We start from the raw sequence: 57735 nt of genomic DNA, 5'->3' as shown, positions 1-57735 counted from the left end.
TTATGCATCTGTCAGCCTGTGACTACGTGTGTGTTTGTATACAGTGTGCATGATAACAAAACAATCCGAAGAGCTCAAAATAATTATACTTTTTGAGTTTGTGTAACTGTTCCCGCAGCTTGATGTTCACGATTTACGAATTAAGGGACAACCAAAAAGGCGTTCTCTCTGTGTCATAACGGACAGATAACGGTTCTCTGTATAGTAGGCTGTTAAGAACTCAAGACAATGTTCTTACAGACTCTTGAAAACCTGGCGATGTTTATCTCCATAGATCCATTTCGTAGCATTCCAACTGTCTGATTCCTCACAGCAAATGCCAGATTGTGACTCGCCGTTATCAAGGCGAGGATGAGAAAAACCCAGTGTTGCCTCCATCTGACGTAATATTTTTGGTTTCATATGACGTCATGTCTGCAGTCTTCTGTTTTTTTTTATTCTGTGTCTTTTTATATTTAGTCAAGTTTTGACTAAATATTTTAACATCGAGGGGGAATCGAAACGAGGGTCGTGGTGTATGTGCGTCTGTCTGTCTGTGTGTGTGTGTGTGTAGAGCGATTCAGACTAAACTACTGGACCGATCTTTATGAAATTTGACATGAGAGTTCCTGGGTATGAAATCCCCGAACGTTTTTTTCATTTTTTTGATAAATGTCTTTGATGACGTCATATCCGGCTTTTCGTGAAAGTTGAGGCGGCACTGTCACGCCCTCATTTTTCAACCAAATTGGTTGAAATTTTGGTCAAGTACTCTTCGACGAAGCCCGGGGTTTGGTATTGCATTTCAGCTTGGTGGCTTAAAAATTAATTAATGACTTTGGTCATTAAAAATCTGAAAATTGTAACAAAAAATAAAAATTTATAAAACGATCCAAATTTACGTTTATCTTATTTTCCATCATTTGCTGATTCCAAAAACATATAAATATGTTATATTCGGATTAAAAACAAGCTCTGAAAATTAAATATATAAAAATTATTATCAAATTTTTTTTTTCGAAATCAATTTAAAAACACTTTCATCTTATTCCTTGTCGGTTCCTGATTCCAAAAATATATAGATATGATATGTTTGCATTAAAAACACGCTCAGAAAGTTAAAACGAAGAGAGGTACAGAAAAGCGTGCTATCCTTCTCAGCGCAACGAATACCCCGCTCTTCTTGTCAATTCCACGTGCACTGCCTTTGCCACGGGCGGTGGAGTGACGATGCTACGAGTATACGGTCTTGCTGCGTTGCGTTGCGTTCAGTTTCATTCTGTGAGTTCGACAGCTACTTGACTAAATATTGTATTTTCGCCTTACGCGACTTGTTTTTTTCTTTTTTAAACAGCACAGCTGTGTTCAAAACACGTGAATAGTTCTTTTCTGCAACTGCTACCGAGCAAGTTGTTCGCATTATCCGTGAAGGCTATACGCATCCTATCGGAGAACGGGAAACAACATTACAGAAAATGTTCTCAAAAAAGTTGCGCGAAAGACACCAGGGACAGTATTTTTCACCTCTTTTCAAACGATCATAACTTTTGAGCCCGTGAAAGAATGTTTCTGAAACTTGGCACACATGTAATGGCACTTTTTTTTTTTAAATATACACAGTTGCGTGCATGTCACATTTGTTTCTGGTACGTTACGAACGTTTACAAATTTGTAACGGAAAACCGTTACAACGTCTATTCTCGGGTTTTGTTTGCTCTAAGTTTTGGCACGTATACAGATAAGGGTCTTTGTCATCGTTCTGTGACATTTGGATAGGCTGCTATTTGTAGTTTCAGATTTATTGCATATCAACTGCAGCTACCCAGCAACAACAACACCAAAAAAAACAAGTCGCGTAAGGCGAAAATACAATATTTAGTCAAGTAGCTGTCGAACTCACAGAATGAAACTGAACGCAACGCAACGCAGCAAGACCGTATACTCGTAGCATCGTCACTCCACCGCCCGTGGCAAAGGCAGTGCCCGTGGAATTGACAAGAAGAGCGGGGTATTCGTTGCGCTGAGAAGGATAGCACGCTTTTCTGTACCTCTCTTCGTTTTAACTTTCTGAGCGTGTTTTTAATCCAAACATATCATATCTATATGTTTTTGGAATCAGGAACCAACAAGGAATAAGATGAAAGTGTTTTTAAATTGATTTCGAAAAAAAAAAATTGATAATAATTTTTATATATTCAATTTTCAGAGCTTGTTTTTAATCCGAATATAACATATTTATATGTTTTTGGAATCAGCAAATGATGGAGAATAAGATAAACGTAAATTTGGATCGTTTTATACATTTTTATTTTTTTTTACAATTTTCAGATTTTTAATGACCAAAGTCATTAATTAATTTTTAAGCCACCAAGCTGAAATGCAATACCGAAGTCCGGGCTTCGTCGAAGATTACTTGACCAAAATTTCAACCAATTTGGTTGAAAAATGAGGGCGTGACAGTGCCGCCTCAACTTTCACGAAAAGCCGGATATGACGTCATCAAAGACATTTATCAAAAAAATGAAAAAAACGTATGGGGATTTCATACCCAGGAACTCTCATGTCAAATTTCATAAAGATCGGTCCAGTAGTTTAGTCTGAATCGCTCTACACACACACACACACACAGACACACACACAGACACGCGCACATACACCACGACCCTCGTTTCGATTCCCCCTCGATGTTAAAATATTTAGTCAAAACTTGACTAAATATAAAAACCAGGATTATTTGCTGTTTTCCAGGATTGTGGTCGCCCTCCTTTACACGCTGGATCAGCCTTACTGCGCGGCGGATTTGAACGAAATGTACAGGAAAGACACCAAATAAACTTTTGGATGTAAAAATTGTGAACTATCATTCATTTTAAGTCACCGTTTCGACGGTTTAAAGTGAATCATGCTGTCAAAAAACGCCATTTTTGAAGGTAGGCGTGGTCACGGACCTGTGACGTCATACCAAAATATTGCTCAGATCCAGGAAACACATTTTTGAGCACAAGAAAGTCTGATCTTAAAATACACGTATATTTCTGACCCCAAAACTGCTGTTTAACATCTGGGCTATAACACTGAAAAAATATCGTTAACGTTTTGTGCTCAGTGTATTTATATACAGGTTCATATGCACTTCCTTTTCGGTTATACAAATGTTTGCATAATGGGAGGCTTGAGTTCCCATGAAGGAAGATCTTTTCATATCAATTGATAAAGGAATCGTAGCTGAACAATGTTCACACATGCTTTTATCATGTTGTGAATGCCCCTGCTAAGGAGCCTTCTGTGTATCTAGATTCTTTTTGTTTTGCTTGTGTTTTTTAGTCATGCTTCTAGCTTGACTCGCATGCGACTTTCCGTGGTGGTGGCTTCCCCTTTTTGTTCTTTCACTTTTATTATCTTATTTCACCTTTGTCCCTATTTGTTCCCATTTTGCAACCACCTCTGTAGGTTCGCGTGCGGGTCTAGCTCGCTCTTTATCTTCTAGTTTTCTTTATTAAGTATGAGCGTCCTGGTACGACCTTTGTTTTTGTTGTACTGACGTTAAATATTGTAACGTTTTTCTGATATGAATTTCATGTGCCTGTATGGCTCACGCTGGACAGCCTATGGAGTTTTTCCCCGGAGAGCACGGGACGCATGTTTTGCAACAGTAATATTGTAGTAACGCGCAGTATTTTTAGTTCACCTCTGTGGTGGATAGCCTGTATTCGTCGTCACTTACTGGGAAGCCGTTCACGGAACAAGATGTTTTAGGATAGATAGATTTTTTTTGCTCTGTTCCGGGGCCCAGTGTTTTCTGCCAGCCTCCAGTTTTGTTTTTAAGTTATTTTGTAGTTCAGGTTCAGTTGCTCGCCTTGAGTCTGTTTTTAGATTATTGATGCTGTCAAAGGCGAGTATCCATTTCTGACTATGTTTCTTTTATTTACCGAATTCGTGTAATTTTCGTTTTGAATCTTTGTCTTCTGTCCGTTTCTGTGTCTTCTGTCCGTTTCTGTGTCTTCTGTCCGTTTCTGTGTCTTCTGTCCGTTTCTTTGTCTTCTGTCCGTTTCTGTGTCTTCTTTCCGTTTCTTTGTCTTCTTTCCGTCTCTGTGTCTTCTGTCCGTTTCTTTGTCTTCTTTCCGTTTCTGTGTCCTACGTTTATTCTATGTAGGGTTTTTCTAACATATTTTTGTCTTGGTGATTTTTTATTGATTTGCCGCCATCTTGTTTCGGCCGCCATTTTGTCGTCCATCTTTGATGTTTATGTTTTTAGGACACCTTTGATGTTTATGTTTTTAGGACACCTTTGATGTTTAGTTTGATGTTTCGAATTCTAAGTTTAGTTTTTTCTTTTCTATCAGTTTCCACCGCTCCGCGCTTCTCGCTCACCGCTCCGCGCTTCTCGCACCACGCTCCGCGCTTCTCGCTCCATGCTCCACGCTTCACACTCTACTGTTCTGCACTCTCACTCAAGCTAGTCTTTTCTACTTCACATTTTAGCTTTAATTCACTTTCTAAACTTAGATTAGTTTTTCCGCCACGCTCCGATATAGGTTACCTAAGCCTCTCCATAGATTTATGTTTAGCCTTTTATATATTGATATTATGAGCTGATTCCGAATTACCATGACATCGACAAGTATTCAATAAACTTTAATTAATTTTCCAATTCTAGTGTTCGTTTTGTTTTGTGAGCGCGTCGGTTCTTTATAGCACCAAAATTACATCCTCCAGAATTTATATAAGCCATCACAGAATCTTACAGCTACTCAAGGGCAAGCACACATGTTATGTATTAAAATGAGGTAAATGGCATTACGTCTTCTTCCAGTCTTTCCTGAGAGAGAGAGAGAGAGAGAGAGAGAGAGAGAGAGAGAGAGAGAGAGAGTGAGAGAGAGAGAGAGAGAGAGAGAGAGAACTTTGAACTTTGAACTTTATTACAGGAAAAATAGCATTAGGTCCGTAGGACCTTTCTTACAGCTAGTCCTGATCTAAGCAAAATGGTTATAATCGAAATGGGAATACATAGGAACAAAAAAGAGAGAGAGAGAGAGAGAGAGAGAGAGAGAGAGAGAGAGAGAGAGAGAGAGAGAGAGAGGGAGAGAAAGGAGAGAGAGAGAGAGAGAGAGAGAGAGAGAGAGAGAGAGAGGGGGAGACAGAGAGACAGCCAGACAGACAAAGGGATGAAGATAATTATATAGAGAGAGAAATAGTATACATACCATTTGTTGATACGGCTACAGCTTCAGTAACGTCATCTTCATTTAATCTCTGCATGGCTCTTGAAAAATCATCCCACTGCTCCGTTGCTGGTACCATGGTATCTTGATCAGCTGCGCCAACCACGCTGGCACAACTTGAGTTTTGAAAATGTTCTTCTTGGTTGACCTGTCTGGTGGCAGTTGGTCTGTCGCACTGAGCAACGCTAACATGGTCTCTTTCGCTCTGGTTTGCACATCTGCTTTGGGAATTGTGAGGAGGTGTATCATGCTGGCTTTCGAGTGTAGTAGTGCTGTTCCTGCCACGGTCATCGCCAACTTCGTTTTTTGGAGAGCCTGACTGTACAGAATGTCCAGGTGCTCTAGGTTCTGTTTTATCACTGACCGAATCAGCACCGCTGGGCAAAGGATTGCATTGATTGTCATTGCATGCGAGTGCACTTTCGTCGTTCATCTTGAACTGCTTAAAGTGCTCCATACACTTTTCGGTCCATCAAGGTGGCTTTGGTTGATTCTGAGGTCCATGAGGGGAAAATCGTCCAACCTTGACCTGCAAGATACAAAACTTAGATATAGTGCGCTTTCTAAGCCATGAACAGTGCGCCTTGGCAAACGTAAATAACCAGCGAGCCATAGGAAACAGCAATGTGTTCGTATGTGGACTACACATGGCAAGGAGGAAGGCATGTTGTCTGACCGACTAGCCGCATGTAAACGAAAAGCTAAACGTTGATTTTTTTTCAGATGTTTCCGGAGCTTAGGCTTAAAACTTCAGAAATCTTTAGGCCCAAATAGGGGTCTATTACCGTAAACTACCTTATACACGCCTAGTATCGACCAAAGGCGCACCCCCTACTTTGGGTCTAAAACTGTGTATAGGGTAATGTATCTTGTAAACGCCCGCCGATCCCACATTTGGACCACTGGTGTAACAAAAAAGGTCTGGTTTTTTTTTCTTTTCTTTTTTTAAATTTGCACGCACTATGGACTTATTATTCGAGTGAATAATGACAGGATGCAGCGTTGCAGTCATGCTGCTGATTTCCCTTAGCGACTGCAGTCACTGTATAGACATGCCTAACATTGACGAAGCTTTGTGAGACCCATTTGATATTGCAGAGCTCGACCTTGTCGGATTTATAGAGATCGAGTGAAGCATCATTCTGTTGTTTGAATATGCTGTGTCTGACATACACCGTACTCCCACTTGAATACTACAGAGCAAATGGACTACTTACAGATATCATGTTTCATTATGTGATTTCAGTTTAGACACACGCTGCTAATGCTGGTTTTCGGAAGCAGCTCTTGAGTCATATCAATTTCAGTTTTTATTTGGGATATGTGCATTTGTTCAAAAACCATGTAGCAAAGGGATTGTTGTGGTTATTTTCCAGTTTCCATTCTGGCAAGGCACTGACATACACGAACGGAGAAAGAGGGAAGACATGTTTTGCACAGAAACATATCATATTTAACATTTGTATTTCATGGGTTCAAATATCACTATTTAAAAATAATAATAATAATAATAACTGGATATTTTAAGTGCCTAACCCTATGGCTCTAGGCCCTTTACAGAATGCCGTGTGAGATGAAATTTTTTTGGCCAGTAGATCGCTGCCATTTCGGCGCATATTTACCGTTCAAGGCCCTATTATTCCAAGTCACACGGGTATTTGGTGGACATTTTTATCTTAAGCGAAAGACACAGACATGTTATCTTAAGCCTAAACAATTTTGCCAGGAAAGACCCTTTTGTCAATCGTGGGATCTTTAACGTGCACACCCCAATGTAGTGTACACGAAGCGACCTCGGTTTTTCGTCTCATCCGAAAGACTAGCACTTGAACCCACCACCTAGGTTAGGAAAGGGGGAAGAAAATTGCTAACGCCCTGACCCAGGGTCGAACTCGCAACCTCTCGCTTCCGAGGCAAGTGCGCTTACCATTCGGCCACCCAGACCACGTATTTATTACGAGGAACTGATCCTGCACAGTACCAAGTAAATGCCCACCCTTACTTTTGATCGAAATTGGTGCACATCAGGGGTAGGCGTATGTTACGCGTGATTGTTCTGAAAAGTGACTATTACATGATTGTTCTGAAAGTCTACTATTTATTTCATCGTAATCATTTAAGCCCTCATACGTGATTGTTCTGAAAGCTTACTAATTTACATGATTGTTCTGAAACTCTACTAAAGGTAAACTTGCTTCACCCGTGAAATGTTGTCAGATATAGAACAATATGAATACCCCTGCCCAACGAAGTTGGAGGGGGGTATATATACTGGATTCACTTTGTCCATCTGTCTGTGTGTATGTCTGTATGTATATGGAACAATATTTTGATACAATGATACTAAATCTTAAGTGATATTGATATGACTAAGTGCCAAAAGGTGCTCACAGAACAGAAGACGACTTTGTTTTACAATAAAAATGTTTCTAAAAACGTGTGTCTGCTGAAAATTGGTGTGTGTGTGGATGAATGTGCGAAGAGATAGTGGACATAATTTCGTGTGTCTGACTTGAACGGTTTTGAAGTTATCTTTGTTTAAAGTCAAAAATAACGCCAAAACCGGCCATCTGAAAAAGGACATCGTGATACCTTGTGTTTTGAATATGCCACAGAAAAATAACAAGAAGCACAAATGAATTGCATTTAGTTTGATTGAATGCCTGAAACATCGCTTTACAGACGAGACCAAACGTCAAATCTAAATCTCGAGAGAATTTTTTTTTTTCGATAACCGAATTTTAAGGTGTCGCACGCAAGATGTGTCGTCATCACGGCATACATTTTTCAATCGCAGATATTTACTAAATTTCTTTTTCAAAAACTCTGGAATTGATGTCGACACGTCAAGCGATAACGGTGTATCAAACTGCTGTCTTTCAAGTAATCCAGCAAAGACTGCAGAACTTTTGAACAGCATTTTTGAAAACGATTTGAAAATTTCGTCATATCTTGCGTGCGACAAAATGTTCGGTAATTAACGGTTATTTTCTTTTAAAAACAAAATTTACAAGTACAAAGATCTACTTCATCTACGGAACCACGTGACACATTCTGTGTTCAAAATTTGTGAAGAAATCACGAACCACGAATGCGCTATCAAGTGTTGAAATTATGTCGTCAACATCTTTTCAGATCTTGCGTGCGACACCATCTTGCGTTCAACATAAAATGTCACTACCTTATCGAGTTTAATGGGTAAAACTAACTATTTGTTGTCTTAGTTTAATCTTCTTAATTAAAAGCGTAATAAAACCGAACTTCCAAGATGAATTTTAATTGAGATTAGCGAAAGAGCGGGCACGCAAGTCGACCTTAAAGTAAAAGAATGATAACACGAGCGTTTGTCGTGTTGTCTTGCGTGCAACACATTGTCCAAAAAGGAAAATGTATATTTTTCTCAGACGTTTTTTAAGTTGAAACCTTGAAACTTCACACACATTTGGGGTTTAATCGCCCCCATGCATGGTAAAAGTCTTGTTGACCCTTGTCAGATTTCAAGGTCACGGCTGGGTCACATGTGGTTCAGAAAACGGATGAAACATATTTTTTCAGAGATTTTTGAAGCTAGAACCTTCAAACTTCAAACAACGCTTTTGCTTAATGATTGTTCAACATGGAGAATTCAAGGTTGATCCTTGAGAAATGTGAAGGTCATAGCAGGGTCTCGCGTGGGTAAAAAAAAAAAGGAAATTGTATTGAACTTCAATTTATATAAAACCAAAGTCTGGTTGATCTGTTTTAAGATTTAAGGTCAAATCTGTTATTTAAGGTCAAATCAAATAGAAATTTGTTGATGCTTAAATCTTTGAAACTTCCAACAGGTTTGAGGTTTGACAACTTCTGGACTTTGAAATCTGGTATGTTTGATCCTGGTAATATTAATTAGTCAAAACATCAAGATCAACAATTATAAAATAAGCACTTTCACCAATGTCAAGTGAGCAATAGCAGCAAACGTGAGTCTTATAAAGATTATCACTTTTTGTGTGACCTCAACTTGACCCCTCTGAATGCTCTCAATCATGGAAATTGACCACACTTTGATTATAACCAAACAACATCAAAACTTTGGAATGTGTGAAGTTTCAAAGGTGTTGCTTAAAAGGCGTTCGTGAAAATGACAATTGTATGTGTCTGACTTCAATGCGACCCCGCTGCGACCTTGACGTTTGATTTTATCAACCAGACTTTCATCATGTGTGAATGACTTCAAACACTATAAAACTAGTTGAAGAAATTGACAATTTTTCAAAGTTTAAGCCAGATGGCACTGCTGTGACCTTGAAATTTGACAAACATTAACCAGGCGGTCACCTTTTTTAGAAAATATCCTTAAAGGATCTTTAACCTTACTGTGACCTTGGAATTTGATGAGGTTTAATTTAACTTGCGTAGTGTGCCAAGTTTCAAGGCCCTAGCTTCAAAAACATATGAGAAAACCTCATTGAAAAATGTATATGTTTGACCTCAACGCGACCCTGCTGTGACCTTGACTTTTTCAACCAGACTTTAATCGTGTGTGAACATTATACACTAGAACTGTGTGTATTTTCAAAGCTCGTGCTATAAACGCGCTGAATAAATTGAAAATATTCCACATTTGGACCAGATGTGACCCCGCTGTGACCTTGAACTTTGACAAAGATTAACCAGCAGGTCACTTTTAATGAGGTTTTATAAAAATGCTGAAAGTATGTGAAGTATGTAAAGTCTAACTGATCTAGTATTAAAACATGTAAGACGTGACAACGACAATTTTCCAGTTTGCAAAGGAAATTTAACCTCGCTGTGAGCTTGAAATTCAATGTTGTTTAATGTGATGTGCACCATACCTGGAGGTCATTATACTTTGGTTGTGTGCCAAGTTTCAAAGCCCTAGCTTTAAAAACGTGCGAGATAACCTTAATGCTATGACTCAGTGCCGTTTTGAATGATATAACGAACAAAATTATCGTTATTTGTAAAATCATTTGGGTAAATTTATCTTTTCTTTTCGTAATTGGGTTCCAGCATCTGTTGTCTTAACAAAAATCACAATATCAGTCGTGTTTGTCAACTTTTATTTTTTAGCCCCTTTGTCCGCTTTTCGTGCGCACCTTTTGGCACTTAGTCATATGTATACCCCAGCCCAATGAAGTTGTATATCAACTCTCTCTCTCTCTCTCTCTCTCTCTCTCTCTCTCTATCTCTCTCTCTTTCTATCTCTCTAGCTCTCTCTCTCTCTCTCTCTTTCTATCTCTCTAGCTCTCTCTCTCTCTCTCTCTCTCTCTCTCTCTCTCTGTCTCTCTCTCTGTGAATATTTTTGTCATCCTAAATGTTGGGGGGGGGGGGGGGGGGGGGGGGGGGGGGGGGGCAAAAAGACATGTTTGCCCCCACCCCAGGACCAGCTGTCCCCCCCCCCCCCCCGTTTCCGACGCCAGTGCACTGCGTACATACGCACACACACACCACACATACACACACATGAAAGCTAAATTTATTAGCACATCTCTGTTTTCAGTTACACTTTTTTTTATCACACAGCAACCACCAGAATTTCTTATATGAATTATTCAAATGGTTTGATAAAGTGTCAATTGATATGAATTAACCTCCCTCACCCCCTACACCTAAAAAAAAGGGAGTGGGGAGACGGATCAACTCAAACACACACAAACACGCATTATGAAACTGTCTCGGACACAGAAAAAAAACACCCGAAAAACCCACGAAGACATAAAGTATACATATTGCTCCATTACTGATAACATTTCACGGGTGAAGCAAGTTTACCTTTAGTAGAGTTTCAGAACAATCATGTATGAAGGCTCACATGATTACGATGAAATAAATAGTAGACTTTCAGAACAATCATGTAATAGTCACTTTTCAGAACAATCACGCGTAACAGGCGTATACAAGGTAGTTTACGGTACTTTTATCAAATCCTCGTCGCATTTCAATGCTACAAAGTGGTCAAATATAATGTCAAAAATGGGAAAATATTCCATGTCCTTCTGTCAAGTATGTTTACAGGTATAGAGCTTTAAGACTTCACACAATGCAATGGTTTTAAACCTTTCAGCCATAATGAAAATAACGTTATTCCTCGTCAAATTGTAAGCTCACAGCGGTGTCAACTGTGATTAAAATAAATACAAATAAAAATGAAATAAATGTTCTCAAACGTATGTAAAGTTAGAGTTTTAAACTTCTCACACTTTCATAGTTGTAGGTAGATCGTCAATGTGTGACGAATGCATGGTACGCCGTCCATTTCCAAAGCAGCAGCACCATTATTGTTGTTGGTGTTAAGAAGGCACAATAACAGAGATATGCTACAGTGAGTACACAACAGAGATATGGAATCCACGAAAAACACTTCCTTCTTTTCACAGCGCCACGAAGCTAGTCAAGCTTGTAAACTTCAGTCACTTTTTGATTTTACAAACAAGGTACCACTTCACATGAAAGTATGTTTTGCTCTCGTAAATGTCAGTAACGCGAAGATGCCATCCAGCCTTAAAAACTCACACCAATGCAATGTACATCGCGTTCCTCTTCTGACCATTCAAATGTATTTTCTTTTGGGATAGAAAAACATACAAACTACATAAATATAGTGGAGCCTCAGTGACACACAATGTGGTATAACAACAACGTTTCTCCTATTTAAAGGTACAGTCCTTCCCGCAAAAACAGTTCCGCTTTATCTGAAAACTGCACAGGCTTTCACGAGGAATAATCAAAACCATCCCGTGCAGATTACATTTTTGGATAAATTAGTTTCGTAGACAATAGTGTCTTCTCAGAAATTAATTAATACAACAATTCGCACTGTGCACACAAGGCATCCAGGCGGTAAATTGCTGATGTTTGTCTAAGTGGAGGGACGTATTGACCAACCGCCGAGAGGAGCTGACATCATTGCATGAAAGGATTTCCCCAATGCAACATTACAAACGGTTTTTAGAGATTTTGAAGATTTAGTTTGGAACGACGACTCTCTTTGGTCGGTTGTCGTATTTTTTTTTATATTTGTTGAAAGTGATCCATATTAGGGGACACACACATACTGCGAGATTTTTCTATTATTTTGTGTTTGCAGTAGAAACTCGGAGTCAGCACTGCTAAATTATAAATAATAGAGTCTTACATGTCATATATAGCAATGTCCGTGTGATAACAACTTTGGCAGCAGACAGAAACTAGTCGGTTTTAAGCGTCAGATTCAGAATAAAGGCTGTCAAACGTGTAAAGAAGAAGAAACAAAAGCCTAACGGTTTTGTGGTTTGTGTATCTACAACTGTTTTGACTTGTGCTAGTCATCCGGAGAGGATAAATACATCGAATGAAATTGTTTTGAGCGCTTTAGCACCGTTAGTTTGTCATAACAGGTTGTGGTTCATATAAGGAAGTGGTCCACATTAGGCAACGTTCCCCTACCTGTGGTTACACTGAAATAACTGTGCCTTTAAAGTACAGCAACACGAGTAGGGAAGTAAGTCGTAGTAATCATTGCCATCAAATTAACAATCGGAAGCTAAACCGGAAGCTATACGGTCGATGAACAGGATGTTAGATCTGGAAGGTTTCATACACCCCATTCAACATAACACATTTACACAATGACTTCTTTCAGAACGATGACAATCTAAACATCTCTCTCTGTTAGGAGGGAGGGAGGGAGGGAGGGAGGGAGGGAGAGAGGGAGGGAGAGAGAGAGAGAGAGAGGGAGGGAGGGAGGGAGGGAGAGAGAGAGAGAGAGAGGGAGGGAGGGAGGGAGGGAGGGAGAGAGGAGGGAGGGAGGGAGGGAGGGAGGGAGAGAGGGAGGGAGAGAGAGAGAGAGGGAGGGAGGGAGGGGAGGGAGGGAGGGAGGAGAGAGAGAGAGAGAGAGAGAGAGAGAGAGAGACATATGAGTTATGTTAGTAACTGACAGACCAAAATTAGCATTCTAAACAACGCACAGAAATCATTGCCACATACACACACACACACACACACACACACTAACACAATCACGCACGCACTCACAAACACAAGCACGCACGCACTCACAAACGCACATACACACACGACAAAATACTGTCATCTTTAGTTTGAAACAAGCAGTATGTTTGTCAAAAAAGAATGCGATTGGCACATTATGCTATTTTCAAATAACAATAACATCACCTAAATCAATTCAGTATTCACATCATCTGTGTACAAACTCTTCATTTTCCAATCAAAACATTACTCCAATAAAAGCGTTAGTACTCACATTCTCAATTCCAAACTTTCTGCAGCCGTTGTATACTTGATGAACAATAATCAGTTTCATTTACATAGACATAGACGGGCGGGGTGGTAAGACGTCGGCCTCTTAATCGGAAGGTCGAGGGTTCAAATCCCGGCCGCGGCCGCCTTGTGGGTTAAGTGTGGAGATTTTTCCGATCTGCCAGGTCAACTTATGTGCAGACCTGCTAGTGGCTTATCCCCCTTCGTGTGTACACGCAAGCACAAGACCAAGTGCGCACGGAAAAGATCCTGTAATCCATGTCAGAGTTCGGTGGGTTATAGAAACACGAAAATACCCAGCATGCTTCCTCCGAAAGCGGCGTATGGCTGCCTAAATGGCGGGGTAAAAACGATCATACACGTAAAATTCCACTCGTGCAAAAACACGAGTGTACGTGGGAGTCTAAGCCCATGAACGAAGAAGAAGAAGATTTACATACACATTAAATTAGTATCACAATCGCGCAACCCAAGTGTGTGCGTGTTCAGGTGTCAAAATAAGAATGCATACTATCAGAGACATACATACATCTATGTCTCTGATACTATTTATAAAGCGCATGTATCCAGGGTTTAACCTGCTTAAAGCGCTGTACAATGATTGCAAGAAATTACAACAACAACATAACATTATGTTCGGTGCAATCACACACATATCAATACATAGCACATTGCACTATAAAACATGATCACAAACACACGCGCGGACACACACACGCACTGTATAATACACATTGCACAATGATACATTATCACAAAAATATGCACTCACGCGTGTATTCAGCCACCTTCCCTTATGGCAGAATGGCCGATGTCTCTTAAGGCCTGTCCAGACTTGGACGCCGTTTTACGCTATATGCGCCGCAGGCCGTTTTGTGCGTCGCGCGGGATTTTGCCGAGTGGCCACACATCGACGACTTTTTTCACAACGCGGTATCAGTGGAGCGCAAGCGTCAAGGTCACCTGACAGGAAGGTCAACACGCTAGCGGTAATTTGCAAAGATGGCTGCGTACATACAAAACAGTGACAGTCGCATCGACTGCCACGCCGCGAACTTTGCGTCCCTGTTTTCGTATAACTTGGAAAATGTATTCCACAGGGATTCGTGGCTTCTGTATAGATCGATAAGTTCGCCGATCTGTGTCGAAGAGAATCGGTAAGCAGCCGCCATGTTGTACTAAGAGTCTACCCACAATCCACGGTTGACGTCATCGCTCTGGTTTTCTCTGATTGGTCAAATTTCCGTCGTTCTATGTCTGTGTCAGAGAAATTAGAACACGCTCTATTCTTCTGCAGATAACGCTTCGCGATCATAGCCCGCCGCGGCGTGCCGTTTTGAGCATAAGTCAAATGTGGACAGGGTCAGCCTGGAGTGTCTGGACAGGCCTTTACGTACGTGTCCGTCCCTGCCTGGATTCAAAACCCGTGACCCAAGGATCACAAGTCAAGTGCTCTACAAACTGAGCTATCAGGTCAGAGTTATTAGCCGGGCCCTTGCCCTAGGCCCTGTGTATGTACTGTTGGAAATAATTTGCACTGTGCATCTTAGCCCTGATAGACATGCGTAGTTCCTGTAAATTTAGAAGCTTCGTTTTGTGTAAAACAAATATTTCAAAAAATAAATAAATAACCCTGATTACTAAAGTTTATGCATTTGCTTACCTGATAACTGATCAACTTTCCTTTACAAATAAACAGTATTAGCATCCGCGTCAATTGCACTGGTTGGTCCGGTGTCAGAATAATGTGACTGGGTGAGACATGAAGCCTGTGCTGCGACTTCTGTCTTGTGTGTGGCGCACGTTATATGTCAAAGCGGCACCGCCCTGATATGGCCCTTCGTGGTCGGCTGGGCGTTAAGCAAAAAAAAAAACACACAAAAAACACATCGTATAAACCAACTCATGTCCAACATAGTCACTTAGACCTGTAAGCCCCTTAAATTTGATTTGACCGCGTCTTTCTTTCCAATAGATCCCCAATGCAGACATAGGGTGGTATGAGACTATATCCAATGAGATTTACCAAATTTCTGCACGTGTTTATCAGAATCTATTTCCCGATCGTCACACTTCGTTTGCAATTCCCCCCCCCCCCCCCCCATCCCCCGGCTGGGAGGTGTGAGATTTCTCCCACTTGTCTTCCAGAATAGCAAGATATCCGTTCTACCCTTGAATTTTAGAGGGTTCGCAGACTAGGATGTTTTTTTATATATATCTTTTTTTAATGTATATATATTTTTTTAATAATTTGTTTTATAATATACATTTGCTTGTCCCGACGCTTGTCCATTGTCCCAGTATATATGCTACCACACGGCCCCGTCCTTGTATTCACTGCTAATCGCAGTTGGCTCTTCTGTAAAATCGATAAGTCTGTCAGCGGAAACGAAATTCAGATGTGGATGCAGACCAGGATGTTCTTTCATATCTCGGAAGGCACGTTCATTCCTCCCCGTCAAATGATCTTTGGATCGCTCATTTCAATGCATGTACATTTACAATGCTGATTTGTGTAAGTTCTCGGAGTCCTTCACAAAACATTATGGAAATACATGTATTGGTTAAACTAATGCCGCTAACTTGTATTGGCACAGAACTGACAAAACCGTTTTTGAAAACATTTCTTACAATACGCATGATGATATATGTGTAGTGCGTCCTGGAATCCCCTTCAAAGCATTTTGTGGATTTTTTTTTTTCGGGGGGGGGGGGGGGGGGGGGGTTGGGGGTTGGGGGGGCTTTTAGTTCGAATTGGCAGCAGGGAAGCTCATTTTGTAGAGCCCTAAGTCGTGGTTCATTCTTCGTTGGGAGCCTGACTTCTTTAATCTATCCCTAAAAGTCCGAATTAATGTGATTTACAGCTCCTTAACAGACCAGCAATTTCGTAGCGTACTTTTGCCGAACACAGACTGTAGATGATTGGATTGACTACGCTATTCAACAAAAAAGATCGTGAACATATAAAGTACAAGTTAGGCTCCAGGGCTTCGAAAAATCCGGGCTTCACAGTTTCCACGCCGATAATAGCAAGGTAAGGGACATAGTTCAGTGTGAAGATCATGGTCAGAACAAACAGCATGAAGGTGGTCCGTGTAGGAAGCTTTCTTTGCTGTGGCCTGATTTTCACCGTGGATACTGTTTGGGTTTTCTGCCTGTTTTCACATAACCCTTCCCCTTGCGACACCTGGGTAGGAATGGTAACCCTAAGGAGCACCACCGACCTATCTGAATCTGCCTCGCAATCTGTTGCTGTAATCTGAATCGTATTCACGTTGGCAGTATCCTGTTCATCATGAACTGTTTTCATACCCATCGCGTTTGGCTCTTCTTGAGATTCCGTTCTGTTTTCAGAGCTGCTGTCCTCTTCGTCTGTGCTTTGGTTGTCTCTCCTTCTGATGGACGGGGCGTTTCTCCCTCGTCGTGTCTTGTGTCTCCTCAAAAACAGAGCTATCTGTATGTAAGAAATAGCCAGTGTCAGGGCACAGACGACGTACAGTATGTTCAAGGTCGCATTGAAACCTCGCAGAAACGGGGATTTGTGATAGATATCAGCGAACCCACACCCGATACCAGTGATGTTGGTGCTGGCAAATGTTCTAGTACGACTACCTACAAGAACAGAGTAGGGCACAGCTAGCGCGAGAGAAATCATACCACAAGCAACCATTGACAAGAGAACAGCTTTGAAGGTAACTGGTCTCCTAGCAGTAGCTTGACACACGGTTTTGCGCCGCGTCACTGCCACAGCCACCAGGATGAGACCTGAGAACACCGACAGGAACAGTCTGGTGGATCTGGTGGTCTTGCAGGCCCATTCTGCACGGAAGGTGTGGTAGAAGCGGATCTCAAGAATGTCTGCCGGTAGGATTAACACGTTGACCAGCAGATCACACACGCTCATGGCCAGGATGTAGGTTCTGGTGACGCTGGGTTTGAACCTCCGAAAGTACACGAGGAAGACGGTGGTGTTACCCACCAGACCCACTACTATGAGTAAAACGATGTAGGCGATGAACGGTACGAGGGCTGAAACTAGGCCAAGGTCCTTGGCATGAAGGAAGGCATCCGTGTCCGACTCGGAGTCACTGTAGCCTGCATCAATGTGACTTGATGGAAGAGGACTCTGACACTTGAGGGAGGCGTCTGTGCATTGGCTGGAGGTTTCCATGGCGTCTGAGGTCTTTGAGATCGTCTCTGAAGTCGCAGTCATGTTTTCCGGACTTCACAACTTTATTAAGCAACGAGCTGCCTTGTTGGGTATCAGAAATATAGTTTAATGTTTAAGAAGTCTTTAGTTGACATAAAAGTTGTTCTTTTCAAACTTTTGAGAGACTTCTTTCGACGACATGGATGTGTCTATGGTCTTCGTGGTACTCATTAAACGGTTATGTCTGAGGATGAAAGTCGCTTGTTCATTTCACTTGTCTCAGGCGCCAGGAGACTGGTTCCGCATTCTCTCCTTTACTCGATTACACGTGCTGTGTGCATTTAGAGCGCTAACTTCCCTTTGTTTATCAAACGCTTAAGTCCGAGTTGTTTTGAGACTTCGTACATAATCGTTTGATTCAACAGACTGCTAGAAACTATTTGTGTAGACTCGAGCAGTCTTCAGATAACATTCGAGTTATCAAGGCTGCTTTTTTGTACGCTAGAGTGCACTGTTGGAACGTAAATCATGTTGTTGTTTCGGACTGGCATACGTAATGGTCTTAATGGGACTATTTTTTGTCTTAATGACATTCACCTGAAACAAACAAACGAAGAATTAAAACACTTTTGCGTTTTCATGAACACCTTATTTTGATCAACAATTCAAGTGCGACTTTACTCGAATTTGATCAATTGACTTTACACATATTTGAAATGCATGGACAGGGAATAGAACAGATACATACTAAAAATGACTACATAAATAAAGAGCAAACACAATAAGTAATACATATATATATATATTTGTCGGTCAGCATTCCCACAGATTAACGTGTAAGAGATCACGCACAACCACGCAATGAAACAGACGAACAAACAAACCCGAAGGAAACAATAAACAAAATATTAATAATATGCTTTTCGTAAAATCAAAACAATATTAAAATTGTATAGCACGACTGACTCCAACTCACCTGTTACTGCATGGCTACAGATCGCTCTCATTTAGAGAGACATCAGAGCAAGCCACCGCTCAGAATGACACAAATTAGAAGCGACTGCTTGAGAGAAAAAAATATTTTGCCGTGTCTGGTTATCCGCATGACTAACTAATGACGTTCATAATAAAACTTAACAGCACACTCTTTCTCCTTCACATTTTCCTCATACAAAAAAAAACCAGACCCGAGAATAGGTATCGGTTTCCTTTAAAAGAACCTTCTTTTACATGCAAGCGGGTCGACTCACCGTCCAAGACCTGGTAAAGCTTTTTTTTATGGGGTAAGACTATTCTTCACTTCGACGCAGTCAAATACCAACAATCCACAGGACCCCTCTCCCCCCCCCCTCCCCCACCCCCGGATCCGGCCCCTGGTATTGCTTACTGTAGTGAGTTGTTATGTGTTGACGAATCAATTTCTTAAAAAGTCTTCGAAATTCTTCGAAAAATGCCTACTGTGCTCAGAGAGTACCCGAAATGTTCATTTACGGTGTGTCACCCGTCTCAGATCCGGTCAGGCATTTGCTTGGGATAAGGCCGTCCCTGCAGATGGACACATACCATACATGAACATTTCTGGTGCTCTCTGTGCACGGTACAGGCATATTTTTTTGAAGAATGGTAAAAGCCACTTGTGACTTGTTCAAGAACTTGATTCGTCAACACATTACAACTCACTACAGCAAGCAGTTAGGGGTTGATTGTTGGTATGTGTCAAAGTGGAGGGACGATGAGTCGATCCGTTTGCACGGGAAGGAGCGTGTCTTTAAAGACAAGAAATTCCTCCGATAGGAACTACACCCCCGTCAAAGGGAAATAACCTTCTCAGTTGGTGACAGTGAGAATGGTTATTTCCCTTTGACCAACGGGGGTGTCCGTCTATACCAGGCCTTGTATAATTTTAATCCACCAATAACTAAACAGAAACCCATTCCCGAGTCTGTTGTACTGTGTTTGTATGAGGAAATTGTGAATGGCATGGCACGAGCTTTTCCGAGAAAAAAGGAGGCAGTGGAAAACAAAGCATGAAGTCATGTCAAAATCTGACCTACATGCTGGAAACAAATTACACACACACACACCCACACACACACACACACACACACACACACACACACACACACACACCCACACACACACACACACACACACACACACACACACACACATGCTATTGTAAAGTACAGGGTAAAGGTTTTTACCAGAAATGATTATAGCAGGAAGAATGAACATCCTGACACATAAAGCACTTGGCCGCTAACAAACACACACACACACACACACACACACACACACACACACACACACACACACACACACACACACACACACACACACACACACACACACACACAAGCAAATGCAATCACACATGCAGGTAAACAGTTAAAGTAACAAGACAAGTACATTGCTCAAGTCGTGACGGGTGATCGTTTTGCGCCTAAGAACTTCCTTCTGAGTTCTCTGCAGTAATATCTGAATGAATTCCATTACACCATGCTTCAAGTTATGTTGTTTTGTATAAGGAAACCCAAAAAGCGGATGATGTGTTTTGAATAGGGCACTCAGAAGAAATTGTTTTGAGTATGAAAACACGATCGTGATACAATTCACAGGCCAAGGAAGCAATCTGTGAGTTGCATGGAGAAATCACTGCATCCCCCAATTGCACACACACACACACACACACACACATACACACACACACACACACCCACCCACACACACACACACACACACACACACACATACATACATACACACGTACAAACGTGCAGATGCTCCCAAAAGTTCAGAAATTTGTGTAACCGCCCTGGCTGTTCTGGCACTCGACGCAGCGAGTCCTCATAGAGTTGACCAGGGTGGTGAAGATCCTCTGTGGAAGCGCCTGCCACTCAGCCTGCAGCATCTAGTAGAGGTGCTGGACATCCCTGGGAGGGGGGTGGTTGCTCCTCACTTTGCGATCCAACTCATCCCAGAGGTTCTCAATCGTTGACCACCCTTGCCCTTTGGGGGCGAGCGTTGTCATCCTGGTAGACAGCCTGCGGTCCCATCTGCTGCAGTCTAGGCACAGCCAGTGGTCGAAGGATCTCATCCCGGTATCGGAGGCCAGTCAGATTACCCTGTACATGAAACAAGGGTGTTCTGTGGTGAAGGCTGAAGACCCCCCAGACCATTACAGAACCTCCACCAAAGGCCACCTTTTCTTGGACAGTGGCGTCAATGTAGCGTTCCCCTTGGCGCCTCCAGACCCTCAGTCGGTCGTCGTTGTGGTTCAGGGTGAAGCGTGATTCATCACTGAACAGGACCTGGGACCATTGCTGATGTGTCCACCTCACGTGACGTCTGCAGAAGGCGCGGCGTGCTGCCCTATGGGCTGGAGTTAAGCGTGGCCGTACACTGGGCGACGAGAACGGAGGTTAAACCCATGAAGGCGATTCCGTATGGTCTGCTGGCTGATGCTGGTGTTAGTAGCCACCCTCAGCTGCCTTCGAATAATGCTGGAAGAGGCTGTTCTTGTTTGCAAGGCAAGTCGTTCAATGAGACGATCTTCACGTGGAGTTGTCTTCTTTGGTCGCCCAGGTCTGCGTCTCTCCTGGACCCTCCCAGTGGTTGGAAAACGTTGAATCAGTCTGACAATGACCAAGATGGACACGTGAAGTCGCCTGGCCACTTCTCGCATGGGGACACCATCTTGGAACCATGCAACAGCTCGTCCCCTCTCAAACTCGTTCAATTTTCGTGGTGGAGGCATTGTCAGATAATGCCTAATACTAGTGGTATGTCTTCGCAAAAAGCCAAGCAAGTGACAGCATCTCACACATAAACAGCAGTGCTTGCACGTGCATAATGGTTTTTCCATGTGGCTTGTGCAATGTGTTCGGGCTGAACGGTCCAAAACAAGGTCCTTTTTCGCAAGTTTCCGCTTTTTCTTTTGCTACCAAGCTCAGTAGTAGAGAACCCCGTGCAATTGTCCCACTAACACAACATCGCCCACTTACAGCTGAACAAGAATTCATAACAATTTGGTTTGACTGAGAAATAAATAACAGTAGCGAACTGATTTTATTGAGCACCTGTTTACTCATAGTGATCCTTAACTTTTTGTGAGTAGTGTAGAAAGCTTTGTACTTCGACATCCCAACCCCACAACACCCTTTTACTATAAACATGTGCTTTCGTGAATAAAACATTCTGATTCTGATATAATCTTACCCGCTTAATCAGCTCTACTTACATTTCAAAAGCTTGGGTCGAGTTGTCAATGTTCATCATTTTCCTTCCTTCACTAACCAGCTGACGCAAAATGAGATATTCACCCCTACTTCTTCGTCTTCTTCTTCTTCTTCGTTCATGGGCTTAGACTCCCACGTTCACTCATGTTTTTAGCACCAGTGGATTTGTACGTGTATGGCCGTTTTTACCGCGCCATTCATGCAGCATACGCCGATTTCGGGGGAAGCATGCTGGGTATTTTCGTGTTTCTATAACCCACCGAACTCTGACATGGATTACAGGATATTTTCCGTGCGCACTTGGCCTTGTGCTTGCGTGTACACACGAAGGGGTTAAGTCACTAGCAGGTCTGCACATACGTTGACCTGGGAGATCGGAAAAATCTCCACTCTTAACCCACCAGGCGGCAGCGACCGGGATTCGAACTCACGACCTCCCGATTGGAAGGCCGACGTCTTACCACCACGCCACTGCGCTCGTCTCACCCCTACTTAATGTAATGCATATATTTTCCTCGAACACCGTTCACAGAGTTGGTGCTGAATAGCACTAAACAGGACGACATGACAAGGAAAGTTCACGCCACATGAGGGAAACTCTTTCTCAATTTGACGAGGACCAAGTCACATTCAGCCGTCGACGCTTAATACTTCAAAAGCTGACAGCAGTTGCAGGTTCAAGCAACATGCCAACACTAACCTAATCTTTCTTGGACAGAAGGTGAGCAGAGTATTTATTTTAATTGCCATGTCTTGAAATCCGTCTTATTGCATTCCTTATCAGAAAAATGGTTATTGTACTAGCTGTATCTCCATTGTAGAACTGTTTTTGTTTTGATATGTTGCAGAACACACACACACACACACACACACACACACACACACACACACACACACACACACACACACAAACACACATACCCATTATGAACAAACCAACATATGTAAATAAATTACCATACAGACTGATACATTAATCAATAGATTACTACATAAATGATACTATTCCATATGTTATCTTAAAGATAAGGCTAAAAATATCCAAACTGAAAGAACTATTATTTATCTTGAACAGGTCTCATTTGTGGATGTATCAGAGCAGTAACTGTTCTCTCAGACAGGCGCAAACGCTTCAGAGATGGTTTTACTCTGATTCAGTTGAAACATCATCACTACATATTTTGCATCAATCTGTTGAGTACGACCTGACACAAGCACATGCCCGTCTCTCTCCTTCTGGTTGAGTAATAACCAGGACTGGAAGCGTATTAGTCCATCTCTCGTCATCTGGTTGAGTATACAAGCCAAGACCGCAAGCAAACTCAGACTCTCTTAATTCCTATGGTCGAGTCATACCAAAGACAGCAAGCGTATGTGCGTCTCTGTACCCCTAGTTGAGTAAAACCCAAGACTGCAAGAGTCAATTTCTCTTCTTCTGATTTGGCAAGGTATAAACGACAACATTCAAAGGCGATAGACAAGAAGAAGAACGACAACCTTCCACTTAAGTTTAAACAGTCGTTAGCAGAAACGTGTTTTTTTTTCACACACTCGAATTTATTCCGTCACCACCATCAGAAACGAGAATAATGGCCCTTGACGAAAACGGCTATACTGACTCGGAAGTTGAAGAATACTTGCGCGCAAAGAACACTGCTTTTACTTTTGCGCTGATCCCAACAATCGTCTACATCGTGGTCCTGATGGTAGTGGGCCTGGTGGGTAACACCATTGTGTTCATCGTGTACTACAAGAGGTTCAAACCCAGTGTTGTGAGGACTTACATTCTGGCCATCAGTGTGTGCGACTTGCTGACCAACATCCTAGTGTTGCCGGCTGACGCCTTTGAAATTCGATTCCACTACACCTATCATTCTGACTTTGCTTGCAAAATGACCAGAACAGTTCGAGTGTATCTGGTGCTTCTGTCTGGCCTCATTCTAGTTGCTGTGGCTTACGTTCGTCAGAAAACAATCTGCCAGCTGCACGAAAGCTCGCCTATCCGGTTCAACAAAGTGTATCTCTCCTTGGTGCTCTGCTGCTTCGTTGCATTTGTTCTATCGGTTCCTTACTTCATCCTCACAGGAAGCAGCATGAGGGCGCTGAAAGGTACAAATATTACGGGGGTAGCCTGTGGAATAGCAAATGAACACTACCATTCTACATTCCACTCTGTTTTCCAAGCGATCTTAAACACAGTGTATGTGATAGGCGTCCTCATTATGGGAATAGCCTATGCGAGAATAGCTCGATTTCTCTGGCTTTACAAGCGCGAAGCAAACACAGTGCGAATTACTAAAGTTGGCAAGACGTCTTACGAGAATGGACGAGAGCCATCAGCCACAGTAAACGAAGATGCAGGACGAGGACACACTGTCGACACACACGTGGTACCGGAAGATTACACGAATTCTTCGGTCGTTTCTGAGCTCGCCGAGACAGAGTTACACGCGGAGAAAGACACAGACCGGAATCCTTCAGCACCCAATATGCCTTCGAGTTTACCACGAGGAACCTTTGCCACAAATTCCACCTTACCACGATCGCAGACTCGTCATACGCAGGCCTCGAAGACATTGGCAACGAGGGCTGGTTTTCAGATTAAACGTGTTCCTGCTCGAACTACGTACATGCTATTCATTCTGACTGTTGTATTTACCTTAAATTTCTTGCCTTATCTTGTCTTCATCACTATTGACTTAGTCAACCCAGGGATCATGACGGGATTGAATGTAAATCTAACTGGCATTTTTACCCGATCTTTCTTGCTAAACAGTGCTATCAATCCAATTGTTTACTGCTTTTGTTCTGCCAAAGTTAGACAAGAGTGTCTTCTTCTCTTAAGGAGCTGCAGGCGAGCTTCAATATCACGTCGTCTGTGATAGATTGGGACCTAACATACTGCACCCTTTGTTATCCAACGTAACATTTTATATCTGTGTTATATAGAATAACAGTTCAATAACATGAAAGCACTAATCTTGGCTACCTGATTGAAGATTTACAGCTTACTATGACCATGTGACAGCCGCTCAATTAATGGTACCACCAAAGTAAATACACCTGTACAAGTTTTAAGGTTTTTGATACACAAATCTACACAATTTCAGAATAAGCAAACTAACTACTTTTTACGCGGGGGAAAATATGTTATTAACCAATCAAATCAGTTTAATAATGTACTTAAAGTTGACGTCCTAGGCATTCCAAGCGTTACTTCAGAAGTTACGCAACCTTCCGAAAATATTGTTTTCAACATCCATACGAGTGTGGACTTGAGTTTAAAAAATGCATGACTTCGTATTCAGACAGACACGACGCCCTAACACTCACTGTCTATAAGTTTCTTTTCAATGTGAAGTCTTGTGTACATTTTAGATTCATATTAGCACATTTGGAAGAAATAACATCCTTAACGATATTCACAAATCTCCCTGCGGTCAACCATTCAACGTGCAACACTGTTGCATCGAAAATCGGCAATAATGTGTCGATAGTGTTTACAACATCAGCAAATGGACACTAGAGTCCTTAATCTATTGAAAGTGTGACCTTCCATCAGTTGTAGCAAGCATGTTGAGTCTGCATGCCTATGATGGTGTGTAAAACGCTCTTCAAAAAGTTGTTCATTTTCAGCACAAATTCTAAGATTATCAGAAAATGAGTGGCATGTAGGTCTATTTTTTTTAGTTTAATGTTTTTAATTTATTAATTTACTGCTAAAGGATAGCGCATTGTGTCGTGTAACCCGTCACAACAGAATAAACCTACCGTGTTCAGCCTCTATAACTGCTTTGCCACTAATCAGTGCCTGACACAATAAGAATCGTATTAAGATGCTTGATATCCATACACAATAAAATGCACTGGATATGTTCATTGATAGATCCTTCCGCTATTTAAAAATTGCTTTAATTGCATTTTGTTATTTCGTATTCATGTCTATAATATGGTTAGCATACACATAGACCTTCTGGAGAAAGAGAGAGAGAGAACTCGAACTCGAATTCGAACTCGAAAACTTTATTACAGCTAGTCCCTACTATAATACACACATGAAACGAAGAACAAGTATGAAGAATAAAAAAAGAAATCAAATAAAACACAATCATTTAGGGAAAAGTATAACAAACAATAGTGTGCTTGTGGAAGCATATTATACATTTTCTCTTTTACGCACCCTCGCACACACTCGCACAAATTGTACACCGACTTAGTCGTTAGAGAGGTGCTTTTGGAGCTGTCTTTTAAAAGAAGATAATGACAGACATGACCTAATATTTACAGGTAGTGAATTCCAAAGGAACACACCAGAATAAGACAAACTAGTTTTAAACGAGAGAGAGAGAAATAGACACAGAGAGAGACAGAAAGAGAGACAGAGAGAGAGAGAGAGAGACACAGACACAGAGAGACACAGAGACACAAGAGACACAGAGAGACAGAGACAGAGAGAGAGAGAGAGAGAGACTGCACGTCCGTGTGTGTGTGTACGTGCGTGACTGTCTGTCTGTCTGTCATTTCGTGTTGCTTTTAACTGTGTCCTGTTTGACTCAAGACCCATAAGCTTCAAATACGAGTGTTGCCACATCTGATATGAGCAACTAGTCCAATTAAATTGACAGGAAAAGAGTGTCTCTCAAAACTAGCAAAATATGGCGTTACATGACTTCGGGAATGACTCACCTAGAGTACTTTCCTGCTGCTCCAAAATGTTTGAGGGCTCTTGACGAAAACATTACTTTCCTGCTTTGAATTGCTCAGTGCTCAACTTCGCTCTGTGTCATTGAGATGGCTCTTTCCCACTACAATCACACATCAGCTGTTTCGAGGGCTTCGGCACGGGTGACAATGTAGGACCAGTTCTGCTTACGCTTTTCACATCTGTTGATAATTCATTTATTTTGATAAAAGAGAAAACTTAGTGTCCCCCCCAAAACACACACACACACACACACACACACACACACACACACACACACACACACACACACGTACGCACGCACGCACTCACGCACATACACACACACTCTCTCTCTCTCTCTCTCTCTCTCTCTCTCTCTCACACACACACACACACACACACACACACACACACACACATCCCCACACACACATCCCCTATTTTCATCCTTCGTTGATCTTGATATTTGACGAGGATTTATCAGACGTGTGTTATGCTTGGGGACCATCGAAACCTGAACATATGTGATTTACAATTTAAGCTTCACGGACAATGAAAATATTGATCATTTTTTGATTTTTAGGTCTCGAACCCCAAAGGTCTTGACATTTAAAATGGTAAATGCTTGCGGTAAGATAAGAGTAAATAAGTTGTGATACTTTTCATAATTGAATCCCCCCCCCCTGTGTGTTTGTGTGTGGGTAACTTGGTGTGGGTATATATGTGTGTGTCCGTCTGTCTGTGTGTCTGTGTGTCTGTGACTGTGTGTGTGTGTGTGTGTGTGTGTGTGTGTGTGTGTGTGTGTGTGTGTGTGTGTGTGTGTGTGTGTGTGTGTGTGTGTGTGTGTGTGTGTGTGTGTGTGTGTGTGTGTGTGTGTGTGTGTGTGTGTGTGTGTGTGTGTGTGTGTGTGTGTGTGTGTGTAGTATTGCGTCTTCACAAACAACAAGGAAATGGCCGCAAGTAGACGGGTTTTAACAGTGTATCTCACATTAGTGACTTCAAGGTTTCATTTTGAACAAAGAGAATCATTAATTAGCGAAATGAATGCGTCCAGTTATCGAGCTTTAACTAAAAAGCTATACTTGAGTTGATGTAAGAACAGATTTTGCCATTTGAGTCTCTTATGTTTTGCATACTGCGTGTTAATATTCAATCGGCTCAAGCTGCTTTCTGCTGACGTTTCCGCGCCAATTTCCTGACGTTCAAACAGGTAACTAAAGAGACCTTTTTTCAAACATAGTCCATTCATTGACCACCCCAACTCTCTCTCTCTCTCTCTCTCTCTCTCTCTCTCTCTCTCTCTCTCTCTCTCTCTCTCTCTCTCTCTGGATGTAAAAAAGCACCTGTTTGCTTATGCCACTACCCTCGTAAATAAAGAATTTGTCATTGTCATTGTCATTGTCTCTCTCTCTCTCTCTCTCTCTCTCTCTCTCTCTCACACACACACACTCCATCTCTTTCGCAAGCGCGCGCGTGTGAGCGTTTGTTGATACATGACCAGTGTGTTCGATGTGTGTGTGTGTGTGTGTGGGTGTTTGTGTGTGAGGTGTTTGTGTGTGTGTGTGTGTGTGTGTGTATATGTGCGGGTGTGCGAGTGTGTATAATGTATTTGTTGACTCATATCCCGGTGTGCATTTTTGTGCTTCTGTGTCTGATTGTTCTGTCTCTCTTTCTGTCTGTCTCTGTTTCTGTCTGTCTGTCTCTCTGCGAAGATATTTAACATCAATTAAAAAAAAAATCTTGAAAAGTAGTATTGCAGCTCATATTATTTTTCTTATTTTAAGGATAATGTTCACTAGACCTGCAGAGATTAATGTGTATGTATGTGGGTGTTTTTTAAAAAACTATACTCACAATGTTGAATATAATTGTGTTTCATTCTAGGCAAGAAAATGCAGCAGTATTAAAACAAAACGTCGTTGACATCCGCATTTCACCAAACAATAATGCCCGGAAGATCGCCGACAATTTTGACCAGTCGATTGCGTCATGATGACGTCACCACAGAAGCCCACACACTGGATAGCGGCTCATTATTCAATGTGAATGAATTTCTCAATCAGAAAAATGTAGAGTTTGTTATCGCTTCAGGATCAACCATCGCATTCCTTGTCACTTTGATGCTAGCGGGTCTGGTGGGTAACACACTTGTCTTCATTGTGTACTACAAGAGGTTCAAACCAAGTGTTACAAGAACTTACATTCTGGCCATGAGCGTGTGTGACTTTATCATCAATATCTTGGTCATACCGTTGCAGCTTGTGGAGATACGTTACAGCGCCACATTTGACTCTGAGTGGGGTTGCAAGATGTCCAGAAGTACTAGCATTTTCCTGGTCCTGTTCTCTGCTGCATTATTGGTTGCTGTGTCCATCGACAGACAGACAGTGATCTGTAGCTTGCGACACAGCTTGCAGTTTTCGTTAAAAGCTGCCTACATCTCTATCCTTCTCTGCGGCGTTGCTTCGTTCGTTCTGTCAGTGCCCTATGCTGTGATAACTGGTAAGAGCAAACGAAGTTTCGTGGACTCAAACATTACTGGAGGTCAGTGTTCAGTCAGTGATGAATACACGGGTTCTGCTTCCGTCATTGTTTTTGACGTCACGATCGTTTTTGCGTATGTGCTGTGTGTCGTCATCATGAGCGTGTTGTATGGGAGAATAGTGCGTCATCTGTGGCACCACAAGAAAACTACTGCAACCATTACGGCACGAGGTACACCTCGAAGAGCTGACTGGTGGGTTTATTTCAAGAAGAACCGTTCAGACACCAGAGACAAAGACGGGTTGACATTGGAGATAAACGTGGATTATGCTGACGGTGCCACTGTATCATGCCATGTCGAAGAACCTAGCTCGGCTCGTCTGCTGTCACAGGAAGCAAAACACAATGATAAAGCGGCGAACGAAGAACAAGCAATACCCATCTCCGAAACAGACATTACCACATCTTTCTCCCAACCTGAGCAAAGTTTAAACCAGCAGCTGACAGTTAAAACCACAGAGGTCAGAGGACAAGTCAAGGACATTCCCTCACGCACAACCGTTATGCTGTTCGTTCTGACCGTGGTGTTCGTTCTGAATTACCTCCCTTACCTCATCATTAAAATCCAGGAGCAGGCATCTTCTAAAGAATCGTTACGGTCTGTTGAGCCAAACTGGCGCATGATTGGTCTGCGTTCCTTTTACGTCAATAGCGCTGTCAACCCTCTTGTGTACAGTTTCTGTTCGGTCAGATTTCGCTTTGAGTGTCGCCATCTACTTTGCGGCATATAGATTCTAATGTAAATTTCAATGGAAGTTTCCTTCGATTTTTGTATCAAGGACACGTACGCTGCAGACAAAACAAATGCACATTTATTCAAGCAATGATATCGAAGCAAAGCGGACACACGGCAAACAAATGTAATGTGTGTGTGTGTGTGTGTGTGTGTGTGTGTGTGTGTGTGTGTGTGTGTGTGTGTGTGTGTGTGTGTGTGTGTCACTGTGTGTGTGTGGGTGGGAGGGGGGAGGGTTAGGCTGTACTTGGATAGTGTGGTACTCAAAAAGTGTAAAGCCGGACCTACATAACGTTAGCAATTTGCAATAGATTTGAACTGGTTTTGTTTAGCTCGATTAGATTAACTATTTTTTAGTGTCCAGGCGAATAACGTTTTTGTTAAATTATGTTAAGAGTTTTAAACGTAATAATGCCTTCTTTATTTTCATCCTTATATTCTTGGTTTAAACAATGTTTATTCATATTTGACATGTTCAGGAAATGTACATCGACATAAGGTGAAAACAACAACAAACCTACGGCTTATGGTGGTGTCTTCAAACACATTTACAAGAAGAATCTTTATATTTTCGTTTAACCTTCGCCGTAGGTCGCTAAAAACATTCTTTGCAGCACGTCGTGAGTACCCATGTAACCATACTTCTTAAAGAAGGAAAAGCATGCACGGGTAAACAAAAAAACAAAAAACAAAAAATACAGAAATCAGGCGTTTCATTGAATTAGATTATCAAACTAAATATATTTCCGATTTTGTACTTACATTTATCTTTTACGTGTGTAATTACGCACCAAGTTAATTCTTACCTGAAATAAACAGGAACCATAACTCAGCTTTTATTTTGACATCGAACCCACAATTATCTCCCTTACACTGTTAGAAGTATGGTTACATTGTGTCTCACGACGTGCTGCGAAGATAGTCGATGTTTGACCTTTGTTTATTTAATTACCTGTCAATCAATTTTAATGCGGGTTTAGGAGATAATAGATTTTTAGGTGTTTGAGGCATTTCCAAAAGCTCATTACAGAATTCCACCTAGTTTTCGAGATATTCGCAATTAAAGTCCGGACTGTTACTAAAGTACTGGCGAATATGGTATTTTCGTCCTTATATGTGTGCCAACTTCCATTTTACCAAGGAACACTAATGTAAGAGTGCTAGCTTTCTTCTGGCGTTACTCAAACACACAGTATCTTCTTTTTTTACCTGCATATTTGTTGCACTGACGTTGAGTTATATATGCTTATTTTGTCTTCTCCGAACTTTGTTATATTGACCGTTTTAATTTATTTTGTTTTTTTAAGTAATATATTACATGTATTATATTTTTGTGTGTGAGTAACGTTGCTTTTGTGTTAGCTTGACATCAAACCCAATGGATCTGTTGAACCGTATAACAAACAAACAAAAAAATAACAAAAACAACTTGTTACATAAAAATGTCATTATTGTAAGTGTGGGATTATGTGCATTGTGAGGAAGTAAACTCTATGCTGTTAAAGATGTAATTTGAATGTACAGTTCTCAAGAATAAAAAAAACAAAACAAGAAAGGTAGGTTGTTGGAACGTTTGTTATTGACACAACAATACGTTACATTCACAAATATATCGACCCAACGGTCTTTGAAGTGCGTATGCAAACAATGAGACATCATTCATTTGCTTGGGACTTTCCCAACAAGCGGCCGAAACATTCGATCAAGCTAAGTTCTTGTTACTCATTGTTTGTCTGTGCACTTTAAAGACCGTTGGGTCGATATATGTGTGAATGTAACGTATTGTTGTGTCAATAACAAACGTCTTGGTTTTTTTATTCTAAATGTTGGAACGTTGGCAGTCTCTTTGGTTATGGATTATTTCTCAAGAGATGAAACTGATTTGTGTAATAAATGCTGTCAATATGTCTTCATATGTCATCATGTGAGATAAGATAAGATAAGATAAGATAAGATAAGATAAGATAAGATAAGATAAGATAAGATACGATAAGATAAGATAAGACTAGATAAGATAAAAACCAGATAAGAAAATAAACGACAGGCAAGACGAGACGTGATGTGACGTGACGTTACGTGACGTGACGTTTTTTTTGGTTGTGTTTTTGCTTAACGCCCAGCCCACCACGAAGGGGCATATCAGGGCGGTGCTGCTTTGACATATAACGTGCGCCACACACAAGACAGAAGTCACAGCACAGGCTTCATGTCTCACCCAGTCACATTATTTTGACACCGGGGTTCGAACCCACGACCTCCCGATCACGGGGCGGACGCCTTACCACTATGCCAACCGTGCCGGTTATGACGTGACGTAACAAGAGAAGTCAAGACAAGACAGGACAAGACAAGACAAAGATACGATAAGATAAGAAAAGTTAGGATGAAATAAAATGAAATAAGATAAAGTAAGAATACATAACGTTACGTAGCATAAAATAACTTAACATAACAAAACATAACATGACATAACATACGATATGATACTTTTTACATTTAGTCAAGTTTTGACTAAATGTTTTAACATAGAGGGGGAATCGAGAAGAGGGTCGTGGTGTGTGTGTGTGTGTGTGTGTGTGTGTGTGTGTGTGTGTGTGTGTGTGTGTGTGTGTGTGTGCGTGTGTGTGTGTGTGCGTGTGTGTGTGTGTGTGTGTGTGTGTGTGTCTGTCTGTCTGTCTGTCTGTCTGTCTGTGCGTGTGTGTGTGTAGAGCGATTCAGACCAAACTACTGGACCGATCTTTATGAAATTTGACATGAGAGTTCCTGGGAATGATATCCCCGGATTTTTTTGATTTTTTTTTTCGATAAATACTTTTGATGACGTCATATCCGGCTTTTTGTAAAAGTTGAGGCGGCACTGTTACGCCCTCATTTTTCAATCAAATTGATTGAAATTTTTGTAAAGCAATCTTCGACGAAGGCCGGACTTCGGTATTGCATTTCAGCTTGGTGGCTTAAAAACTAATCAATGACTTTGGTCATTAAATATCTGAAAATTGTAATAATTGTTTTTTATATAAAACAATCCAAATTTACGTTCATCTTATTCTACATCATTTCCTGATTCCAAAAACATATAATTATGTTATATTTGGATTAAAAACAAGCTCTGAAAATTAAAAATATAAAAATTATGATCAACATTAAATTTCCGAAATCGATTTAAAAACAATTTCATCTTATTCCTTGTCGGTTCCTGATTCTAAAACCATATAGATATGATATGTTTGGACTAAAACCACGCTCAGAAAGTTAAAACAAAGAGAGGTACAGAAAAGCGTGCTATGCAGCACAGCGAAACCACTACCGCGCTAAACAGGCTCGTCAGTTTCACTCCGTTTAATATGCACAAGCGGCGGACTACGGTCATTGTGAAAAAATGCAGTACGCTCAGTTTCATTCTGTGAGTTCCACAGCTTGACTAAATGTAGTAATTTCGCCTTACACGACTTGTTTCTTTTTATATAGAAGGGAATGACTTAGTGTCAATTATTTGATATGATGTTGTTCACAGTTTTGATTTGCATGTTGTTTTAGTATTGAAAAAATGAGCATATAAGTGTTTAAAAAAAAAAATCAGAATTCATGTTCTGCCGAAAACATCATCCTCACTGGTCCGTTTCTTAATTTGTGAGCAGTGCCTTTTCACACACAAACACACACACACACACACACACCCACACACACACACACACACACACACATACACACACTCACGTGCACACACACACACTCACACATACACACATACACACACGAACGCACGCATTCACACACACACACACACACACACACACACACACACACACACACGTACACACACACACACACACCTGTGAAGGGTGCTCTTATATTTCTTACTCTCAAAAAACTATGAAGAAGCAACAAATCAGTCACACAATCCATGGATCTATCTGTCAATAGATCCATTCATCTTTTAAACAACTATCCGACGTCTTTTCACAGAGGACTGACTTCAATAAGTCATTTTTCAGAATTTTGAACGAACATTAGGAGAGACAAACACACGCAAACAGACACACACACACACACACACACACACACACACACACACACACACACACACACACATACACACACACATACACACACACACACACACACACACACACACACACACACACACACACACACACACACACACACACACACACACACACACACATACACACACGTTCGTGCACGCGCACAAACGCACACATTCGGATCTGCTCTGTTTACGTTTGTTAACATTAGGGGTAATTGCCACCCCCCCCCCACACACACACACACCCCTACCACCACCACCTCCTGTAAACAACAACCGATGTCGATGAACAGGATCGGTACTATGACACTGCATAAACATAGCGTCCCCCTTTTCATGTTTATCTAATTAATACAGAAAACTGTATTGCATGATTGGAGATGTTTTTTAAAGTATAGTACAGGGTGACCCAAAACAAAATACCACGTACAAAAATGCTATCAACTTCTACATTTGTTGACCAATTTATTTCATAGTTGGTATACACTCACTTCAACTTATGCACGGCCATCCCACAACGTGTTTTTGAAATTGTTATATGAAGTTTTATATCGCGCGCGTATCTCCAGACTCGGACTCAAGGCGCAGGGATCTATTTATGCCGTGTGAGATGGAATTTTGTACACAATACATCACGCATTCACATCGACCAGCAGATCGCAGCCATTTCGGCGCATATCCTACTTTTCACGGCCTATTATTCCAAGTCACACGGGTATTTTGCACCAACACACTTGCCACTGTGTGGACATCTCATGCATTAGTTGAAGTTAATGTAGGCTACACCAAATATGAAGTTATTCGGTCAACATATGTAGAAATAATTAGCATATGTGTGTGGGTGGCGACACAAGAAAGACTGCCACAAACACCATAAACAAAGAAACGTCTGATAGTTCAACGACAATCAGTGTGATTTCTTTCAAAAAGATCAAGAATGCGGGACAAGTTGGATATGACACGGACACAGAACAAGGAACACGACCTCTTGCCGAAGTGCCACGACTTCGGACAGTCGAAGAGCCAAGGAGCGTTGTCTTGCACACCTCAAAAACGACGCAACAAAAGGTTTATCATACTAAATCAAGAGAGCAAGAAAAAGCCGTGATTGAAACGGGCACATGCGCAGTTGCTGGACAGGACAGGCAGACCTCAAATCACCACGCACTTGCTGACAACGAGAGCACCTCAAAGATGACAAAGGAACGGCCTCACCAGACGGAGTCAGGTGATGCAGATACTATTGTCATGATTGAAACAGACATCTGCTCACTTGCTGAACTGTACGAACATCAGTTATATCACCAGGGACATGCTGACGTCAGGGGCAGTTCAAAGACCGAAGAACCCGCAGCCATTCACATGACATCAGAAGGGCCACCACAAAATGGAAATCAACTTATCGACGTCGGAAAAAAGGACATTGGAGCAAAGAGAAAAGCTGCCACCAGGACGACACCAGGCCGCTCTACAAACCTGGAAAGTGAAGTCCAACACATTCCTTCCCGTACAACGTTCATGTTGTTCGTTCTGACCGTGGTGTTCGTCGTGAATTTTCTCCCTTACCTTGTCATGGCAATACTGGATCTGCTAGTCTTTGAAGCAGGGGCAGAACAAATTGATGCTAATCTCCGTTACATTTGTTTGCGTTCCTACTACATCAACAGCATGTATTGTTTCTATTCATGCCGGTTTCGTCATGAGTGTCGCCAACTGTTTCCGCCGGTTAGGGGGAAGAATTTACCCGATGCTCCCCAGCATGTCGTAAAAGGCGACTAACGGATTCTGTTTCTCCTTTTACCCTTGTTAAATGTTTCTTGTATAGAATATAGTCAATTTTTGTAAAGATTTTAGTCAAACAGTATGTAAGAAATGCTAAGTCCTTTGTACTGGAAACTTGCATTCTCACAGTAAGGTAATATATTGTACTACGTTGCAAGCCCCTGGAGCAAATGTTTGATTAGTGCTTTTGTGAACAAGAAACAATTGACAAGTGGCTCTATCCCATCTTCCCCCTTTCCCCGTCGCGATATAACCCTTCGTGGTTGAAAACGACGTTAAACACCAAATAAAGAAAAGCCTCACCCTGCCTCATTTGACGTGTATGACCCATGGCTCAGAGCCTCACCAAAGGATCTGTATCGCCAAAACTATTTATCAACGCCGACGGCAACAAGGGGACTGACTCAGAAATGCACGATATCTGTAACCCCATTACCGTCACATGCCACGTTGAAGGATAATGTTGGATGAATGTTGTTGATCAGTTTGTATAAATGATGCGGGTGTTGGTGTATATGGCTGGATTGACATGTTTCTTAACCGCAATGTCATCACAAATTCCCAAGCTTGGGCAATTAAAGATTCTGTATTCTGTATTCTTAATGATTTGTTTTGAAACCTTTTCATTTTGGTGAAGCTGTATATAAACTGTAAAAACGTTCTTTGTCGTGTACCTATATTGATGCGAGAACGAATATTGACTGAGAGTGTGCTGTGATGTGACGTATGTCAGAATGCGTGTGTGACAATTGTATTTGGGGTTTTCACTTCAGGCTTCGTGTGCTCATCAAACACTGTCATCCCTCCCTACCGACCAGCAACAAACTTGCACCGGCCCCGTATAGCCATAGCTGTTGAATAGACGTTAAAAGAAAACAAGCAACCAACCCTACTAACCGCGTCTAAATCTGTCATTTGAACTTTTAATATTCTTAAGTTCGGAGGAATGATTGGCTGCATCCGGGCCGAGAGAGTCCTTGGGCCAGCGGATAGCAATTGATTTTAAACGTCCATTGGAGAACGTTTTGAAAACATGAAAAACATGTTTCCACTTTTGTAATGACAATAATATAATCGAACTGTCGTTATAGGTAGACATGGAGACACACACACAGAAAACAGGGAATGTAAAGGATATCAGTTGTTTTTATTCAAACACACTTCAAACTTAATCAAAGGCGCGTGAGTACATCTTCAAGTTCAACATGTGTTTTCTTATTCATTTCTCTGCCTTCTTCAATATCGGCTCTGAGGCCAACTTTTCCAAATGCATCTCCATGATCATACGTTTCTGTGACTGTTCCAACATAGACTTCACGATCACCTTTTCCAAAGGCGTTTTTGCCCAGGGCTGCAGGTGTGGTTCTGGACTCTCGCTTTGCTTTAGACTTCGGGCCGAAACACATACCGATAAAGGAAGCAGCAGCACCGATGCATCCTTGGATCAGTATCATGTAGAATGCAGAGTTGTACCTGCCTGTATAATCCTTAAGCCAACCTGCAACAAAAAAGAAACCAAGAGCATAGTGTGTGTGTGTGTGTGTGTGTGTGTGTGTGTGTGTGTGTGTGTGTGTGTGTGTGTGCATATTTGTGTGTGTGTGTGTGTGTGCGTGATGGGTGTTTGAGTGTGTATGTGGTGTGGTGTGGGCTTGAGTGTGTGAGCATCGACACTGTACATACGCAACAAGCATTAAAACACGCTCGAGCTTACAAGAAGCTTGCACAGTGCTCGGAGGTACAGACGTTTTCCACAGTAACGACAATATTTCGTTCCTTGTTGCACCCTCCCGTCAGCCAGGGGTTTCGTTTCACCCCTACCAATGTAAGGCAAAAAAAAAAATAGGTCTGTTTACGGTAACATAGGCCACAAAATAGGGTCGGTAGGTCGGCATTTTTTATTTATTTATTTATTTTTTTTCCCCAAAAAACATATTTTTAGGTTATTTTGCAAAAAAAAACATTTTTTTTTTTCCCCAAATGCCAAAAAAAAGTCTAGGGTCGCGCAAAAAAATAGGGTCGGTCGGGTTACCGTAAACAGACTATTTTTTTTGGCCTAAAAAAACGTTCCTCGATCGAGCAAGGCACGCACACATTATTAAGAATACGTTATTTCAATCAGGGATGCTAACACAAATTCCCTTTCAAGCTGCAGAAAACCTAACCCCAATAGCATGAAAAATACTAAGTTTATATTGTTGTGCGCGTTTGCTATGATAAACTACATGGTTTTGTAAAATACTGAACAAAATACTGTTTGAACGAAATAATTACCCCCAACTACAGAGCTGAAATCCCCAATAAAGAACTGGTAGCCGAGGGCTTGGGCGAACTAGCGAAGGTTGACGAACTACATGGCTTTGTAAAATACGGTACTGAACAAAACATTGTTTAAACCACATACTTACCACCAATAGGGCCTCCAACTACAGAGCTGAAACACCTGATGAAGAACTGGTAGCCGAGAGCTTGGGCGAACTGGCGAAGGTTGACGAACTACATGACTTTGTAAAATATTGAACAAACTACTGTTTAAACCAAATAGGACCTCCAACTACGGAGCTGAAACCCCCGATGAAGAACAAATATTTACCCCTAATAGTAGGGCTTCCAACTACAGAGCTGAAACACCTGATGAAGAACTGGTAGCAGAGAGCTTGGGCGAACTGGCGAAGGTTGACGAACTACATGGCTTTGTAAAATACTGAACAAAATACTGTTTAAAGCAAATACTAACCCCCAATAGGGCCTCCAACTACAGACCTGATACCCCCGATGAAGAACTGGTATCCGAGGGCTTGGGCGAACTGAGGAAGATTGACGAACTACATGGCTTTGTAAAATAATAAACAAAATACTGTTTAAAGCAAATACTAACCCCCAATAGGGCCTCCAACTATAGAGCTGATACCCCCGATGAAGAACTGGTAGCCGAGGGCTTGGGCGAACTGGGGAAGGTTGACCAGTTCTAGACAAGACAGTGTGCAACACGTGATACATCCTCCATAGAACACTCCGTACAGCGCACACACCACGGCGTAGCCAGCGAACACGTTGTCTGAAGCAGAAACAAGATTGTTCTTTTTGACATGTTTTTCTTCTTTGTAAATACATGTATAAGAACACATTAACAGCACCACTTACGTAAGAAAAACAAGCACACACACAAACATACATTCACTACAGACACAAAATAAATGTGCCCCACAAAACGTCTGGGTCCAACTGACACTTTTACATAACTATATTTTCTATTTCATTTCAAATATTTCTGTGAGGATATATACCCTGATACTTGACACTCCAAATCATGTTCTCTACCGGGTTCCTAATCGTGTACAAAACCTTACACATTATCTTATTCTTAATTTTGTTTCTAAAATATAGCCCTGACATGCAGGCAAGCAAGTTGGCTTATTGTGTAACAAGATTTAGGTAACATAGACAACTGAGTGCTCTTGACATAGTCAACTACAGTATGTGAGACGGCTAGAACTTAAAACAATGTGCACATGTCAAGAATAGCTTTAAACAACAGTTTCATGTAATATGAGATTTTAAATATTCTGCTGGAGAGTCCAAACTGAGTTCAAGCATATTTAATAACAATTTCAAATTAGCTTACACAATGCGGTCGCCACAGTGCCGTCTGATGAACGTGTGTTCAGCATTATTTGTAAGTATGACGCTTTACAAGCGCGCACACACACACACACACACACACACACACACACACACACACACACACGCACACACACACACAGAGATACACACACACATACACACACACACACACACACACACACACATACACACACACACACACACATACTCTCACCAACTTCATAGTAGTCGAGCAGTGTGAAGCCATACGCAGATAACCCTGCGAAAAGTGTGGTCAAACCAAGCATCCCAAGAGCCGAGAAGTGACGGATGTAAAGTATTAGTCCTGGCAACCCCCGCCCTACCGCGTTAGAGCAGAACAGAATCACCAGCAGGTGTGTCCCGAGCTCCACGTTTAGTCCTCTCTCTCTGCCGATGTCGGTGAGAAAGATCCCTGGACAAAAATGTAAGAATGAAAAACATGTAAGAATAACAAACTAAAAGTAGTCTTTGAATCTTAAAGTATCACAATAATGTGTAAAGAGAGCGAAAAATAATTTTGCAAACATAGAGTTGTCAGTTGAAGGCGAAAGGGTTGTCGACTTCCCGTTATATTGGATGTACAAGTAGAAGTGACGATGACCACCACTCACCTGGTAGGTAGAAGGACAGGAAGCGGGAGTAAGTAGCAATGGTGACGATGAACACCACTCACCTGGTAGGTTGAAGGACAGGAAGCGGGAGTAAGTAGCAATGGTGACGATGAACACCACTCACCTGGTAGGTTGAAGGACAGGAAGCGGGAGTAAGTGGCAATGGTGACGATGACCACCACTCACCTGGTAGGTTGAAGGACAGGAAGCGGGAGTAAGTAGCAATGGTGACGATGACCACCACTCACCTGGTAGGTAGAAGGACAGGAAGCGGGAGTAAGTGGCAATGGTGACGATGACCACCACTCACCTGGTAGGTTGAAGGACAGGAAGCGGGAGTAAGTAGCAATGGTGACGATGACCACCACTCACCTGGTAGGTTGAAGGACAGGAAGCGGGAGTAAGTAGCAATGGTGACGATGAACACCACTCACCTGGTAGGTAGAAGGACAGGGAGCGGGAGTAAGTAGCAATGGTGACGATGACCACCACTCACCTGGTAGGTTGAAGGACAGGAAGCGGGAGTAAGTAGCAATGGTGACGATGAACACCACTCACCTGGTAGGGTGAAGGACAGGAAGCGGGAGTAAGTGGCAATGGTGACGATGACCACCACTCACCTGGTAGGTTGAAGGACAGGAAGCGGGAGTAAGTAGCAATCGTGACGATGACCACCACTCACCTGGTAGGGTGAAGGACAGGAAGCGGGAGTAAGTAGCAATGGTGACGATGACCACCACTCACCTGGTAGGGTGAAGGACAGGGAGCGGGAGTAAGTAGCAATGGTGACGATGAACACCACTCACCTGGTAGGTTGAAGAACAGGAAGCGGGAGTAAGTAGCAATGGTGACGATGACCACCACTCACCTGGTAGGGTGAAGGACAGGGAGCGGGAGTAAGTAGCAATGGTGACGATGACCACCACTCACCTGGTAGGTTGAAGAACAGGAAGCGGGAGTAAGTAGCAATGGTGACGATGACCACCACTCACCTGGTAGGGTGAAGGACAGGGAGCGGCAGTAAGTAGCAATGGTGACGATGACCACCACTCACCTGGTAGGTTGAAGGACAGGAAGCGGGAGTAAGTAGCAATGGTGACGATGAACACCACTCACCTGGTAGGGTGAAGGACAGGGAGCGGGAGTAAGTAGCAATGGTGACGATGAACACCACTCACCTGGTAGGTTGAAGGACAGGAAGCGGGAGTAAGTAGCAATGGTGACGGCGACCACCACTCACCTGGTAGGGTGAAGGACAGGGAGCGGGAGTAAGTAGCAATGGTGACGATGACCACCACTCACCTGGTAGGTTGAAGGACAGGAAGCGGGAGTAAGTAGCAATGGTGACGATGACCACCACTCACCTGGTAGGGTGAAGGACAGGGAGCGGGAGTAAGTAGCAATGGTGACGATGACCACCACTCACCTGGTAGGTTGAAGGACAGGAAGCGGGAGTAAGTAGCAATGGTGACGATGACCACCACTCACCTGGTAGGGTGAAGGACAGGAAGCGGGAGTAAGTAGCAATGGTGACGATGACCACCACTCACCTGGTAGGTTGAAGAACAGGAAGCGGGAGTAAGTAGCAATGGTGACGATGACCACCACTCACCTGGTAGGGTGAAGGACAGGAAGCGGGAGTAAGTAGCAATGGTGACGATGACCAACACTCACCTGGTAGGGTGAAGGACAGGGAGCGGGAGTAAGTAGCAATGGTGACGATGAACACCACTCACCTGGTAGGTTGAAGAACAGGAAGCGGGAGTAAGTAGCAATGGTGACGGCGACCACCACTCACCTGGTAGGGTGAAGGACAGGGAGCGGGAGTAAGTAGCAATGGTGACGGCGACCACCACTCACCTGGTAGGTTGAAGGACAGGAAGCGGGAGTAAGTAGCAATGGTGACGATGACCACCACTCACCTGGTAGGGTGAAGGACAGGGAGCGCCAGTAAGTAGCAATGGTGACGATGACCACCACTCACCTGGTAGGTTGAAGGACAGGAAGCGGGAGTAAGTAGCAATGGTGACGATGAACACCACTCACCTGGTAGGGTGAAGGACAGGGAGCGGGAGTAAGTAGCAATGGTGACGATGAACACCACTCACCTGGTAGGTTGAAGGACAGGAAGCGGGAGTAAGTAGCAATGGTGACGGCGACCACCACTCACCTGGTAGGGTGAAGGACAGGGAGCGGGAGTAAGTAGCAATGGTGACGATGACCACCACTCACCTGGTAGGTTGAAGGACAGGAAGCGGGAGTAAGTAGCAATGGTGACGACGACCACCACTCACCTGGTAGGTTGAAGGACAGGAAGCGGGAGTAAGTAGCAATGGTGACGATGACCACCACTCACCTGGTAGGTTGAAGGACAGGAAGCGGGAGTAAGTAGCAATGATGACGATGACCACCACTCACCTGGTAGGTTGAAGGACAGGAAGCGGGAGTAAGTAGCAATGATGACGATGACCACCACTCACCTGGTAGGTTGAAGGACAGGAAGCGGGAGTAAGTAGCAATGATGACGATGAACACCACTCACCTGGTAGGTTGAAGGACAGGAAGCGGGAGTAAGTAGCAATGGTGACGATGAACACCACTCACCTGGTAGGTAGAAGGACAGGAAGCGGGAGTAAGTAGCAATCGTGACGATGAACACCACTCACCTGATAGGTTGAAGGACAGGAAGCGGGAGTAAGTAGCAATGGTGACGATGACCACCACTCACCTGGTAGGTTGAAGGACAGGAAGCGGGAGTAAGTAGCAATGGTGACGATGAACACCACTCACCTGGTAGGTAGAAGGACAGGAAGCGGGAGTAAGTGGCAATGGTGACGATGACCACCACTCACCTGGTAGGTAGAAGGACAGGAAGCGGGAGTAAGTAGCAATGGTGACGATGACCACCACTCACCTGGTAGGGTGAAGGACAGGAAGCGGGAGTAAGTAGCAATGGTGACGATGAACACCACTCACCTGGTAGGTTGAAGGACAGGAAGCGGGAGTAAGTAGCAATGGTGACGATGACCACCACTCACCTGGTAGGTTGAAGGACAGGAAGCGGGAGTAAGTAGCAATGGTGACGATGACCACCACTCACCTGGTAGGTTGAAGGACAGGAAGCGGGAGTAAGTAGCAATGGTGACGATGAACACCACTCACCTGGTAGGTTGAAGGACAGGAAGCGGGAGTAAGTAGCAATCGTGACGATGACCACCACTCACCTGGTAGGTAGAAGGACAGGGAGCGGGAGTAAGTAGCAATCGTGACGATGACCACCACTCACCTGGTAGGTTGAAGGACAGGAAGCGGGAGTAAGTAGCAATCGTGACGATGACCATGACTCACCTGGTAGGTTGAAGGACAGGAAGCGGGAGTAAGTAGCAATGGTGACGATGACCACCACTCACCTGGTAGGTTGAAGGACAGGAAGCGGGAGTAAGTAGCAATGGTGACGATGACCACCACTCACCTGGTAGGTTGAAGGACAGGAAGCGGGAGTAAGTAGCAATGGTGACGAGAACCCAGCGTGTGTTGTGAACGAGGCCCACCTGGAGCGCTTCATACACTGAAGATCTTCTCCGACCAGCGGCCGTTGACGGTCGTCGTTGCGTTACGTCGTCCGTCTCTGTGTTGTTGCTTTGTGTATCATCTGCTAGACTGAAAACAAGAGCATGGATTGACCGTTTTCGTCTGGCTTTGTGTGTCATCTACTGGACTGAAAACAAGAGCATGGGTTGACCGTTCTAGTCTGGCTTTGTGTGTCATCTACTAGACTGAAAACAGGTGCATGGATTGACAGTTCTAGTCTGGCTTTGTGTGTCATCTACTAGACTGAAAACAAGTGCATGGATTGACCGTTCTAGGGTGGCTTTGTGTGTCATCTACTGGACTGAAAACAAGTGCATAGATTGACCGTTCTAGTCTGGCTGTGTGTGTCATCTATTAGACTGAAAACAAGTGCATGGATTGACCGTTCTAGTCTGGCTTTGTGTGTCATCTGCTGGACTGAAAACAAGTGCATGGATTGACCGTTCTAGTCTGGCTTTGTGTGTCATCTACTAGACTGAAACCAAGTGCATAGATTGACCGTTCTAGTCTGGCTTTGTGTGTCATCTGCTGGACTGAAAACAAGTGCATGGATTGACCGTTCTAGTCTGGCTGTGTGTTTCATCTATTAGACTGAAACCAAGTGCATGGATTGACCGTTCTAGTCTGGCTTTGTGTGTCATCTGCTGGACTGAAAACAAGAGCATGGATTGACCGTTCTAGTCTGGCTTTGTGTGTCATCTGCTGGACTGAAAACAAGTGCATGGATTGACCGTTCTAGTCTGGCTTTGTGTGTCATCTGCTGGACTGAAAACAAGAGCATGGATTGACCGTTCTAGTCTGGCTTTGTGTGTCATCTGCTGGACTGAAAACAAGAGCATGGATTGACCGTTCTAGTCTGGATTTGTGTGTCATCTACTGGACTGAAAACAAGAGCATGGATTGACCGTTCTAGTCTGGCTTTGTGTGTCATCTACTAGACTGAAACCAAGTGCATGGATTGACCGTTCTAGTCTGGCTTTGTGTATCATCTGCTAGACTGAAAACAAGAGCATGGATTGACCGTTTTCGTCTGGCTTTCGTGTTAGTCAAAGGCACACTGCTTCTCGGGAAACGAGTTTGGCTCACCCTCTCAGATCTGACCAGGCTGCTTCATCGGACAGGATAATCCTTTCACTTAGACACATATGTAAACCCAACATCCAACGACTGCTCACCAAGTTTTTCAAACATACGTTATGTAGAGCGAGGATGTTTTGGATGAGTTAACGTCACACAAAAGCTACTGGAGTCCACTAAGATATTTATTCGCGAAACAATTGCCACTGTGCACAGCGATCACCAAGGGCCTTGCTTCACGGTGTGTGTCCACTGTGGAGGGATGGGCTTTTGCCATGTGAACATTTAGCCAGATCTGAGACGGTGTACTTAATTGGAAGAAGAAGAAGAAGAAGAAGAAGAAGAAGAAGAAGAAGCTGGGGAAAAAGAAGAAGAAGAAGAAAAATAACAACAACAACATGAACAACATGAACAACACGAACAACAACAACAACAACAACAACAACATCACCACCATTACCAACATCAACAACACCAACAACAACACCACCACCAACAACAACAAAAACAACAACAACACCAACAACAACAAAAACAACAACATTAACAACAACAACAACGACAACAACAACACCAACATCAACACCAACCACAACAACAACAACAACAACAACACCAACAACACCAACAACACCAACATGAACAACACCACCACCACTACCAACAACAACAACAACAACACCACCACCACCACCACCAACAACAACAAAAACAACAACAACATTATCAACAACAACAACAACAACACAAACAACATCATCACCAACAACAACACCACCACCAACACCACCACCACCACCAACAACAACAACAACAACAACACCAACAACAACAACAAGTACAGTAGCTGCAAGTGTTGTCAACACAAGTGTAAGAAGAAGAGGAACAGAGAATACCCTACCTTGAAATCTGTACTTTCTTTGATAGACTGACAGCAGACGATTCTTTGATCATACCCCGGGGTTCTTGATGTCTGTTCCATTCATCCACGTGAAGAGCAGTCTCCATGTCATCAACGTCGTTCTCAAAGCTGACATTGATGTGTCCCCGTCTTGACAAAGTCTTCGACATCATGTCCTTATTCCGACCATGTTCGTTGTATGGAACCTCCTTTCTTTCCTGTTCACTTCTTCTTTCGGTGACCATTCCGTTCTGTCTTGTGTGACTTGCACTACCGTTTTCCGCTTGTCTGCGTGTTTCGTTTCTATCTTCTTGGAAATGTTCATCTGAAATGTCCCCTTCACCAGGTGAGTGCATGATAATGTTAGACGAAACGTCAGAGACGTTTTCCAAATCTGATGTTTCTTCGTTGTCATCAAGGACGCTCTTTTCTTTCGTCAGTTTCTTACATCTCCCTTTCTCCGTGTTCTCTGATTCCATGGCAGCATGTATCTCCTCCTTGCAGATGCTGATCTTACTGTGCGATTTCGTAACAATACCTGTCTCTTCGTCATACATACTTATCCTTCTCCGAGACTCTTTGCCTATTTGCCTTTCTGAGACTGTCACCTCTTCGACATGAATTTCAAGTTCGTCTTCTCCAGGGGCAGGGTCTCTGCTAGCATCGAAAACCTTTATCACAATGCCGAAGAGGACGGAGTTCAAGGAAACACCAGCCAGGATGAGGAACATGCCCTTCAGGGTGAATTCATCCACCAGCCAGCGCAGCATGTAAGGGAACACGGTCATACCCACCCCGCCGCTCATGGAAACCACAGGGAGCACCACCTTGCTGTTCTTCTGGAAACTCGTCCCTGCGATGACTGACGCCGAGAGAAAGCAGCAGGATACGCCGAATCCTGAAGAAGAAAAACATAGATAAAGATCGAAAGTGTAGCCTGCTCATACAGTCTGCGTCGCTTCTTATTGCTATCGGTGAGTATCACATATTTCAAGCTATTGTTCGAAATATCTATGCTTTTACGCCGAATGATACTTCTTTAAATCACGTTCAGACATTCTACCTCCATTTAACTACGGCCCGAGAGCAAAAACAATGCAGTTTGTGGTCGCACAACGATCTAGAAATAAATGAAAGTAACAGAAATCTTGGACATGACTTGCTCAACGTTGCCAAGAATATGTCCTCTGTATTCGCAACACAACGGCTTTAAACTTGTTTGTCGCAGCCTACTCTGCTCAGCGTATGTGTAACCATCGTTTTAACTAACGCAGACTCAAAGACAAACATTCAAACCGAACAGGACGTGGATAAACAAATAAATAGACAAAGAAAATACTATATTCCCGTTGAGACTAAAATTGCACCGGGACAACAGATGAAAAAGATTGTGATGTTGATGTTAGAGGGCTGTCACACATGCGACTGAGTCGCGTGATTTACCCTGTCACACAGCCGACTCAGTCGTAGAAAACAGCTACGACAAGTCTGCGACTCAGTCTCATGCGATTCCCTCGTAGCTTTGAGGTTTAGAACATGTTCTATTCCTGCGATCCAGTCGTCGGTCAATCGCAGGGGCAGAGCCAACAGAGCCAATCAGAACGCGTTACTGCGGCCTTGACGCCGTGACGTAAAATAATGGCGGACAGTGGCGTACAGCGTCTCTTCGTCGATTCAAAACTTTTTGGAAGAACAGTTTTTTACTCAGATATAAAGGAGACGTTTTAGGCGTGTACAGCGGTCGGAAAACATTAATTGCAGCTGTCTGGGAACTTTATTTCTTGCAAAGGCGTAATGCTGAAAGGAATTTTTCAGAAAGGTAGAGCGACGTTCGAACATTTAGCGTCTGCTCTCGCAAAGCGCGTTTGCCGTGACACGGCACTTCCGCCCCGCTCGCGTGGAGTTATCGTTCGTCAATCGTTCGTCTATCGTTCATAGTGTGACGGGTCATGGCCTACGATGTGATGTGCGATCGGCCAAAGACTGAATCGCGACGACTGAATCGCAACGACTGAGTCGCCTGTATGACAGCCCTCTTACTGTCAACAATGGTAACGATGATGATGATGATGATGATGATAATGATGATGATGATGATGATGATGATGATGATGATGATGATGATGATGATGATGATGATTATGATGATGATGATGATGATGTTGATGATCATGATCATGATGATAATAATGATAGTGATGGTGACGAAGACGATGGTGACGATGACCATTATGACGACAACGCCGACGACCAGGATGATAATGCTGGGGACAACGGCAATGGTGATAAAGATTACAATGACAACGACGACGAAGGTGATGATGGAAATGAAGTGGTAACATTAATAATTCCAGGCAGATTACCCGTGACGGCACCGAAGCAGACGATGACAACGTAGATGTTGGGGGCGAGGCTGCTTCCGATACATCCAACACAGCACAGCAAGCTGCCAGCCACCATAGTTGCCGCACCCCCCACGTGACCAATCACGGGACCCGTGATAATTCCTGTTTACGCACACATGCCCCCCCCAAAAAAAATAGAAAAGTTAATAAATAAATAAACGAATTATTTCTTACAATCATAAATGAAGTAGTTCTTCTTCTTCAGCGTTCCAGAAGTTCTGGTGACGTGTGAGCTCGTTTTTCCATGTGGGTTCCCCAAACTATACTCTGAGAGCATAGTCAGCTTCACTCCGCTTTCGTTGGCTAGGCATGCTGGGTATTTTCGTGTTTCCATAAGCCACCGAACTCCGACATGGATTACAGGATCGTTTCCGTGCGCACTAGGTCTTGTGCTTGCGTGTAGACACGAAGGGGGTTAAGTCACTAGCAGGTCTGCACATAAGTTGACCTGGGAGATCGGAAAAATCCCCACTCTTAAACCACCATGCAGCAGCGACCGGGATTCGAACTCACGACCTCCCGATTAGGAAGCCGACGTCTTACCACCACGCCACAGCGCCCGTCAAGTGAAGTAGTTAACAATAAGTAAATAATAATAATAATAATAATAATAATAATAATGGACATTTGCTATAGCGCATAATCATATATATGCTCATTGCGCTTTACAATATTAATTTCTGCCGTGTGAAATGGAATTTTTTACACAATATATCACGCATTCACATCGGCCAGCAAACCTCAAGCCTATTAGGGCGAGCATTCACATTTCACGGCCTTTATTCCAAGTCACACGGCTAGTTGGTGGACATTTTTACCTATGCCTATACAATTTTGCCAGGAAAGACCCTTTTGTTAATCGTGGGATCTTTAACGTGCACACCCCAATGTAGTGTACACGAAGGGACCTCGGTTTTTCGTCTCATCCAAAAGACTAGCACTTGAACCCACCACCTAGGTTAGGAAAGGGGGGAGAAAATTGCTAACGCCCTGACCCAGGGTCGAACTCGCAACCTCTCGCTTCCGAGGCAAGTGCGTTTACCACTCGGCCACCCAGACAAATGTGAACTCTAAATAAGATTGTAAACAGTACAAGCATAAACAAAAACAGACAGGCTAGTATATAAAACGTTTGGTTTTAGACAAAGAGAAACATCCACAAGTTCGTAGACCGTGTGCTCTTTGTAGAGAGCAGACATACAGATAACTTTGAAAACGAATCAGAGTATGCGTTGATTTGGACCTTTAGGTGACGAGAATGAATAGATAAATTTAAAAAAATGAATGAATCAACAAATTAATAAATAGATATATTAATCAATAAATAAATAAATGAATACGTAAATAAATAAACCAAAAAATAAATGAACCAATACATTAATTAAATAAATAATTACAACAACAAAATAATTAAAAAGGGTTTCCCATCCACGCAGCTTGGTGACTAGGTTGAATATACCGGTATTTACTTGCTTCCCACTGAGACAGTGCAGGAATATATACCAACATTTTACAACAGAGCTTTCGTCATCAGAAAAAACCCACACCTTTAAGTAAAAGCAGTTAACGATCACCTTCTAAGTACACCTACCTGCTCCGAACCCAAGGCCAGACGCCAGAGACTGGACCATAGCTGCGAGCGGTCGTGTCGTCTGGTACGACTCCACGATATCGAGATACACTGACCCCATGCCGAAGGCCGTTCCCATGGATGTGAAGGTTGCTAGGCAACATGCCAGAAACACAAGGAAGTGATGAACCTTGCTTGTGAAGGTCGCTCCTTGCTTAGGGTGATTTTGCGTGTGAGGCTGAAAACTCTGGCTGAATGAATAATAAAGGTCAAGGTCACAGCTCTAACAAGTGGCTCTCACATTTTATTCACTGTTAAAATAAATCACATTTTGGAAGTAAAAATCTCATTTAAATGCCCTGTCCCCAAGTAACACACGATGATAGATTAAACAGGTGAAGGGTACGAGCCTGCAATATGCGAAAATCTGATCGTATAACATTTAACTGTTTACTGGCCTTACACACACCCCCTACCCCGCCCCCCCCCCCCACCTTTTTTGTCTGTTTTTCTTCTTTTTCCCTCTCTCTATAATCCTATCAAAATAATGTCCCTAATAGGCACTATAGTTCCTTTGAGGACGTGAAACACCAATAGTCAGTCACAGCACCAATGACAATTAGGGAATGCAGGGGACAGAAAACTGAACCAAACTGACGAGTTCCGCTCCATAACCACTACGAACTCGTACTATAACCTTGACAATACAGTTAACTATAGTTGGTGCTATTTACCACTTAGCGTAACATATACCTGATCTTGTTGACATTGTTAGTAAAATTAATGCGTAATGTGATGGCTTAAATCATTGAGGCAATAATAAAACTAAAACATAATGAAACATTTATACATCACATGACCCTTTAAAGTAAAATCAAAACGGAATCTAAACTGAACATTGTTTTTAAAAAGCAGCGCTGATGCGCGATGCACATACATATTTTGCACACTTAAATATAATAATGATAATTCTTACAATGACAGCGTATATAGCGCAAACCACAGAAGTACACTCTTCAAAAAACGTTAAGGATCACTTTTTTACAAGCACGCCACACAAAACAGACAAGACCGAATTCTTTAATTTTTTTAAATTATATAATTGAACAACCAAGAAGTAATGACAAACAAAGCAAAGATCGAACGCGGCAGCGACAATTTAGCTAGAGTGTGTCAAACGTGACAACCCTCGAAAATGGAATTCACAACAATGTGAACCAGTGTCAACAACGCGTGTGCCCTCCGTTGTGTGCCAGGCATTCAACACATCGTTGGCGCATGGAGTGGATCAGGTTGCATATGAATGCTCTGGGAACTCCATTCCACTCCTGCTGGAGCTATTGCAGCAGTTGCCCCAGATTGGCAGGAGGAGGGTGATGTTGCTGTACTCGACGACGAAGCTCGTCCCACATGTGTTCTATGGGGTTCAGGTCCGGGCTGTTGGCTGGCCACAGCATCCTGTTGACCCTGGCCTGCTGGATGAAGGTGTTTACAGCTGCAGAGCGATGGGGAGGTGCGTTGTCATCCTGAAGAATCGCACGAGGGCCGATCGCTTGGAGGGCTGGAACGACCAGGGTTGCAGGATATCATTCTGGTAGCGGACACCGGTCACGTTGCCCACTACATGGTACAGAGGTGTCCTTAGACGTGTGCTGATCCCTCCCCAGACCATCACAGAGCCTCCGCCAAAACGCTGTCGTTCCAGAACAGCGCCTTCTGCGAAGCGCTCTCCACGACGCCTCCACACTCGGATGCGACCATCAGCAGGTTCCAAGCAAAAGCGGGACTCATATGTAAACAACACCTGAGCCTACTGCTGACGTTGCCACCTCACACGTTGAGTGCACCAGGCTCGACGAGCTGCTCGGTGATTAGCAAGCCAAAGTTGTGTAAGCGGTTTCGGATCGTCTGACCACTAAAAACAGTGTTGGTGGTAGCTGGTAGGCATTGCCTAATGTTGTTTGCCGTAGCCATTCTTTGTTGCATGGCCTGCCTCTGAATGAAGGGATCCTATCTTTGTGTGGTGACTGTGGGCCGACCAGAACGTGTCGCTCCTGCACTCTTCCAGTTGCGTGGAATCTCTGTTTTAGTCTGATGATGACAGAGGGAGCCACTGCAAGCCTCTGGGCCACTTGCCTGGCAGCAAAACCGTCTTGTAGCCATCCTATTGCCCTTCCTCTATCCAAATCACTCAGTGTTCATCGTGGGGGCATGTAGCTACTGTGCATAATTATGTCAGCGTGTCAACCTTTAAACACAAGCTGGTGAGCAATGTTCATAGCCAGGACCCTGTTGTATATGTAGCACGTGCATCACAACCTTTTGCCCTGGCATGCGTTCCGCAAATGTCATTGGGCTATAAAAAAACACCCTTTTTCTTCCAAAATGCAGAAGCTTTTGAGAAGTCCCACAAAGGGAAATAACTCTGCCTGCCAAACAAAATTCTAGGTCAAGACTCATTGTTCATGTGTTAATTCAAACACATTAATATTTTTTAATGATTATGTCGATGTTTAATTTTTTGGCAATTTGTTTATAATTAGATCCGTTTTTTCATCCGATCCTTAACTTTTTTTGAAGAGTGTATATGCTCTCCGCGCTTTACATATTATGTGACCCTCCTCCACAGAATGAGTCGCATGTCACCTCGCAGGGTTCTGCGCTAGGCCTTATATACGTCCGGGAGGTGTAAGGTATCAGTGTAAGGATTATTTTAGTCACAGGCTTATAACTCAACACGTTTTCGCTCTTTTCTAAAACGGTTTTTACCACTGGAAAAAGCTTCAACATCTCTTTAAGAAAATGTAAAAATATAAAAATTATGCAAAGGTGACATGCGACTCATTCCGCGGTGGAGGGTCACACATTAACTATGCATAAGAACATACTATTGATAATAAAGACTGGTATTCTTTGTTCGAAAAGTCAAAGTAGACATACCTTAATTTCCACTCAATTACTGTCACGTGTTCATCTCTACTGGCGAAGTCTTCCTGCAAGTTTTCCTTGGCAACGAAAGCGTCCGTTGGAACAGTAAGTTTATGATTTGAACGAGGTTGGACGCCTTCCTCTTGCAATATTGTATCTTCTGTGTAAGGACCTTCCATTGTAACAACGAAAACGGCGTTTCCCCGAACGTCTGTCTTGTAGGCTCGAAGGTATTATATGCTCTGCGCATCATCCGTTTAAAGGGGTGGTCACACATTGTACGTTCGGGCATTGGAACATATGGTTTCGGAGCAAAGACGTATTCAAATGAAATTGTGCGTGTGTGTGTGTGTGTGTGTGTGTGTCTGTGCGTGTGTGTGTGTGTTTGTGTGTGTATGTGTGTATGTGTGTATGTGTGTGTGTGTGTATGTGTGTGTGTGTGTGTGTGTACCGTGTGTGTGTGTGTACCGTGTGTGTGTGTGTGTGTGTGTGTGTGTGTGTGTGTGTGTGTGAAAATACAACATATATGAGTAAAGGATTTGATAGGACCAGGCTTCAACTGAACTCTGTTTTGCAGAGTAGCTTTAAAAATTACGAACGATAGCTCACAACAGAAGAGTAACTTTTACCGCACAGGAAAATAAAAGCACAACAGTCGCATTCAGTTCGGTTGGTAAATTCTTCTCAGTTCGATAAAGAACTTGCACGCATTAGTTTTGATCTACTGTTTCTATATTTCCCTTTTACTTTTGAAGCCTTACTTTCTTCGATTATTTGTTTGTTTCTTTCTTTCATTCTTCCTTTCTTTCTTTCTTTCTTCGTCTCCATCTCCCTATTAAAATAACCTCCTGCGAGTTATTCTGAAATGAAGTATGCTGGTCTCACTTGATATTCTGTTCAAGTGTAAACTAAAATGTACTACTAAAAATTTTTTTTAAACTAACGCTCACAACAATAGGAAGCTCTAAACAACCCCTTTGATAGAGGTTCGTTTCACGGTGAAGTTGTCTTCCTTCCTGTGTTTGCATACATTGTCTTGCTTCGTGCAGTATCATAATTTAAAGTGAATTTTATGTCTATGTCTGTGCTGTTTGTATCGTACAAGCAGTTAACAGTTTTGATAAAGGTTACGGGCGCAGTGGCGTGGTGGTAAGACATCGGCCTCCTAATCGACAGGTCGTGAGTTTGAATCCCGGTCGCTGCCGCCTGGTGGGTTAAGTGTGGAGATTTTTCCAATCTCCCAGGTCAACTTATGTGCAGACCTGCTAGTGACTTAACCCCCTTCGTGTGTACACGCAAGCACAAAACCAAGTGCGCACGGAAAAGATCCTGTAATCCATGTCAGAGTTTGGTGCGTTATAGAAACACGAAAATACCCAGCATGCCTTCCCCGAAATCGGCGTATGCTGCCTGAATGGCGGGGTAAAAACGGCCATACACGTACAAATCCACTTGTGCTAAGCACACGAGTGAACGTGGGAGTCTCAGCCCATGAACGAAGAAGAAGAAGAAGAAGAACAAGTCGCGTAAGGCGAAAATACAATATTTAGTCAAGTAGCTCTCGAACTCACAGAATGAAACTGAACGCAATGCCATTTTTCAGCAAGACCGCATACTCGTAGCATCGTCAGTCCACCGCTCATGGCAAAGGCAGTGAAATTGACAAGAAGAGCGGGGTAGTAGTTGCGCTAAGAAGGATAGCACGCTTTTCTGTACCTCTCTTTGTTTTAACTTTCTGAGCGTGTTTTTAATCCAAACATATCATATCTATATGTTTTTGGAATCAGGAACCGACAAGGAATAAGATGAAAGTGTTTTTAAATTGATTTCGACAATTTAATTTTGATAATAATTTTTATATATTTAATTTTCAGAGCTTGTTTTTAATCCAAATATAACATATTTATATATTTATATGTTTTTGGAATCAGAAAATGATGGAGAATAAGATGAACGTAAATTGGATCGTTTTATAAATTTTTATATTTTTTTTACAATTTTCCGATTTTTAATGACCAAAGTCATTAATTAATTTTTAAGCCACCAAGCTGAAATGCAATACCGAAGTCCGGGCTTCGTCGAAGATTACTTGACCAAAATTTCAACCAATTTGGTTGAAAAACGAGGGCGTGACAGTGCCGCCTCAACTTTCACGAAAAGCCGGATATGACGTCATCAAAGACATTTATCAAAAAAATGAAAAAAACGTTCGGGGATTTCATACCCAGGAACTCTCATGTCAAATTTCATAAAGATCGGTCCAGTAGTTTAGTCTGAATCGCTCTACACACACACACAGACAGACAGACACACGCACATACACCACGACCCTCGTTTCGATTCCCCCTCGATGTTAAAATATTTAGTCAAAACTTGACTAAATATAAAAAGGTTCGTTTCAAGGTGAGGTTGCCTTCCTTCCTGTGTTTGCATAAGTTGTCTTGCATCGTGTTGTATCATAATTTCAAGTGGATTTTGTAACTGCGTAGTGATAGAGGACCAAACATGGTGGGGTTAAACCTTCTTGTAATTTAGATTTGTTGTCAACTGCACATGTGTTATAATGAAGATGACCAGATCCGATGAATTTCGTCGAATGATATACACTTTCTTGATATAGTCTCCTCTTTCGCTTTTGTAAAATGTATGTTTTCCTTATTTTATACTGTGATGTACACCATGCATGTAATTTTCGTTCGATATAATACCGGTTTGTGTGTGTCTATGTCAATGATTTCTGTGTCGTGCAAGCATTTAACAATTTGCAAATATTAGAGTAACGCTAAACAAACTAATGTTGAATAGGGGAGACCGGGGCACCCTGGGTCACTTATTTCTTATGTTCCTTCTCACTCATAAATGAATAGACACAGAAGACCGACATGCAGTTAAACACAAACTTTAATTATTTAGTAACACAAAGAACAAACACATGAGTGTATAACTGGAGCACTTTTGGCACAGACTATGTTTATAATCACAACCCTGAATGACGAGACCTGCCCCCAGGCTGGGGCAGGTTGGGTCATAGTCTGGGGCAACTTGGGTCATCTGCGAGATAAAGTCAAAAATCATAACTGTCAACTCAAAACCAGTATAACGTTTTCTTCCCAATATTCAGACAGTATCCATTTATCTAAAATCTAAAAATAACAATGAACATACACTGGATGAAACGATACAGTTCTTATCTTGTTACATTTCCTGACCCGCTTTATCAAGTCAGTCAACTGAATTAATGAACAAACAACAAAACAATGATGGTAATGACTTTTTATACTGCGCACATCGTGCACTAAACAAGTTCATCCTTAGCAAGAATGAATAACTAAACATAAATTAGCCTGCAATTATCTTCACCAGAGAAATATTAAAATAAAACTAAGAGTGAAACAGCGAACTATCTCTCTCTCTCTCTCTCTCTCTCTCTCTCTCTCTCTCTCTCTCTCTCTCTCTCTCTCTCTCTCTCTCTCTCTCTCTCTCTCTCTCTCTCTCTCTCTCTCTCTCTCTCTCACTTTGTGTCTGTGTGTGTGGCCCAAGGTGCCCGACCCAACCTACCCCGAATTTGGCAATTTCAATTGAAAAAGATGCTATCAGCTAATATAACATACAAAGAGAGTTTAACCAATTATCTATCTACGATTCTTACACACAATAAGAACAACATTCGGTACAATACTGCAACAAGGAAAAAAGTTACAAGCAACCAAAAGTTTACTTACAGTCCAAAAACATAGAGCGGAGGCTGTATATTAACTGCCTGTGTTTGGCCGGCAATTGTAATTTCTTCGGGGTTGGTTATTCAAGAAGTGGATAAGGAACGAGGTAAACATGATACTTATAAGGTCAAAAGTGTTGTGATCCAGGGTGCTTCTCGACCCAAGGTGCCCCGGTCTATCTTACTTGGTTCACACACACACACACACACACACAAACACACACACACACACACACACACACACACACACACACACACACACACACACACACGCGAGCGCGCTCGTACGCGAGTGCGCTGAAACATGATTACTGACATCCATATTCTTTACGTTAGTAACCTTATGATGCAAAAAATGAGAATGAACTGTTCTTATTTAGCGCTATTCACATTCAAACAACAGTCGAATGGCGCTTAACAAGCATTGACCTTGACGCATTACATCACCCCTCTCGTGATGTTTCATGGCCTCACTAATATGAATATGTAGAGTCATAGAGTCAAAGCGTGTCTAAGAATAATGATTAGTTGGTTTAAACTGTTTTATTCAACGTTTGTGCATTATTTACAAAAAGACGCATATTGAGTAAACAACAACAAGCATAATGCTTATAGTGGTGTTTACACTTTTCTAGAAAATTACATATAAATAATGATTAGTTGATAAGAATAACTTATTTTTGTCCGGAGTCCTCGTAACTTTTAAAATCCCTGTACTGCGTGATGACAATACACTTGTTCTTCTGTACGGGTCTGTTTCATATATTGTGTTATTTTGTTCTGTTTTGCTTAATTTTGACAAACGTCTTTTTTTTTATCCAAAAAACTATTCGAATGGCAGTCTTGACGAATGTTCAACTTTAAAAGCCTGGTGAATCCTGTCCTTTGTCTGAAACACCAATCGAGATGTGTAACATTATAAGATGTTTGATGGGTTGTTGACAGACCAGCTTTTTTGTCGGTCCGAGGGGGAGCATAATCGTCTTTTGTTTCATATTTATTTACCAAGGCCGAAGGCCGCGGTCAATAAATATGAAACAAAAGTCGATATGCCCCCCGAGGACCGACGAAAAAGCTGGTCTGATAACAAACCACCAAACATTGTTTTTGTCATCATTTTGGTTGTGAGAAAATAAGTGCCAAATCAACACAGGGAGCCATGCTTTGGAACACAAGTTCCGTTTTGATAATACATGTTTTGGTGCCCTAGCACGTTGTTGCAATCAAAGCTGGCGTGTGAAAGCAACTTTCTGTGTTTTGAGTTCATAAAATGTTGGGATAAGTATGTCAGGTTTTAGGATGTACAGTTCTGTAGGTTCCTCTCAGTATTCCACCCCCTCGGTTTTCAGTTGTAAATATTAAGCTTAGTGATTGAATGTGGAAGCTACGTTGGGTCAAAGGTCACAGAAGATTTGCATCGTGCAGCAAGGCACGTTGGGTCAAAGGTCACAGAAGATTTGCGTCGTGCAGTGAAGGAAAGAATCGCGATCTTGTTTCCGACTCAGTGCCACTTTGTTTTTCATTAGACCTGTCATGCATTCTGCTTGCTCGGCTTTCTTAGATGTTTACATATCTTGTTGCAATGTTCTTTGCTTTTATTATTATTTCTTATTTGCGCTTCGTTCAGCGATACAATATCTTGTGCACGGG

General features: G+C 42.5%; 4 protein-coding genes across 4 annotated transcripts; 2 read left to right on the top strand and 2 right to left on the bottom strand.

Annotated features, from left to right (window-relative positions):
- Nucleotides 1–16311: 16311 nt before the first annotated feature.
- LOC138980699 (orexin/Hypocretin receptor type 1-like) lies at nt 16312–17921 on the bottom strand. The gene has a single exon (XM_070353606.1). It carries the CDS (start codon nt 17674–17676, stop codon nt 16312–16314), a length of 1365 nt encoding a protein of 454 aa, XP_070209707.1. The 5' UTR covers nt 17677–17921.
- A 5009-nt stretch (nt 17922–22930) lies between these two features.
- On the top strand, nt 22931–25849 carry LOC138980161 (orexin receptor type 2-like). The gene has a single exon (XM_070352988.1). The coding sequence runs from the start codon at nt 23441–23443 to the stop codon at nt 24731–24733; it is 1293 nt and encodes a 430-aa protein (XP_070209089.1). The 5' UTR covers nt 22931–23440; the 3' UTR covers nt 24734–25849.
- Nucleotides 25850–28051: 2202 nt separating this feature from the next.
- On the top strand, nt 28052–29988 carry LOC138980160 (orexin receptor type 2-like). The gene has a single exon (XM_070352986.1). The coding sequence runs from the start codon at nt 28482–28484 to the stop codon at nt 29808–29810; it is 1329 nt and encodes a 442-aa protein (XP_070209087.1). The 5' UTR covers nt 28052–28481; the 3' UTR covers nt 29811–29988.
- A 6780-nt stretch (nt 29989–36768) lies between these two features.
- On the bottom strand, nt 36769–52595 carry LOC138980159 (uncharacterized). Its single transcript, XM_070352985.1, has 8 exons — nt 52380–52595; nt 49461–49690; nt 47828–47971; nt 45465–46362; nt 43368–43555; nt 39478–39696; nt 38518–38697; nt 36769–37140 (listed from the first exon to the last, which is right to left on the bottom strand). Exons 1-8 carry the CDS (start codon nt 52544–52546, stop codon nt 36815–36817), a joined length of 2352 nt encoding a protein of 783 aa, XP_070209086.1. The 5' UTR covers nt 52547–52595; the 3' UTR covers nt 36769–36814.
- Between the last annotated feature and the right edge of the window lie 5140 nt (nt 52596–57735).

This window comes from Littorina saxatilis, linkage group LG11 (genome assembly GCF_037325665.1).
Source record: "Littorina saxatilis isolate snail1 linkage group LG11, US_GU_Lsax_2.0, whole genome shotgun sequence".
In the NCBI taxonomy this organism is placed as follows: Eukaryota; Metazoa; Mollusca; class Gastropoda; order Littorinimorpha; family Littorinidae; genus Littorina; species Littorina saxatilis.
This window is presented reverse-complemented; position numbering and strand designations above follow the sequence as displayed.

Coding starts and splice junctions, on each gene's coding strand:
- LOC138980160 (XM_070352986.1), top strand. CDS start 28,482: ATGCCCGGAAGATCGCCGACAATTTTGACCAGTCGATTGCGTCATGAT.
- LOC138980159 (XM_070352985.1), bottom strand. CDS start 52,546: ATGGAAGGTCCTTACACAGAAGATACAATATTGCAAGAGGAAGGCGTC. Junction 43,556..45,464: donor AAGAAAGTACAGATTTCAAG/GTAGGGTATTCT, acceptor TCTTGTTTTCAG/TCTAGCAGATGATACACAAA. Junction 37,141..38,517: donor AGTTGGAGGCCCTATTGGGG/GTTAGTATTTGC, acceptor TTTTTGTTGCAG/GTTGGCTTAAGGATTATACA.
- LOC138980161 (XM_070352988.1), top strand. CDS start 23,441: ATGGCCCTTGACGAAAACGGCTATACTGACTCGGAAGTTGAAGAATAC.
- LOC138980699 (XM_070353606.1), bottom strand. CDS start 17,676: ATGACTGCGACTTCAGAGACGATCTCAAAGACCTCAGACGCCATGGAA.